The sequence below is a fragment of the Lolium perenne genome, chromosome 4, assembly GCF_019359855.2.
Source record: "Lolium perenne isolate Kyuss_39 chromosome 4, Kyuss_2.0, whole genome shotgun sequence".
In the NCBI taxonomy this organism is placed as follows: Eukaryota; Viridiplantae; Streptophyta; class Magnoliopsida; order Poales; family Poaceae; genus Lolium; species Lolium perenne.
The window spans coordinates 261,493,906-261,564,394 of record NC_067247.2 but is presented as its reverse complement, the minus strand read 5'-3'; the positions used below and the strand labels follow the sequence as shown (position 1 = coordinate 261,564,394).

Genomic DNA, 70,489 nt, shown 5'->3' with positions numbered 1-70,489 from the left:
GGCGGTAGAGGCGCTGAAGACACGCATCCACGAGCTTCAAAATACCCGCGGACAAGAACTGTCGGGTATCCAAATCACATCATATTTCCTTAGGACTAGGGTGCAGCCTTTGCAGGCTCGCAAAAAACCCCTTTGGATGTATGCTGGCGACAAGGATGTAGATCGCCTGTCGATAGATTTACCGGTCAAGGACTTAGAAAAACTTTTCCGAAAAATCTCGTCGCTCAGCAAGAAAGACACCGTCCCGTCATCTTGCCGTGTAACCATAGATGATATATTAGGTAGCAACTGAGTTGTACTATATTGCGGGAATTCATATATATTTTTTGTGCCGAATTTTTCTTGATAATGAAGTTGTCTATATTGTAAAGTATAATCTATATTGTAAAGCCCCCGAGCCTTTGGCCGGAGCTCAAGCTATTTTTGCGTCTCGATGAATTTACTATTTTGCGAGAGTATATATATTTTGTTGCCACGGGTTATGAGCCCCCGAGCCTGTCGATGAAGAAAGATGTATATCACCAATATCTTTTACTATATTGCAGCACCGCAAGCCCGCCTCATTAAAAACCTTTCAGCCCCACTCGGTGCCCTGAAAGGAAAAGAATGCGTTTGAAAACTCGCGGGCGTTTCAGTACATTGTATTTTTACAAGGAGGACTATATTTCGACTCTAGGCGTAAAAACGCCTTAGCTGCGCCATGTTCCAGGGATTTTGCTCGGGAACCCCCGTCTTCTTGTCCTTTATCCTGTACTCTCCTCCTTCGATTACTTCTGTGACGATGTAAGGACCAAGCCACAGCGACTTGAGTTTTTCAGTGCCTTTTTGATTGAGTCGTAGAACTAAGTCTCCAACCTGAAAGGATCTTGGTCGCAAACGTCGACTGTGGTAATTTTTCAAGTCTTGCTGGTACTTAGTGACTGATACGTCTCCAACGTATCGATAATTTCTTATGTTCCATGCTTGTTTTATGACAATACCTACATGTTTTATACATACTTTATGTCGTATTTATGCATTTTCTGGCACTAACCTATTAACAAGATGCCGAAGAGCCGATTCTTTGTTTCTGCTGTTTTTGGTTTCAGAAATCCTAGTAAGGAAATATTCTCGGAATTGGACGAAATCAACGCCCAGGATCTTATTTTTCCACGAAGCTTCTAGAAGTCCGAAAGGGAAACGAAGTGGGGAGACGAGGCGCCCACACCACAGGGCGGCGCGGCCAAGGCTTGGGCCGCGCGGCCCTAGCGTGTGGGGCCCTCGTGGCGCCCCTGACCTACCCTTCCACCTACTTAAGCCTTCGTCGATAATAACTCCAGTACCGAGAGGCACGATACGGAAAACCTTCCAGAGACGCCGCCGCCGCCAATCCCATCTCGGGGGATTCATGAGATCGCCTCCGGCACCCTGCCGGATAGGGGAATCATCTCCCGGAGGACTCTTCACTGCCATGGTCGCCTCCGGAGTGATGTGTGAGTAGTTCACCCCTGGACTATGGGTCCATAGCAGTAGCTAGATGGTCGTCTTCTCCTAATTGTGCTATCATTGTTGGATCTTGTGAGCTGCCTAACATGATCAAGATCATCTATTTATAATGCTACATGTTGCGTTTGTTGGGATCCGATGAATATTGAATGCTATGTTATGTTGATTATCAATCTATCATCTATGTGTTGTTTATGATCTTGCATGCTCTCCGTTATTAGTAGAGGCTATGGCCAAGTCGTTACTTGTAACTCCAAGAGGGAGTATTTATGCTCGATAGTGGGTTCATGCCTCCATTAAATGCAGGACAAGTGAGAAAGTTCTAAGGTTGTGGATGTGCTGTTGCCACTAGGGATAAAACATCAATGCTATGTCTAAGGATGTATTTGTTGATTACATTACGCACCATACTTAATGCAATTGTCTGTTGTTTGCAACTTAATACTGGAAGGGGTTCGGATGATAACCTGAAGGTGGACTGTTTAGGCATAGATGCATGCTGGATAGCGGTCTATGTACTTTGTCGTAATGCCCAATTAAATCTCACACTACTCATCATAACATGTATGTGCATTGTCATGCCATCTTTATTTGTCAATTGCCCAACTGTAATTTGTTCACCCAACATGCTATTTCTTATGGGAGAGACACCACTAGTGAACTGTGGACCCCGGTCCATTCTTTTACATCGAATACAATCTACTGCAATACTCGTTCTACTGTTCTCTGCAAACATCATCATCCACACTATACATCTAATCCTTTGTTACAGCAAGCCGGTGAGATTGACAACCTCACTGTTAAGTTGTGGCAAAGTACTTTGGTTGTGTTGTGCAGGTTCCACGTTGGCGCCGGAATCCCTGGTGTTGCGCCGCACTACACTCCGCCGCCATCAACCTTCAACGTGCTTCTTGACTCCTACTGGTTCGATAACCTTGGTTTCTTACTGAGGGAAAAACTTGCCGCTGTACGCATCATACCTTCCTCTTGGGGTTCCCAACGGACGTGTGCTTTACCGTCACAAGCAGAAGTGACCCGTGATAATACTTCATCTCAAGCTTCGTCAAGTGCATTGACATCGTCTTCTAATGCTTTTCTGGAAGCTTCTTCATCGTATTCCGTGACTCTTGGAGAATCATGCTCTATTTTTATCGGCAGTACTGCCTCGGCTCCATGGACCAGAAAAAACGGAGTTTCCCGTGTCGCTGTATTTGGTGTTGTTCGGATACTCCATAATACACTCGGCAACTCTTCTGGCCAAGTATGTCGAGCTTTTTCCAATGGTCCTAACAAGCGCTTCTTGATGCCGTTGCAGATGATACCATTGGCTTTCTCTACTTGACCATTGGTCTGTGGGTGCCCAACTGACGCGAAGTGCAATTTGATGCCTACTTCTGCACAATATGCCTTGAATTCCTTGGATGTAAAATTACTGCCATTGTCCGTGACGATGCTATGAGGTACTCCAAACCGAAAGATGATGCTTTTCACGAACTTGATTGCCGACTCTGCGTCTGGTGAATTTATCGGCTTTGCTTCTATCCACTTGGTGAATTTGTCGACAGCGACAAGCATATACTCGTATCCTCCTGGCGAGGCCTTGTGTAACTTTCCCACCATATCGAGGCCCTATTGAGCAAAGGGCCAAGACAACGGTATTGGCATCAACTCCGCTGCCGGAGAGTGAGGCTTCGCGGAAAATCTCTGGCACGCGTCACAAGTTCGTACTATCTCCTTCGCATCCTCGATTGCTATCAACCAATAAAATCCAGCTCTGAAAACCTTGGCCGCGATAGCTCGACTGCTTGCGTGATGACCACATATTCCCTCGTGTACGTCCTTCAGAATTATCCTTCCTTCTTCGGGTGTGACGCACCTTTGTAACACACCCGAAATACTTCGCTTGTACAGCTCCCCTTTTACCACCGTAAAAGCTTTGGATCGTCTAATAACTCGCCTTGCTTCAACTGGGTCGTTGGGTATTTCTTTCCTTAGGATGTATGATATGTACGCTTGCATCCATGGAATCTGCACCATCATCACTAGTTCATGTTCCTCTTCTTCTTCTAGTGCTTCTTTAGGAGCCCCCGAGGGTTTCTCGTCCTTCTGCTTCTTCTGTGCTTTCTTCGTCTTTGTAGATCTCTCGTCTATCTCCTCCCAGAACACGCCTGGCGGAATTGCGAGGCACTGCGACCTGATGTTTGCGAGAACATCGGCTTCGTCATTACTCAACCTACTGATGTGATTTACTTCGCATCCATCAAATATCTTTTCTAACTCATTGTACACTTCTTTGTATGCTACCATACTATCATTGACTGCATCACATTGGTTCATGACTTGCTGAGCCACCAATTGTGAGTCGCCAAATATTTTTAGTCGAGTTGCACCACAAGCCTTCGCCATCTTTATCCCGTGTATAAGAGCTTCATATTCCGCCTCATTGTTAGACGCATTTGGAAACGTCATCCGTAAGACATACTTTAATTTGTCTCCTTCAGGTGATATTAGTATCACGCCTGCTCCAGCTCCCTCTAATCTTTTGGACCCGTTGATACGTCTCCGACGTATCGATAATTTCTTATGTTCCATGCCACATTATTGATGTTATCTACATGTTTTATGCACACTTTATGTCATATTCGTGCATTTTCCGGAACTAACCTATTGACGAGATGCCGAAAGGCCAGTTGTTGTTTACTGCTGTTTTTGGTTCCAGAAAGGCTGTTCGGGCAATATTCTCGGAATTGGACGAAATCAACGCCAAACCTCCTATTTTTCCCGGAAGGCTCCAGAACACCGAAGGAGATTCGGAGGAGAGCCAGGGGGCCCCACACCATAGGGCCGCGCGGGCCAGACCCTGGCCGCACCGGCCTAGGGTGAGGCCACCCTGTCAGCCCTCCTGCGCCGCCTCTTCGCCTATAAAACCCCTTTCGACCTAAAAACGCAGTACTAATTGACGAAACTCCAGAAAGACTCCAGGGGCGCCGCCACCGTCGCGAAACTCCAATTTGGGGGACAGAACTCTCTGTTCCGGCACCCTGCCGGGACGGGGAATTGCCCCCGGAGCCATCTCCACCGCCGTCTTCACCGCCATCTTCACCGCCATCGCTGCCTCCATGATGAGGAGTGAGTAATCCACCCCGAGGCTGAGGGCTCCGCTGTAGCTATGTGGTTCATCTCTCTCCCATGTACCTCAATACAATAATCTCATGAGCTGCTTTACATGATTGAGATTCATATGAGTTTTGTATCACTATTCATCTATGTGCTACTCTAGTGATGTTATTAAAGTAGTTTTATTCCTCCTGCACGGTGTAATGGTGACAGTGTGTGCATCCGTGTTAGTACTTGGCGTATGCTATGATTATGATCTCTTGTAGATTATGAAGTTAACTATTGCTATGATAGTTTTGATGTGATCTATGCCTCCTTTCTTAGCATGAAGGTGACAGTGTGCATGCTACGTTAGTACTTGGTTTAGTTGTGTTGATCTATCTTACACTCTAAGGTTATTTAAATATGAACATTGAATTGTGGAGCTTGTTAACTCCGGCATTGAGGGTTCGTGTAATCCTACGCAATGTGTTCATCATCCAACAAGAGAGTGTAGAGTATGCATTTATCTATTCTGTTATGAGATCAATGTTGAGAGTGTCCACTAGTGAAAGTATGATCCCTAGGCCTTGTTCCTAAATACTGCTATCGCTGCTTGTTTACTATTTCACTGCGTTACTACTGCTGCGTTACTACTGCTTGTTTACTGTCCTGGGCAAAGCACTTTTCTGGTGCCGTTGCTACTGCTTATTCATACCACCTGTATTTCACTATCTCTTCGCCGAACTAGTGCACCTCTTAGGTGTGTTGGGGACACAAGAGACTTCTTGCTTTGTGGTTGCAGGGTTGCATGAGAGGGATATCTTTGACCTCTTCCTCCCTGAGATCGATAAACCTTGGGTGATCCACTTAAGGGAAAACTTGCTGCTGTTCTACAAACCTCTGCTCTTGGAGGCCCAACACTGTCTACAGGAAAAGGAGGGGGGCGTAGACATCAAGCTATTTTCTGGCGCCGTTGCCGGGGATCGAAAAGCTACAATACAGGGATTTCCTCCCTCGTCAACCGCGCGCCAGTCCTGGACAGCATCAAGTATTTTCTGGCGCCGTTGCCGGGGAGGAAAGGTAAAAGGTACTCACACTCCGGACCTCGGCTACTAAGCTATTTTCCGGCGCCGTAAGTACTCAAAGCTATTTCCTTTAGATCCTGCAATTGCAACTTTTTGTTTCTTGTTTACACTAGTTTGGCATAATGGACAACAATGAGCTTTTTATTCTATTTCCTGATTTAAGACATGGATGGTTTGATCTGAAAATTAAAAAACCCATGGAACATATTAGCATGAACACATTGAATACTATTGTTGCTAATGATATGGAAAATTCTAAGCTTGGGGAAGCTGGTTTTCATGATCTTTTTAGTCCCCCGGGCATGGAGGAGAAAATTTACTTTGATGATACTTTGCCTCCTATTTATGATGATTATAATGATAGTAGCCTTTTGGTACCACCTACTATGGAGAGTGAATTTGATTATGATTACAATATGCCTCCTATATTTGATGATGAGAATAATAATGATAGCTACTTTGTTGAATTTGCTCCCACTACAACTAATAAAATTGATTATGCTTATGTGGAGAGTAATAATTTTATGCATGAGACTCATGATAAGAATGCTTTATGTGATAGTTATATTGTTGAGTTTGCTCATGACACTACTGAAAGTTATTATGAGAGAGGAAAATATGGTTGTAGAAATTTTCATGTTACTAAAACACCTCTCTATGTGCTGAAATTTTTGAAGCTACACTTGTTCTATCTTCCTATGCTTGTTACTTTGCTCTTCATGAACTTGTTTATTTACAAGATTCCTTTGCATAGGAAGCATGTTAGACTTAAATGTGTTTTGAATTTGCCTCTTGATGCTCTCTTTTGCTTCAAATATTATTTCTTGCGAGTGCATCATTAAAACTGCTGAGCCCATCTTAATGGCTATAAAGAAAGAACTTCTTGGGAGATAACCCATGTGTTATTTTGCTACAGTACTTTGTTTTATATTTGTGTCTTGGAAGTTGCTTACTACTGTAGCAACCTCTCCTTATCTTAGTTTTGTGTTTTGTTGTGCCAAGTGAAGCCTCTAATCGAAGGTTGATACTAGATTTGGATTTCTGCGCAGAAACAGATTTCTATCTGTCACGAATCTGGGATGTTTTCTCTGTAGGTAACTCAGAAAAATATGCCAATTTACGTGCGTGTTCCTCAGATATGTACGCAAATTTCATTAGTTTTGAGTTTTCTGATCTGAGCAACGGAAGTATTTATTAAAAATTCGTCTTTACGGACTGTTCTGTTTTGACAGATTCTGCCTTTTATTTCGCATTGCTTCTTTCGCTGTGTTGGGTGGATTTCTTTGTTCCATTACCTTCCAGTAGTTTTGAGCAATGTCCAGAAGTGTTAAAAATGATTGTGTCACCTCTGAACATGTGAGTTTTTGATTATGTACTAACCCCTCTAATGAAGTTTATGAGAAGTTTGGTGTGAAGGAAGTTTTCAAGGGTCAAGAGAGGAGGATGATATACTATGATCAAGAAGAGTGAAAGTTCTAAGCTTGGGGATGCCCCGGTGGTTCACCCCTGCATATATCAAGAAGACTCAAGCGTCTAAGCTTGGGGATGCCCAAGGCATCCCCTTCTTCATCGACAACATTATCAGGTTCCTCCCCTGAAACTATATTTTTATTCCATCACATCTTATGTGCTTTTCTTGGAGCGTCGGTTTGTTTTTGTTTTTTGTTTGAATAAATGCTTGTGTGGGAGAGAGACACGCTCCGCTGGTTCATAGGAACACATGTGTTCTTAGCTTATAATATTCATGGCGAAGTTTCTTCTTCGTTAAATTGTTATATGGTTGGAATTGAAAAATGATACATGTAGTAATTGGTAGAATGTCTTGGATAATGTGATACTTGGCAATTGTTGTGCTCATATTTAAGCTCTTGCATCATATGCTTTGCACCCATTAATGAAGAAATACATAGAGCATGCTAAAATTTGGTTTGCATATTTGGTTTCTATAAGGTCTAGATAATTTCTAGTATTGAGTTTGAACAACAAGGAAGACGGTGTAGAGTCTTATAATGTTTACAATATGTCTTTTATGTGAGTTTTGCTGCACCGGTTCATCCTTGCGTTTGTTTAAAATAAGCCTTGCTAGCCTAAACCTTGTATCGAGAGGGAATATTTCTCATGCATCCAAAATACTTGAGCCAAACACTATGCCATTTGTGTCCACCATACCTACCTACTACATGGTATTTCTCCGCCATTCCAAAGTAAATTGCTTGAGTGCTACCTTTAAATTTCCATTCTTCACCTTTACAATATATAGCTCATGGGACAAATAGCTTAAAAACTATTGTGGTATTGAATATGTACTTATGCACTTTATCTCTTATTAAGTTGCTCGTTGTGCGATAACCATGTTCACTGGGGACGCCATCAACTACTCTTTGTTGAATTTAATGTGAGTTGCTATGCATGTTCATCTTGTCTGAAGTAAGAGCGATCTACCACCTTATGGTTAGAGCATGCATATTGTTAGAGAAGAACATTGGGCCGCTAACTAAAGCCATGATCCATGGTGGAAGTTTCAGTTTTGGACATATATCCTCGATCTCATATGAGAAAATTAATTGTTGTTACATGCTTATGCATAAAAGAGGAGTCCATTATCTGTTGTCTATGTTGTCCCGGTATGGATGTCTAAGTTGAGAATAATCAATAGCGAGAAATCCAATGCGAGCTTTCTCCTTAGACCTTTGTACAGGCGGCATGGAGGTACCCCATTGTGACACTTGGTTAAAACATGTGTATTGCGATGATCCGGTAGTCCAAGCTAATTAGGACAAGGTGCGGGCACTATTAGTATACTATGCATGAGACTTGCAACTTGTAGGATATAATTTACATGATACATATGCTTTATTACTACCGTTGACAAAATTGTTTCTTGTTTTCAAAATCAAAGCTCTAGCACAAATATAGCAATCGATGCTTTCCTCTTTGAAGGAACTTTCTTCTACTTTTATTGTTGAGTCAGTTCACCTATTTCTCTCCATCTTAAGAAGCAAACACTTGTGTGAACTGTGCATTGATTCCTACATACTTGCATATTGCACTTGTTATATTACTCTATGTTGACAACTATCCATGAGATATACATGTTACAAGTTGAAAGCAACCGCTGAAACTTAATCTTCCTTTGTGTTGCTTCAATACCTCTGCTATGAATTATTGCTTTAAGAGTTAACTCTTATGCAGGACTTATTGATGCTTGTCTTGAAGTACTATTCATGAAAAGTCTTTGCTTTATGATTCAGTTGTTTACTCATGTCATTTACATTGTTTTGATCGCTGCATTCATTACATATGCTTACAATAGTATGATCAAGGTTATGATGGCATGTCACTCCAGAAATTATCTTTGTTATCGTTTACCTGCTCGGGACGAGCAGAAACTAAGCTTGGGGATGCTGATACGTCTCCGACGTATCGATAATTTCTTATGTTCCATGCCACATTATTGATGTTATCTACATGTTTTATGCACACTTTATGTCATATTCGTGCATTTTCCGGAACTAACCTATTGACGAGATGCCGAAAGGCCAGTTGTTGTTTACTACTGTTTTTGGTTCCAGAAAGGTTGTTCGGGCAATATTCTCGGAATTGGACGAAATCAACGCCAAACCTCCTATTTTTCCCGGAAGGCTTCAGAACACCGAAGGAGATTCGGAGGAGAGCCAGGGGGCCCCACACCATAGGGCCGCGCGGGCCAGACCCTGGCCGCGCCGGCCTAGGGTGAGGCCACCCTGTCAGCCCTCCTGCGCCGCCTCTTCGCCTATAAAACCCCTTTCGACCTAAAAACGCAGTACCAATTGACGAAACTCCAGAAAGACTCCAGGGGCGCCGCCACCGTCGCGAAACTCCAATTCGGGGGACAGAACTCTCTGTTCCGGCACCCTGCCGGGACGGGGAATTGCCCCCGGAGCCATCTCCACCGCCGTCTTCACCGCCATCTTCACCGCCATCGCTGCCTCCATGATGAGGAGGGAGTAATCCACCCCGAGGCTGAGGGCTCCGCTGTAGCTATGTGGTTCATCTCTCTCCCATGTACCTCAATACAATAATCTCATGAGCTGCTTTACATGATTGAGATTCATATGAGTTTTGTATCACTATTCATCTATGTGCTACTCTAGTGATGTTATTAAAGTAGTTTTATTCCTCCTGCACGGTGTAATGGTGACAGTGTGTGCATCCGTGTTAGTACTTGGCGTATGCTATGATTATGATCTCTTGTAGATTATGAAGTTAACTATTGCTATGATAGTATTGATGTGATCTATGCCTCCTTTCTTAGCATGAAGGTGACAGTGTGCATGCTACGTTAGTACTTGGTTTAGTTGTGTTGATCTATCTTACACTCTAAGGTTATTTAAATATGAACATTGAATTGTGGAGCTTGTTAACTCCGGCATTGAGGGTTCGTGTAATCCTACGCAATGTGTTCATCATCCAACAAGAGAGTGTAGAGTATGCATTTATCTATTCTGTTATGTGATCAATATTGAGAGTGTCCACTAGTGAAAGTATGATCCCTAGGCCTTGTTCCTAAATACTGCTATCGCTGCTTGTTTACTATTTCACTGCGTTACTACTGCTTCGTTACTACTGCTTGTTTATTGTCCTGGGCAAAGCACTTTTCTGGTGCCGTTGCTACTGCTTATTCATACCACCTGTATTTCACTATCTCTTTGCCGAACTAGTGCACCTCTTAGGTGTGTTGGGGACACAAGAGACTTCTTGCTTTGTGGTTGCAGGGTTGCATGAGAGGGATATCTTTGACCTCTTCCTCCCTGAGATCGATAAACCTTGGGTGATCCACTTAAGGGAAACTTGCTGCTGTTCTACAAACCTCTGCTCTTGGAAGCCCAACACTGTCTACAGGAAAAGGAGGGGGGCGTAGACATCAAGCTATTTTCTGGCGCCGTTGCCGGGGATCGAAAAGCTACAATACATGGATTTCCTCCCTCGTCAACCACGCGCCAGTCCTGGACAGCATCACCCGTCAAAGTTCATAGTCCAGGTTCTCGATAAATCCGGGGGTCCTGTATTTTGTAGCTCCATCCACTCTGCAATGAAATCTGGTAGAATTTGCGACTTTATAGCTTTTCTTTTTTCATACGTAATGTCCCGAGGGGAAAGTTCTATTCCCCAAAGGGAGACACGACCCGTAGCTTCTGGATTGTTTAGTATGTTGGATAAAGGCGCCGCATTGACCACTATTATCGGATGCGCCGAAAAATAGTGCCACAATTTTCTGGCGGTTGTAAACACTCCATATGCTAGCTTCTGGTACTGCGGGTACCGCTGTTTTGAAGGCGATAAAACTTCACTGATGAAATATACCGGCCTCTGCACTCCATGGAGTTTTCCTTCCTCTTCTCTTTCGACAACAAGTGCCGTGCTGACCACCTGAGGTGTGGCTGCAATATATAACAGGAGGGGCTCCTTCTCTTTAGGCGCCACCAAGATTGGTGGTGTCGAAATTGTGCGCTTGAGATCCTCGAAAGCTCTATCTGCCTCTTCGTTCCACTGGAACTTCTCTCCTTGCTTGATTAAAGCGTAGAACGGTAACGCCTTTTCTCCCAGCCTGGCGACGAATCTGCTTAAAGCTGCGACTCGCCCAGTTAACTGTTGTATTTCTTTCAACTTTGTTGGCTTCCTCATTGTTACGATAGCTTGAATTTTTTCTGGATTAGCTTCAATCCCTCTTGCTGAGACTAGGAACCCGAGAAGTTCTCCTGCAGGGACGCCGAAAGAACACTTCGTCGGGTTCAACTTGAGACAAAACTTGTCGAGGTTGTCGAAAGTTTCCTTTAAGTCCTCGATCAGCATTGTCCCCTTTTTTGACGTTATGACGACATCGTCATTGTACACTTGTACGTTTTTCCCAATCTGTGTTGCTAAGCACTTCTGCATCATCCGCTGATATGTCGCTCCCGCGTTTTTCAGACCAAAGGGCATTGTTTTGTAGCAAAACACGCCGTAAGGTGTAATGAACGCTGTTTTGACCTCATCCTCTTCTTTCAACCTGATCTGGTTATAGCCAGAATATGCGTCCAGGAAGGAAAGACATTCACATCCTGCCGTGGAATCGATGATTTGATCGATCCTTGGGAGGGGAAAGTGATCCTTTGGACAGTGCTTGTTGAGACACGTAAAGTCGACACACATGCGAAGGACTTTAGTGTTTTTCTTTGGGACCAGCACTGGGTTTGCTACCCACGTGGCCTATGTATGTAACTCTTTAGTGAAACCAGCTTCTCTGAGTCAATCAATTTCTGACAGCATAGCTTTGCGGTTTGGTTCCAAAAAAATGCCGCAAGGGTTGCTTAATTGGTCTCGCTAGTGGATCCAAGTTTAGGTGGTGCTCGGCAAGTTCCCTTGGTACTCCTGGCATGTCAGTTGGACACCATGCGAAGATTTTCCAGTGCTCACGGAGGAACTCGACGAGCGCGCTTTCCTATGCAAGGTCCATGCATGTTTGTCGCGATGGACGTCGTCTTCTTTGGATCTGTCGGGTGAATCTGCACCTCCTTGGAATCTTTCGTAGTGTTAAGGGTTGGCTCCCAGAGAGGCCTCCCTACATCTGGCAGCACACCATAATTAGTCGTGAGCCTTGACGCCATATACTCTGCTTGCATCCCGAAAGTTTCTGAAAGTCGATGAAAATCCTTGTCGTATTTATCGGCTAACGCAAAACTTCCTTTGACGGTAATTGGTCCTTTAGGTCCAGGCATCCTCCATAACAGGTACGTGTAGTGCGGTACCACCATAAACCTGGCATATGCTGGTCGTCCCAACAAGGCGTGATATTGCGACGGGAAATCCACGACTTCAAACTCCAGCCTTTCTATTCTGTAATTTTCTCGGGTCCCAAACTGAACATCCAGATTGATCTTCCCCAACGGATAACTCGGCTTATCTGGCGTGATACCATGGAAACGTGTGTCGGTTGGTTTCAGATTTGCTAGAGATATGTTCATCTTCCTTAGTGTATCTGCGTACATAAGGTTTAGACTGCTGCCTCCATCTATGAATACTCGAGATACGTCGAATCCTGCAATTACTGTTGGTAAGATAAGTGCTGACTGCCCTGGTCGAGGAACTTGCTGCGGGTGATCCGCTATTGTGAAGCCAATGTCCTGCCCTGACCAATTTAGATACTCAATCGTTGGTGGAGGCATCTTCTCTTCCATGAACACTTGTCGCGAGATTACTTTCTGAGCTCTATTGGACGGCCTACCCTTCTGAATCATCGAGACCGCACCGTTGGAGTTGGGATCAACGTATGGAGGTGGTTGTGGTGCTGCCGCTATTCTGAGCTTGTGTCGATTTTCGTCTGTAATTGCGGGAGGAGGTGGCAAGTGGATCTCACTCCTGGGCCCTTGAGGATTTCTATTTGTCGCCTGAGCATTGGCTTGCCCCGCAAACCTTAGCATTGCTTGAAAATTTCGACAGTCCTTCTGCAAATGTCCCGACTGTCTCTTTCCATTGTTGTCGAGATAAAAATGCATCTGACACGGCCCGTTCATCATGTCCTCGGGGGACACGAAAGGTCTCTGGAACCTTGGCCCACTATTTTGCCTGTTATTTCGAGAATCATCTCTATTGTCGCCTCGCTGCTCACTACTCCTTTGATATTCATCTCTATTTCCTCCTCCAGCGCTTGCTCGAAACCCAGCCGAGATTTGACCAGGAGCATCGTAACTCGAGTACTGCCGAGAAAATCGTCGCCTATTTTGGAAATTTCGACTGCGGTCCTCTTTAGGCGACCTGTGCCGTTTATTGTGAACAGCATCCTCTCCATCTACCCACCTGTTTGCTATCTCCATCAATGCTGATACTGTCCTTGGGTTAGTTCTCCCCAAGTCCTCGACAAAGTCTCCTCGTCGAATTCCTGCTACGAACGCATCTATCGCTCTCTCGTCTAATATGTTCTCTGCCGAGTTTTTAATGATGTTCCACCTTTGGATGTATTTTCTCATTGACTCATCATGCTTTTGTCGACACGATCTCAACTCTTCTAGTGACGCGGGTTTTTTGCAGGTGCATCGGATGTTCTTGACGAACACATCCTCAAAACTCTCCCAGCTGTCGATGGAACCCGGAGGAAGCTTCTTTATCCAAGATCGCGCGGCTCCACTTAGATGTACTTGGATGCTCTGCATGGCTGTTGCTCTGGTTCCTCCTATCAACTTCACCGTCTCGAGATAATCGACTAGCCAATCCTCTGGATCTTGAAGGCCGTCGAATTTTTTGAAATTATCGGGTAATTTAAACCCTGAAGGAACTCGAGTTTTCCGGACCCTCCTTGTAAAGCACGGCAGCCCACACATATCCTCGTCATCTATCTCTGGGGAATGCCGATGTTCCCTTCTATTTTGTCGTGCTCTGTTCACCCGTGCTTGTGCTGCTGTGTCTCTTGCTCCACTTGTTCTCTCGGGACCTGGTGCTGCTGCAGTAGGTCGTGGACTATTTTGCCTTGCTGATCCTTCGGGAGGCGAATTTACAAACGCCGTTCCCATGGCTTCAACTCTTGCCATAGCCATGTTTTACAATGCTTCTCTTGGATCTTCGGGAGGTGGCTTGGATGCGAGGATGAACGCTTGCGTCACCATGTATCCAGCTTCTGGTGTCTTAGGGATGATATTCCCCCTCGTGTCTATCGACATAAAGGACATGTCGAGGTTTTGAACCAGATTCTCCCTATCTGCCTTAGGTATACTTTGCAGCCGAGATCTCGCTCTATTTCGAGCTGCTCTGTGACTATCTCCGGAAGTATCAGAATGTTGACTCAAGTTAGCTCTTCGCCTGCTTGACGCAGAGGCTACTTCCTGCCTTCTATCCAACTCGATTTTCTTCTTCTCGAGCTCCCGCCTGGTACGTGCAAGCCTATATTGATATGCTTGTAACTCCTCAGGTGTCGCCTTACGGTCATTGGCTCTGTACCATTAATAGCTCTTGCGACTCGATCCCATACTTCCTGCGGAAATCGCACCATCTCTCGTGTTCCTGGTCCGATATATTTTGTTCCTAGACCTCTCGTGAGATCTGCAGGATCGACATATGGATTTCCCGCCTCGTCAAAGTTCTCTGATGACTCCTCTTGTGGGCGACTCGGATCTCCGATTGCATAGATCTGATGATATTTTGGATACTGAACCATGTTGGGTTTGGTGACACCATCATAGAGATTGGTGAAGACCTCTCCAACAATAGTGGATCTGTCGATGAAGTTGAAGCTGTCGATGTTGCTCGAGTCATCGCTTATATCGGAGTCCGCAGATGACTCGAAAGACATGTCGCTGAAGATCTTGGCGAGTTTTTCGCTTGCCGTGGTGCTGATGAAGCGTGGCGACGAAATCTCCTCGTCGCCTGACTCGATTGACGATGTAGAACTTGAAAAATCGGGATCGACCGCTGATAATCCCGACGAGATCGGAATTTCGAGACGATACGCTCCTTCTTTCTCGACGCGAAAGTGAAACCTTCTGAACGTCATCTCCATAGGCTCCTCCAGATACGCATATGCATCCAAACGGGAGGGCGGGCGAGGAACAAAATCGACTAGACCAGTTTCGATCTGTTTACCTCTGTCCATCGCGTTGCTTGCAGTTGACGAAGTCGACGATCTTGAACGTGCCATCGAGATCAGATCCTTGACGCCTCTAATTCCCACAGACGACGCCAATTGACAAGTTAATCCCTCTCTTTCCCACAGATGGCGCCAATTGACAAGGGATTAACTTATCAATGCCTACAGATTGTAGACTAGGGTTTTAGTTGGAAGTAGAGGGCAAGTAGATCTCGAAGGTTTCAGCCGAAAAGTGCTCGACGATGTGAAAACTAGGGTTGCATGGAACAATGAATCGATGCTTTCTTTGTCCCTCGACTCCCCCTTATATAGGAGGCGGAGCCGAGGGATTCGTAATACACAAGTTACAGAGTCCGGGGGGGTTTCCAACCCATCCCGCAAGATTACAAGTAGTATTTCCTAATACAACTCTAGCTTTCCTTAATAATAACTTGGGCTTCCGATTCTTCTTATTCTTCGAGTCGTGGGCCTTTAGTAAACCCCGGGTACCATCTTCGGCAGGCCCATTGGGCATGCCTATGTCACCAGCTGCCACTTTCTCACGAACAAAATGAAAATCGACTTCGATGTGTTTCGCCCGTGCGTGAAACACTGGATTAGCTGTAAGGAAAATGGCTCCAAGATTATCACACCATAGTGTAGGAGCTTGACCTTGTACCACACCAATCTCCATCAACAATGACTGAATCCATCTTAGTTCTGCCGTTGCATTTGCAATGGCTTTGTATTCAGCTTCCGTGGATGATCGAGAGACGGTTGGTTGTTTCCTGGCGCTCCAAGACACCAGGTTGGGTCCAAGATAAATTGCAAACCCTCCGGTTGATCGACGGTCGTCGGGGCATCCTGCCCAATCTGCATCTGAGTATGCACTCAACTCAACTGAACCTGATTTTCGAATGGATATGCCTAGCTGCAGTGTACCCTGTATGTATCGCAGAACTCGTTTTACAGCAGCCCAGTGTATGTCCGTCGGTTGTTGCAAGAACTGACATGTTTTATTCACTGCAAAATCCAAGTCAGGGCGTGTGAGGCACAAGTACTGAAGTTCGCCAACAGTGCTTCTATATTTGAATGTATCATCTGCATTCAGAGGGGTTCCACTCTCCTTGCTGAGACGCTATGTGCTTGACATGGGCGTAGGCACAGAATTGCAAGTGTGCATGTTCAGCCGAAGAAGCAAGTCTGCTGCATATTTGGACTGTGTCAGAGATAAACCATCTCGTGTCGCTGTGACCTCAACTCCAAGAAAATATGTAAGGGGACCAAGATCCTTCACTGCAAAAGCATCTCTGAGTTGAGCTATTAGGCGATCAGTTACTCTATCACAGGAGCTGGCAATGATGATGTCATCTACGTAGATGAGCATATATATTGTAATTCTTCCTCGACGAAGAAAGAACAGAGAGGTATCTGCTTTTGACCTCTGAAAACCAAGTGACTGCACCTTCTGACTGAGAGTAGAGTACCAAGCTCTCGGAGCCTGTTTCAAACCATATAACGATTTCTGAAGTTTACACACGAAATTTGGGCGTTTATGATCAATGAATCCAGGCGGCTGATGCATATATACTTCTTCATGTAGCTCCCCGTGCAAAAAAGCGTTCTGGATGTCAACTTGTCGGAGGCTCCAATTCCGAGAAACGGCAAGGGCAAGAATGATGCGTACAGTGGTTGGTTTGACAACCGGGCTGAAGGTGTCAGCATAGTCAACCCCAAACCGCTGCGAAAAACCCTGAGCAACCAAGCGGGCTTTGTAGCGGTCAACGGTACCATCTGGCTTCTGCTTGATCTTGTAGATCCATTTACAACCGATGATGTTGTGTCCGATCGGAGGAGGGACAAGGCGCCAGGTGGCATTTTTCAACAGTGCAACATGTTCATCATTCATAGCGGAGCGCCATTCAGGAGTGGCAAGAGCATCAGCAAGGTTGCCTGGTTCAGCAACAGCAAGGAAGGAACGCTTGGTAGCGTCATAGCGAACGATACCATCAAAAAGCTTAACAGGCCGCACCACGCCTGCACATTGACGAGTTCGCATCTGATGAGAAGGACCAGGTCCATGACGGTCATCAGGATTGGGCTCAGTATCATCCGCGGATGGAGGCGCCGACTCTAGGCTGGTCGAGTCACGGCTAGACGGCTCGAGCGAGTCGGTCGCAAAGCCTGGTGTGGCAGGAGACGAGGCCGAAGACGTGGGAGTTCCAGGTGAATCTGCTGGAGAGACCGGTTCATGAGCCGATCAGGTGCATGGTCCGCCAGGAGCTGCGGCCTGATGCGCTGGTGCGGATCCCCCTGCATGCACAAGAGTACTTCGATCTGGAGAGTCCATGTTAGTAACAGAAGCAGGTATCATATCAGCACACGTTGGCAAAGCTGAATCTGGTTCAGTCGTGGGTGAAAGAGAACGGCATGTTCGTGATAAGGATTAATAACAGAAGATGGCCCATCAGAGAATGGAAAGACGAGCTCATCAAATACCATATCTCGCGATAAATAGACACGTCCTGTGGAGCGATCTAGGCATTTGTATCCGTGATGAAGAGGGGAATAGCCCAGAAAAACACATTGTCGGGAGCGAAACTCAAGTTTATGGGCATTGTATGATCGTAAGTTGGGCCAACACGCACAGCCGAATGTGCGTAAAACTTGGTAGTTTGGTTTATGTTTGGTGAGAAGCTCAATGGGAGTATAGTTATGAATGACACGACTAGGCATTCGATTTATGAGATAGGCAGCGAAGAGAATGGCTTCATCCCAAAAACGCTTGGGCATGGAGGCTTGAGCGAGAAGACTAAGAGCGGTCTCAACTAGGTGACGATGCTTACGCTCAATGGCACCGTTTTGTTGGCGAGTATGCGGGGCACGATACTCGATGTTCAATGCCTACGTTCTGGAAATATTGATGAAGTTTGTGGTATTCACCTCCCCAATCCGATTGGACCGATCGTATTTTTGTACCAAGTTGTCGTTCTACACGATTTTGGAATTGGTAAAAGACTTTTTCAACATCAGATTTGTGTCTCAACAAATAAACCCAAACAAACTTACTATAGTCATCCAAGAAACTTACATAGTAGTGATAACGACTAGAGGATTTTATTGCAGGCCCCCACACATCGGAGTGCACAAGAGCAAGAGGTTCGGTGGACACGCGAGTAGACAATTCAAATGGTAGCTGACGCGCCTTGGCCTGCTGACAAGCATCGCAGACATGGGGCTCTCCTAATGCAAAAGAGGATGACTCTAATTTATTTGACCGAAGTATTGAGGCGACGACTTGCGAAGATGGATGACCGAGTCTCCTGTGCCAAATATCTTGGGAAGGTTTGGTGGTGTGGAAGGCTTGGCGTCGTGTGATGGCTGGCACAGGGTAGAGGCCGCCTTGGCATTTACCTTCCAGGATGGTGGCCTTCGTTGTTTGATCCTTTATGAAAAAATAATACGGATGAAGTTCAACATATGCATTATTATCAAGGGTAAGCTTATGGGTAGATAGCAAGTTTTTACTGATTCTAGGAACACGAAGGACGTTTTTCAGATGAAGTGAACGACTGAAACCAGAAATCAAAGAATTGCCAATGTGTGAGATGTTCAAACCTGATCCATTCGCAACGTGGACCTGATCGTTTCCCTTGTAGCGATCATGGGTGGTGAGGCGCTCGAGATCGGCAGTCATGTGGTCGGTGGCGCCGGAGTCCATGTACCAGTTGGGGTCGACAGAGTAGTACTCAGAGTTCGATGAGGATGGTGCTGAAGCGTGTGCCGTGGAGCGTGTCATCGGCTGGATGTTGTGGTCGAAGCGTGAGTAGCAACGGAGCGCGTCGTGCCCGTACGTGCCACAAATCTGGCAGGTGGACTTCTCCCGTCCACGTCCCCCGCCGTTGCCGCGTCCAGCGCCGTCGCCGCAGCCGCCATCGCCACGGTATCCTCCGTTGCGGCCACCTTGGCCACCAGGATGGCCACGGCCACGTCCGCGGCCTCCTCGACCAAAGCCGCGTCCGCCACGCATGGCGTTGTTGCCGGAGTAGGAGAACTCCTGAACCGGTGATGCAGGTGCCGGTCCGGTCCTGGTCTCGTAGCTCACCAGGTGTGCGTACAGATCGTCGAGGGTGAGGTTGTCGGAGACCGTGATGGACGTGACGAGCGAGTCGTATCGCTCGCCAAGACCAGCGAGGATGTAGGAGGCGGTTTCCTCCTCGCCGATGGGATAGCCGATGGAGGCCATCGTGTCCGCCAGGTTCTTCATGAAGTGGAAGTACTCGCTCATGGATTTCTCCTTCTTCTTGGTGTTGCCAAGCTGCGTACGGAGCTGCACCATGCGTGCCTTGGATCGTGAGGCAAACATATTAGCAAGCGTAGCCCATACCTGAACCGCCGTCGGTAGGAACAGAACCTGTCCGATCGTTTCGGGCGTCAGGGGCGCGAGAAGTGCACTAAGCAGCAGCTGATCGCGGAGGAACCACTCCGCGTATGCCGGGTTCGGCACAGGCTCCGCGTTGGCCTCAGCGGCCGGGATCGTCTTGGGAGGCGCCGTGCAGGTACCGTCGATGTACCCGATCAGCTCGTAGCTGTGGAGCGTCGGGACGACCTGCGCCTTCCAAAGCAGATTTTTTGATAAAGGATGCTTTATTACTTTAAGAAGCAATTACATCCAGCCTCTGCATAACCAGGATGCACACAGCCGTTTTGTTGTCTCAAGTCCAAAAGGATAAAAAATAAAAACTAGGCGAGATACATATCGGAACGATGAATCATATAACGCCTAAGGTGTAGGTGGGGCATCTATCCGTAGATTATGTTGCTACCCATGTAGGAAAAAAGTATCCCTCGCCGTAGCCTCCAACCGTGTACAGACCTCCGTAAATAGGTCTCGGTTCTCCACTCCCTGAAGAGGTAACCATGAACGGAGAATACATGTACATCTGTACATGACCTGCAACAAAGAGCAATTTTTGTCACTAAAGATCTCACGGTCGAGCCGGACGGTGATGGAGCTGCAGAGCGACGGCAAGGAAGGCATCTGGGTGGGGGAGGTGGAGCTTATGGAGGTGGAGACGGTGGAGCTTTGAGTTGAGGTTGTCATGGCTGGCTAAGAGCAATAGGCTCTGATACCATATAAAACACAGGAACTAGATTGGATTGCCGTGCCTCTAGCATCGGCTATCATCACACACACACACACACATACATACATACATACATACATACATACATATATATATATATATATATATATATATATATATGTTAGGGTTACAACAGATAACAACGAATACAATCTGAACTAACTAGTTCCTATCTCCTTGGTAGTTATCCGATTACAGTATGCCTTGGAAGGTACTCCAGGATTGCTAACTAATCCGTTAGGATCTTGCTCTGTAGCGTACACCAGCCTGCTATGAGATTCTTCAGTTCGTTGGTTTAACAGGGAGAGCAGTGCGTGGACCTGCGTTCTAGGATACGGCGTAGCCAGCAGAAAAAGTGATGGACGTTGTTGTAGAGGACACGAAGAGATGGAGCAGGAGCATCCATGGTGGCGAAGCCGGCGGATAAATATCTCCCAGCGGCCGGGGTGGCACGGCGAGCTGGTTGAAGCCTTGAAGGTCGACCTAGCGGTGGCAGAACGCGGAAACCTGATGACGCTTAAGTACCCAGCGACCTATGTAGCCCAGCACCCCCATTTACTCATTCTTGCCTCTCCCAGAAATAAATCCTATGGAGGAGCTTGGGGACGGGCTCAGTTTGATAAATACGAAGAGGATAGATGCGAGAAAGTGTTGCGGCCTCCCAGAGATGTGTGTAATGCCAGGGCAGTCAGCTGTGTATGGACAGTACGAGACAAACAAACAGAAAGGTCAACTTATGCTACAGGAGCATGAGGATAAGAGACACCGCTGCACCTGCTAAACACCTGCACACGTGAAATAATTTCTCGTATCTCAAAAAAGCACCAACGACGGCGATACGCGTGCGCAGGCAAGGAGCACGTGCTCCACTACACTTTTTTCCTCTTACTATTTTCTTCAGTGTGTGCTCGTTTCTAAAACATTGGGCACGTCTCAACAATGCTGAGGAGAAGAAGGCTATTTGTGCTGGTGCTGACCAAATCATGAAGAAGGTGTCAGAGGTGGCTGGTACAAGGTCGAAGGCTTCTGTTGCTGGAAGGTCTGGCAGGATCAACTGTCTGCTTCTGACTGCGGGATGAATGATGTTCGTTTTTATAGGTTGTGAGATTTTATGAACTGGGTTTTCCATGTAATATGAACTTGGTTAGGGGGAATTCTACTATCAGGTTTTTGCCCCGTAGGGATGTTCGAGGGCGAACATCCGTAGCGGGTTTCCTGATAGTACCTTCTTTTTTTCCAACTTTCTCTCCTGTCCCTTTCTTTCTTCCTTTCACTTGCTTTGTAACAGACTTGTTATTTCCATTATGTGAGTAATGGAATGGGGCTAGCTCAGTTGGAAAAACAGAAAAAAAAAATCCATTGATACTGGCCAATTAACCTCTGTATGTTGTACATGATTGTGCTGAACCGTCTAAAGCAGGCCAAGAACTGGCTAATTATTCCACATTTCCTCACCAAGCAACTCCATCATCGATGCATCTGCATGTCGCGGGCTCATTTCTCTCCTATCAAGCTGGTTGAGGTGCCAAGTGGTTCAGCTGGACTGTCGGCGATGTGAGTGAGAGCTTCAATGACGGTGCCGATGGACGGTCTCATGGCCGGGTGTTCGCGGATGCAGGTGGAAACAAGATCCATGGCCCTGTTCAATCCTGCCAATGCGTAACGGCCCTCCAACGCCGGGTCTACCATTCCGGGAAACTTGCTGCTGTCTTCCAACAATGGCTGGGCCTGATATCCAACAGCAAAAAACCACACCGGTCATTGATAAACTCATTACAGGATGCACCAAATTAATCGGCCAGTTACCCATGCGGCGAGGCGTGGCTCCCCCTTGACGGCCGGGCTGCTATCGAACGCCCTCCTTCCCGTGATCATCACCAGCAGCACTACGCCGAAGCTGTACACGTCCGACTCCATGGACAGCCAACCAGTTATGGTGGTCTCAGGGGCAAGATATCCGAATGCCACCCTTTTGAGACATTGGGTATTTTCGATGTCAACCTGAGGCCTGCCAAGCTCTGCCATTCCGGGTTCGGACAGCTTTGGGTGGTACCCATCTCCAAGCAAGATGTTTGAACATTGCATGCCTCGGTACACCACGCCATGCTCGTGCAGATAACCCAGTCCTTTGGATACACCGACGGCAATCTTCATCCTTGAATTCCAGTCCAGCCGTGCCGCTTTATCTCGAGAAGGATCTGAATCTGAGGATCACAATGTACATACAGGATCCACTTAATTAACTAATTTCGAGTTAACTCAAGCAACCCAACATATCATGGAGCAGAAATTGAACATTTATTTTGCATACCGTGGAGGTGATCTTGGAGAGAGCACAATGGCATGAACTCGTGGACCAAGATCCTGTGATGGTCATCGGCGCAGTAGCCAATGAAATCGACGACATTTCTGTGGCGCAGCCTGCTCAGCATTCGGACATGGGAAAGGAACTCCTCCCTGCTGTTGCCTTGCTCGGTTGATCTGCTATTATCAACAACCACCTGAATCTTTATCGCAACAACCTGATATATCAGAAAATTCAAAATATTTAATATTTACTAGCTACTAGTAGCTAGTCAGGTGCCCGTGCATTTAATTAGCTTGGCAAATATTATAGGGGAATAAATAAATATCTATTCACTTTGCAAATTTGAGATAGGACAACTTTAACATTTTGATCAACACACACATAAGAGGTTATGACTATCTTGAAGTCTTCAGCTAAGTACTGAGAATTCATTTAGCTTGCAAGCAGACTTCATATATCTATATTGAACTAAAGCAATTTCCAAAACACCCTTTGCAACATTGGGAAGAGCAGAATAAGTGTTTGGGCTCTTAAAACAATGACAAAGATATATTATATATATACTCCGTACATGAGAAGTCATAAAATCTCGGTAGGTGTTAGGGACCTACAGACATCTACGACAACAAGTGACGAGCAACAGGAAATAACTGAAGCTGAGAAGAAAGGCAACATCGACCAGTCTGAAGAGGTGGACCAAAAGCAAGAGCCAGCCCAACTCAGGAGGTCAAAACGGGGCAAGATACCGTCCACTCGCTACGACGCCAAAGATTGGACACGGTGATGCATAAAAGGAAAGGAGAGACGCCTGTACACGGCATCCATGACTACGGCGAACCGAAACTTCCGCATCTCACCCACTCTGCTCTTGTTTTCTCATCTTGCTGCTTCCTCTACATCTCATCCCCAAATTCCTTTGTATCTCTTGTAATCGGAGATTTGAACTCAAATGTCTATGCTCGTGTGAGACAATTCATCCAGATACTAGTAGGATTATAACAGTAGGTTGTCAAGCATCGTGCTGCTTCTGTTGCAAGAGCACGAAGGATGTATGGCCACTGATGAGTTTGAACTCGACAGCGTCTGCAGAGACGTATAGCTAGCCGTGGCCCTAGCAGGAACTCCTCAGCCGACAACCACACAGCTAGTTTGCCCTGAGCGTGATAGAAACTTAAGAACCAAACAGAGGAATAGGGAACTAACCTTGCTATCAGTGCTTTGAAGTTTGAACCACTGCACGTCACTTGTTCAACATGTACGTTCTCCATACAGAAGCACAGTTCGTGATATAGCCAAGAAATGCGTTTGCATTAAATTTCCCAATTTTACTTTTAGTATACTAGAAAAGGGTGCAAATTACTCTGCTAGGGACAGCAAATCGATATTCTCCTATTAACTCATCTGGGATCTCTCGCTTATCTTTAGTCAACCGTGAAGAAAATATAGCATGTTAGAAAATGGAAAAAAAGTACTCCCTCCTCTAAAAAGAGGTGTCTCACTTTTATCTAGATACGGATGTATGCATTTTAGTTAGAGATACACCTATTTTTAGACGGAGGGAGTAGTATAATCAAGAGCATCCACACGCAATCCAAAGTGGCCGTATCTAATACAGAGGTATCTATCAAGTGATCACGTTGAAGCTAGGAGATTAAAATACAAATCCAGAAGTGATAACGAGATATCAAGATGATATTGACCAAATATTGTTCAGATAAGAATCTCTAATAGCCTCGTTCAGTTGTAGTTAGAATCAGGGAAACTCCCCTTGCTTACTTTTCCTAAGTTGAACATATACGAATTCTACCAGCAGCCCATCTTAAGCCGACTGTAAGTTTGACCTCAATCATTTCTTAAGTGTGTTTCCAAAACTGGTGACCAGCAAAAACCTAAGTTCTGCATGTATGATGTAATCTTAAACATACTGGGCTTCACTAAATCACATCCCTATATGATGCAGTAGTAGATATGCTAATTGTGGGGAAATAAAATTGTATAACCAAAAGGAGGAAGCATTGCCTTCTCACATACTATGGCAATGAATCATTCCCACAGATCATCTACCACTTGATATTTGCATCAATTGAACTATCTGTTCACACGGGGACTGGGCGTAAGGGGAAGTGGAGCCTCGCGGTGGAGGATCGGAGAGGCGGTTGGTGCGCCGGGCGAGGAGGCAGCTAAATGGGGCACGCTGGGAGGAGGACAACAGCAGCGGCGGGATCCGATTTTCCGGGAGAAGCAGGGGCTGGGGAGATAGCGATTTCGACCACAACTGTGGACGATCACGTACAAGTGTACAACTGGGGAAGGGGGGTTTCTACTACTAGTGTAGCGCGGTTCAGTCGACGCAAGAGGGTACGAAGGAAACCAGAAAAGAGATCAAGATATGAAGTGACAAACAAAGAGTTAGATAGACTCCATAGATCATCACCGTACCTGGTTCACACTTTTAAGATACGCCTTGTAGAGACCCTCCTCCTTGCCTATGAGGTAGTCCTTTCTGAACTTCCTCGTCGCTGCCGATAACTCCTTGAAGCTGAATGCAGCGACGCCGTGTATAGCTGATTCCGTTGCCGGTGCAGGTGGTGTCTTCTTATTCCTTCCACCCAAGCAGAGGCAGGGGAAGGAGGAGTTCTCCATGTTTGGTTACACACCTCCACTGCTCTGCTACTACACGCCTTCTGCTCCAGCTCTGTCAGCCTACCTGCTGACGGTGCCACCTGCTTGGCGCTTGCTAGATGCGGAATCAACGGCTGTGGTGGTACCATGGGCTAGAATTCCTATTGCATGTTTTTAGAAATCGCACACTGCTGAGATAGTGAGATGGTCTGCCCGGAAAAGGGATAAATCCAAAGGATACAGTATAACCACAAATACAATTTCAGCAAAGGATACAGTGTAACCACAAATACAATTTCAGCAAAGCCTAGCTGTTCCCGGTGTGAAGTACTAGTGGGATCTGGTCCTCACTAGCATCCGATGGCTGCACCGGATACTTAGAAGAAGAACCAATCTGCAAAGTTGTATTCATCTCGTAGCTAAGGTGCAATATAAGCTAAAACATACAAGCAGTCTGACAACTATAAATTTTATATTACTCCGCACAGATTCCTGAATTTTCAGTTTTCCGTAGAATTCAACATCCACGAACTATACATTTTATATTACAGATTCTAGCGTTTTTTAATTGCTGTAGAATTCAGCATCCACGACATATCCTACAACCAAAGAGGTCACACTTTAAGGCTCTGCACATCTCTCTGCATCAGGCCCCAAATTAAAGAACCACATATCTATCGACTAACGTAGCAAGAAAAGAATGAAGCTATGCTGGCAACTCTGTACAGCAGCTTGTGTGTGTGAATAGTAACTAGCTGGAAGTGCTTAGGTCAATCTGGACACTATGATCCACAAAGATGACATCGACAGGGTTCTTCGACATGATAATATTGCTCGTGAGATACGATCGGAGTTGCTCAACACTATGGGCCATGACGATCCTGCAGGTGCTCCAGTCGTCTGCTCCCATATCGACACCCATGTAGGTTAGATGGTCTGAAGCGCTCAGGAACAACGCAAACACGCTCCTGCAAATGCAGACATAATGAAGCAGCCAAGTAGGTGTTAGGAAATGGAACAGGAGATACGACGAGTTAACCAAATTGAAGCTACCCGATAGCTGAACGGGCTCCCACCTGCAGCAATCCGGATCTTCTCCACTGTCATCGCAGACTTGGAAGGTTGTGTTGCCATCAACAGTATGTTCCCACACCTGAAGTTTTTGAATGAACATTGGGTGTTGATTCAAGATGTAGGCATATTTATAGTACGAAATATTTCCAAACTCAATTTAGAACAAGATGTTTAAGAAATGAATATCATATTCTTTTTTAGTAAAACAGACAGAATAGGATGGGAAACTACTGCATTTCATAATAGTAATGCATGGTGACTGATGTTCACATTTATTGTTTATATCACTTTGGGAGGACCACATGTTAGGCTGAACTCTGTTAACTGTGTGCATGTAAAATTATCTAGATTGCATTTGGTTTAATATAAAGCAACAATCATAACAATGGGACAGTTTTGAGAAAGATTTTTTTATTATGCGTGGAGTTTTGACAAAGATTAGCAGTAGTTTCTAGGTTTATGCAGGAGCATACCTCTCTAGGGAAATGGTGGTACGTTAGGTCTCGAAGGAAGGAGAAATAAGGTGGCAAATGAGGGACAATATCATGTTCATGCGTCACCCGGATCGTGTTGGGTACAATTTTTGCGAAGTAGGAGGCAAAAACAGCATTGCCAATACGTGGTTGCCCAAAAGTCATGAGATGAACATCGTCACTTCCAAGGCTAATCTGCAATGAGGGGGGAATTTCAGAGATCATGAATAAGCAAACACAAAAGTATTTAATGTTGAAAGGTAGTACTATTTCCTTGTTCATTAAAAGGCGAGCTTTATGCCATGAACATAATCATGGGGGCACTTACAGCAAGATCAAGTGCACAAAAAGAAGCCATAGCTCCTCCCATTGAATGCCCTGTAACTATTATGCTAATATCTCCGTATAATTTCCTTGCCTTGCGAACAGCATTTGTGATGACTGGACGTAAAAGCGTATTATTGTAAGCAGAGTAAAATCCAGTGTGAACCTTTAACCAGAACATAAATCTCATCAGAAAAGAAAATACAAGAGCATATCCCACTCTTATAAAATATGAGTGTAAATATATCAAGTTTATGCCAAAGACCTTTGCATCGGGCATGTTTGGATAGTTTAGATAAACCTGCTTCCATACCAGGTCCTCAATCCAGTTCTGCACACTGAATGAGATATTTAGGAGTCAACAGGGGATATAAATAAAGTTCATAGCTTCACAAAACCAGCATGCAAGAGCAGTAAGTCTATGCCAAAATATCCCCAAACCTGTTCTCCTGAGTTCCCCTGATTGCAACGATAATAGCATTGAGGTTATGGTCAACACCGATGAAGGCCTGTCACATTATTTAAGTGCATGAACATTTTAGTCCTTATAATGAAACTTGTAGGAAAAGCGCTAGGAACTGCTATCTGCAAAGTTAGTAACCTGGTGGCATACAGACCTGCAAGCAGTTCTCGACATCGACAATTATACATCTAACCTCAAAGCCCTGTTTCCAAAAATAGGTACCCACAACACAGTCATTGAGAAATTCGTGTTAACTGCACTTCAAAATAAAACAACAAATAGAAGAAACACGATCAGTACACTACACACTGTACTTCTTAGATATCTTACTTGAGTCAAGTCGTTGCATCTTGAGCATGTCCATGTGTACATAGCTGTTAGGTCCGTCATATACACCTTCGAATGAGAAAATTTCAGGGAACCTTAATTTTGGCTTAACAATATCTAAGAGATTTCGAAGTGAAAGGGATTCTACCATTGAACTAAGCATTTGCAATGTGCAAACAATAATACAGCTAGACACTAGACAGGGACCTAGAACTCATGGGACACTGAGAAAATTGTGGAGAAAGTAACTTACAGCTGAGGCATATTCCACGATAGCCTTGGCCAGAGTATAGTTAAAAACAAAAGACTGCTCGCTGTTCTTGATATTGGGTTCTGTGATAATTAGAGCATTTGGTTGGTAAGGTTGCTGATGCATGAACTCAATGAGAAATACTAATCACCAACAAAAAAACACTATGGGATTTCAGTAAGAAGGGCAGACATTTCATTTTTACTGGAGACCAGTATATCATCAAAGAGGTCTATAACTCTATATGACAGATGGTGCCACCTGAAACCAAATTCAGGTATCCATCTAGTACAAATGCGAGGTGATGTAGCAAACCGAAAAATACCTCTCCGTCCTCCCTGTGAAGCCGTAGACAGCAGCAAGAACACCACCATAGCCGCGGCCACCGCTGGGAAATACCTCCCCATTTGGCTGCCTATGGCCTGATGGAAGCCAATCCTCTGCTGGATACGAAGAAATCGGGCGCAGGGAACCAATTCAAGGAAGAAACTGAATGTTCGCCCGATTCAGAGAGGAGCTTGGCTGCACGGCGAGCAAGCTCGATCAAAGAAGAAAGAGGTGAGATGAGGCGGGGCGCCTCGGCTCTGCTCGGGGTCGCTGTCGTACGGTGTTGATGCGTGCGTGGACTGGATCGCCATAGAAAGTCAAGCAAGACGAGAGGAGTTCTAGGCTTCTAGCACACTCTGGGCTGCTGCGATGCAGTAATGCTGGTTGTTGCCGAGCACTGCTGGCGCGATACGACGCGTGCCAACACAACACACAACACAGTGCTGTCACAGGTCTTTTTTCTTCTTCTTCTAGCCTTCTGGGCTAGTTTTTACGATTTTCTCTTCTCTCTCTATTTTCAACTGGTACTAGATTTTTTCTATTTTCAGGTTTTCTAAAAAAAAATACGGAACGGTGTGAAAAGATAGCGCAGGCCCGGTAAAAGAAACAGCACATGTGGAGGCGGTAGGTGAGACAGTATGTAAGGATCACAACAGGCAGGATATGAACAGGTTAGGTCAATACACCGGTTAACCCTCACCTCACGGAGTTTGGAAAGTAATTTGGAAAAGGAAAACGCTTGTGATCACCCGGGGGATCACACGTTTCCATCGTCCGGGTCTTTCCACCCCAGGCGCGACGGTTCGGCGCACGCACATAGTGGGCCCCAATTCAACCTACAGCTAGTCCTTATCTTCTTCCTTTACTTCCGTTCCACCTCTGCTTAACTCTCGCCCGCGCCGCCAACCTGAGCGCTCGTGCCCGCGCCCGCCCCGCGGCGCCGTCTACCTACGCGACCGCGCCGCCGCCTACCTCCGCGACCGCGCCGCACACTTCCTCCTCCCGATGCTCACCCGCCTCGCCGCCCGCTCCCCATCCGGAGCTCTCCTGTTCGCAAGTCGCAACCCAGTGCTAGCGCGGAGCTGACGAGTGGCGCAGACGAAGGAGATCGACCAGGTCGCTGCTGCCTCTCCTCCGCGGCTGCGTGCTCCATCCTTAGACTCACTACCTGTCCCCCACGCACAGCTCGTGGAGCCTCCAGCGCCGTTGCTACTTGCCGCCGCCGGCGTTGCTGCTTTCAGCTGCTGCGGGTGCTGCGAGCCACCGACGCCGTTGCTATTTTCCGCCACTGCGACTGCTGCTCTGCCGGCGCCGACATTGCTGCTTGCCGCTGCTGCGGGTGCTGCGAGCCGCGGGCGCCGTTGCTACTTTCCTCCACCGCGACTGCTCCTTTGATGCCGACTGCGTTACTGCTTGCGGGTGCTGCGAGCCACCGGCGTCGTTGCTACTTTCCGCAAGCGCGAGTGCTGCTCTGCCCCCGCCGGCGTTGCCGCTTGCTGCCGGCGATGTTTGCTGGCTTGCTGCGAGCTGCCGGCACCGTTGTTGCTTGCCACCGTCGAGGTTGCTGCCGTCGGCGTTGCTACTTGCCGCCGCCGCCGTTCGCCGCCTTGCTTGCTGCAAGCTGCTAGTGCCGTTGCTGCTTTCCGCTGCCGTTGGTGCTGCTTGCCGCCGCCGCGGTTGCTGCGAGGCACCGCCGCCATTGATGCTGCGAGCGGGCGGCGCCGGTGCTACGATCGGCGGAACTGCAGCCTGCAGGCGGAGGCGGCTGTGCTTCTGGGGCTGGCGGCGTTGTTGCCTGGGCATGCGGGGATGGCTCGTGTAGTCGTGGGTGAGCTCGTGGGGTTATTTTTTTTCCTTTTTTTTTTTTTCGTTTTCACTGGAAGAGCTGACCGCGGCTGGATGACCTTGATTGCCCATCGTACGGCCGGCGACCCGGGGGATCGGGGATTTTGATCCCCCGGGGGACGCTCAGCAGGCCCCTTTGGAAAACACCGGTTTCAAGGAAAATTAAAAAAAATTGCTGGCGTGCATTGCATGGTATTATCCCATGTTTATGTACATTGGCGAATAGACATATTAGGAATTCAGTTAACTGTCCAGTTCATCTAAGTAATGCTGAAGATCTTAATCACATGCTCTTTAAATGCTCAAGGGCACAAGAGATATGGGAAGGTCTGGGGCTCCTGGAATGTGTGAGAGCCCTGGAGATGGACCGGCTCAGTGGTACTTGAGGAACTCCTCTATTCATCTAAACCAGGAGGAATTCCTTGTACAGTGCAAAATGTGACAGCTACAACAATGGTTGCGTGCTGGTATATTTGATGGTTCAGACAACAAATCAAAAACAAAGAGCCAGTCCCTAATCCAGAGAGTTGTGTTATAAACATTATGGCTATACTTGCAAACTCCCTAAAGTTACAGGGGAAAGGCAATGTAAGTCGAATCAAAGGTTGGCAGAAACCTACACCAGGAGTCTTGAAACTGAATGTGATGCTTCTTTTATGCCGGACTCGGGGCTTGGAGGAACTGGTGCCATCCTTAGAGATTCAGGAGGTAATTTGATCGCAATGTGTTGTGAGTCAAATGATCACGCTATCGATGTGGGTGCTATGGAAGCTGCAGCCCTTCTAGCTGGATTACAACTCGCTGAAGAGCTCGGCTGCCATTCTCTTTCAGTAGAGTCAGATTCAATAGAGGTTGTGGAAGCTCTGAATCCCTATGAGTTCAGAGGAATGAGTGCGGTGATCATCGATGACTGTTGGCAGCTATTAGCCTCTCTTGGCATGGCAACAATCAGACACTGTCCGCGAGAAGCCAACGGAGCCGCACACGCGCTTGCTCGCCATGGTGCTAGTCAGGGTCTCAGGGTCTAGGGGAGGTTTGGTTAGATGTGCCTCCTAGTTTTCTTATTCTTGTACTAGTAGATGATTGTGTTATTATTCAATAAAGTTCCCTGAAGTTCAAAAAAAAAAGGTCAATACCATACCTATACTTGTATAGTCAATGAGTGCAAAGTGCAACTTATACTGTACCCATTGGTATGAAATTCTACCCGCAACCATATCCGACAGATACTCGTACCCATTAGGTACGCAATGGGTAGATGAAATAGTATAGAAGTTATTCATAATTTTACATTCAACGATAGCATATTTGACAAAAGATTAATTATCTCAACTCAATAACAGGAAGTTTAGTATGTAAAAATTATCAAAATTTAGAATTCATAATCACATACTCATAAGTAAACAAGATTACAAAAGTCACATGACATATTAATAATTGGTGACAACTTAATATAGATTAACAAACTCAATAACTTGCCTATTTAGTTGCATACCCACGGATAAGTATAAATAGGTAGTGTGTGAGTATACCCATAGGTACAGGCTTATACCCGTGCCCTACCCTTATAATAACGGGTAAGATATGGGTACTACTCGTGCCCACACATGTACGGAACCCACAGGTATCCATACACGTGGGTAAAATTGTCATCCTTAACCACAAGCTAATTTTAAGATACCACCAGTTTAAGCCTAGGCCTTTAAAATACCACCCATTTTTATATAATAAAAAAATTGAAAACCCACTAGTCTGTCCACAAACTATTGCAACGGACATTGATCAGTAGTTGTTTAACGCTTTTTCTGACAAGGAGTGTCATTGTGTATTTAACGGTACTCTGGTGAGGGGTGCCACGCGGAGGGGAGGGAGAGAGAGGGGGCCATGGGGCGAGGAGTCCCCGAATGGGGATACACGAGTTAACCAGCTTCGAAAACCTCACGACAGTGGCAAGACCCTAGTGCTGCTCGTATGAAATTATCAGGCAACAAGTGCGAGATTGCAATGAGTTGTGTCATGCCTCTAGGGCTCCATGGATCCGTCTTATAAAGGTGTTTGGATATGTGGTTACTATGGTAGAGATCCAATAGGATACAACTAGGTCTAGGCTACACTAAGTTATCTTGTCGTGTACCTCAATGATCCGAACAACATTTACTATGGGTTGGATCCGACTACTCCTTTCCAGGCTGGACTCCTCCACCTTGCTTTTCTAGCAACTTGGCTGATGGGTTGGGTCATATGCCTCACCACCTGGGCTCGCCGGAATTATGACCCGTCGTTGTATACCTAGTTGGCATATCCACTACATAGAGAGCCCACCAAATCAGATGACATGTCAACGATCGATGCCACACAAGCACTATCATTAACGACAGTTGTGGGGTCCGTCTGTCAGTGCACGCGGACATGTCTAGTCCCCCTCCCACACAGTCACCCATTGACCTCTGTCTCATTTGTCTCACTCCATTGTCCTCGTCGAGCCGTCATTGCCCGCTGCTCCCGGTGTCGCGTTATCGCATATCCCGCATCGTAGTATGTGCCGCCGCTGTCATGCCGATGCCCAGCTGGAGAGACCGCTCGTACACGAGCCCGGCGATGCTCTTGGTAAGCTCAGTATCCCCAATCTTGTTCTAGGGTTAGAGTTTCTGCCTAATTTGTGAATTTACGATTCTTGTTGGTTTTGTCAATTAAGCCCGGTTCATTTGCAGTTTTTGTCCAATTAGGAGCTCTCTGACATCAACTCTTTGTGTGTCCTTCCTCGTTGATTTCTTGTGCCCATGGTCTTCGCTCTGATGAAAATTTCCCGTGATTATTTTTTTGTGATAGTCCACGAAGGTCCCTAAAACATAGAAATACGAAAAAAGGTTTTCTACCTCCCACTAATTAAATACCAAAACAAGGGACTTTGTAAGAATATACCCATAAATCATCTAAATAAGTGGAAATAATGCAATTTCAATGCAAATAAAAATAAAAACTATCCCTATATGATGCGAACACAATGTGAGATGACAGAGGTAACGCCACCATCTGAGATGAAGGTCATCGTCATACTCTAATGATAAATCTCATTCTAGTAGCTACAGAATAAACTTATGAACGACCATTCGTATTTGCTAGGGACTGGATTTACTTAAGCACCCATAGTAGGTATGGATTAACTGCTAGCTTGGTTGTGTGTGATGGTGGTGTACTATGATAAGCTCATTAGTAAAGAGAAGAGGTAGCCGCAATATTTAGCTAAATGCTACCAATCAACCAACCGTTGTCATGCCAAGGTTATGTAAGCTAGCCTGCAACCAACCAATCACCGTGAGGCTTTTGACCCTAGTGATGCAACCCATGCCACAAAATGAAATGGAGATTTTGGCCCTAGCTTTGTCTAGGACGGGATATGATCCACAACGTCTGTCTGGGAGCCCTAAAATAGATCCAGGCTACCAAATGTGCCCAATGTTTCTCCAGATATGGTTTGAACTTCAAACCAGCCTGATTCAAAAGCTTGTGGAGACAACCAAACATAGATGTAAGTTAAAGATGCTACGTCTCATAGGTCCGAGTAAGACTAATGCATGCAACCAAACACTTAAGCCGTGTTTGTTGGGTTGGGCCGATTTTGGTGCTCTGTGGGGCAGACTCCAAGAGTTAGTCCGTCCAAAGCGAGCTTCGAGCCAAAATATTGACTTTGTTTATTAGGTTGGGAAGGATTTTCACTGCAAGAAAAACCTTCCATAGAGACATTTACTAGAGACACTTCCTAATTTGCCTCTTTAAAAATCACATTGAGACACTTTGCATGTTGTAGTGGCACTTTTTGGACACTTCAAAAATAGTCTCAAATGTAGGGACGTAAGTTGATGAAGGAGATATGCCCTAGAGGCAATAATAAAGTGGTTATTATTTATATCTTTATGTTTATGATAAATGTTTATATGTCATGCTATAATTGTATTAACCGAAACATTAGTACATGTGTGATATGTAAACAACAAAGAGTCCCTAGTATGCCTCTTAACTAGCTTGTTGATTAATGGATGATTAGTTTCATAATCATGAACATTGGATGTTATTAATAACAAGGTTATATCATTGTATGAATGATGTAATGGACACACCCAATTAAGCGTAGCATCAGATCTCGTCATTAAGTTATTTGCTATAAGCTTTCGATACATAGTTACCTAGTCCTTATGACCATGAGATCATATAAATCACTTATACCGGAAAGGTACTTTGATTACACCAAACACCACTGCGTAAATGGGTGGTTATAAAGGTGGGATTAAGTATCTGGAAAGTATGAGTTGAAGCATATGGATCAACAGTGGGATTTGTCCATCCCGATGACGGATAGATATACTCTGGGCCCTCTCGGTGGAATGTCGTCTAATGTCTTGCAAGCATATGAATAAGTTCATAAGAGACCACATACCACGGTACGAGTAAAGAGTACTTGTCAGGAGACGAGGTTGAACAAGGTATAGAGTGATACCGAAGATCAAACCTCGGACAAGTAAAATATCGCGTGACAAAGGGAATTGGTATCGTATGTGAATGGTTCATTCGATCACTAAAGTCATCGTTGAATATGTGGGAGCCATTATGGATCTCCAGATCCCGCTACTGGTTATTGGTCGGAGTGAGTACTCAACCATGTCCGCATAGTTCGCGAACCGTAGGGTGACACACTTAAAGTTGGATGTTGAAATGGTAGAACTTGAATATGGAATGGAGTTCGAATATTTGTTCGGAGTCCCGGATGAGATCCCGGACATCACGAGGAGTTCCGGAATGGTCCGGAGAATAAGATTCATATATAGGATGTCATTTTATGTGAATTAAAATGATCCGGAAGGTTCTATGGAAGGTTCTAGAAGGTTCTAGAAAAGTCCGGAAGAAACCACCAAGGAAGGTGGAGTCCCGGAGGGACTCTACCTCCATGGCCGGCCAACCCTAGAGGGGGAGGAGTCCCAAGTGGACTCCCCCTATGGGGCCGGCCACCCCCCCACATGGAAGGGGGGAATCCCACCCCAAGTGGGATTCCCACCTTGGGTAGGTTTCCCTATCACATGGAAGGTTTTGGGTTCGGGTCTTATTCGGAGACTTGTAGTCCAACACTTGGGGCTTCCACCTATATAATGAGGGGCCAAGGGGAGGGGGCCGGCCACCCTAAGACCACAACCTGGCCGCCCCCTTTGAGTGGCCGGCCACCCCCTCCCAAACCCTAGCCGCCCCCTCTCCTCCATAAGCTCCCGCACGCTTAGCGAAGCTCCGCCGGAGTTCTCCACCGCCACCGACACCACGCCGTCGTCTTTGTCGGATTCAAGAGGAGCTACTACTTCCGCTGCCCGCTGGAACGGGAGGTGGACGTCGTCTTCATCAACAACCGAACGTGTGACCGAGTACGAAGGTGCTGCCCGTTCGTGGCGCCGGTGATCAAGATCTTCTACGCGCTTTTGCAAGCGGCAAGTGAACGTCTACCGCAGCAACAAGAGCCTCATCTTGTAGGCTTTGGAATCTCTTCAAGGGTGAGACTCGATAATCCCCTCGTTGCTACCGTCTTCTAGATTGCATCTTGGCTTGGATTGCGTGTTCGCGGTAGGAAAATTTTTGTTTTCTATGCAACGTTATCCTACAGTGGTATCAGAGCCGTGTCTATGCATAGATGGTTGCACGAGTAGAACACAATGGTTTTGTGGGCGTTGATGCTCTTGTTATCTTTAGTTTGAGTACTTTGCATCTTTGTGGCATAGTGGGATGAAGCGGCTCGGACTAACTTTACATGACCGCGTTCATGAGACTTGTTCCTCGTTCGACATGCAACTTGTATTGCATAAGAGGCTTTGCGGGTGTCTGTCTCTCCTACTATAGTGAAGATTCAATTTACTCTTCTATTGAAAACATTAGTATCAACGTTGTGGTTCATGTTCGTAGGTAGATTAGATCTCTCTCGAAAACCCTAAACCACGTAAAATATGCAAACCAAATTAGAGACGTCTAACTTGGTTTTGCAGGGTTTGGTGATGTGATATGGCCATAATGTGATGATAAATATGTATGAGATGATCATTATTGTATTGTGGCAACCGGCAGGAGCCTTATGGTTGTCTTTAAATTTCATGTTGAGTAGTATTTCAAAGTAGTTGTAATAGTTGCTACATGGAGGACAATCATGAAGACAGCGCCATTGACCTTGACGCTACGCCGACGATGATGGAGATCATGCCCGAAGATGATGGAGATCATGTCCGTGCTTTGGAGATGAAGATCAAAGGCGCAAAGACAAAAGGGTCATATCATATCACATATGAACTGCATGTGATGTTAATCCTTGTATGCATCTTATTTTGCTTAGATCGCGACGGTAGCATTATAAGATGATCCCTCACTAAAATCTCAAGATAATAAAGTGTTCATCCTTAGTAGCACCGTTACCAAGACTTGTCGGTTCGAAGCATCTCGTGATGATCGGGTGTGATAGAATCAACAAGTACATACAACGGGTGCAAGACAGTTTTGCACATGCGGATACTAAGGTGGCCTTACGAGCCTAGCATGTACAGACATGGTCTCGGAACACGTGATACCGAAAGGTAGAGCATGAATCATATGGTTGATATGATGAACACTTTGAGTGTTCGCCATTGAAATCACACCTTGTCTCGTGATGATCGGACTTAGGTGCGGTGGATTTGGTTCGTGTGATCACTAAGACAATGCGAGGGATATTGTTTTGAGTGGGAGTTCACCTAGATTTTTAATTATGTTGAATTAAAATTTGAACTCAATTTGTCATAAACTTAGTCTAAACTTTTGCAAATATATGTTGTAGAGATGGCGTCCCCAATCAATTTTAACCAGTTCCTAGAGAAAGAAAAACTTAAGAGCAATGGTAGCAACTTCACCGACTGGTTCCGTCATGTGAGGATCTTCCTCTCTGGCGGAAATCTGCAATATGTGCTTGATGCACCGCTAGGTGACCCTCCTGCAGAAACTGAAACCGATGAAGTAAAAGCTGTTTACGAGACTCGGAAAACTCGGTACTCTCAAGTTCAGTGTGCCATCCTATGCAGTCTGGAATCCGATCTTCAAAAATGTTTTGAGCACCACGATCCTCATGAGTTGATGAAAGAGCTGAAAGCTATTTTTGAGACTCATGCGGCCGTGGAATGCTATGAAGCATCGAAACATTTCTTCAGCTGTATGATGGAAGAAGGCAGCTCCGTTAGTGAGCACATGCTCGCCATGACCGGGCATGCGAAGAAACTCAGTGACTTGGGAATAGTGATTCCTAACAGACTGGGAATTAATCGTGTCCTTCAATCACTGCCACCAAGTTACAAGAACTTTGTGATGAACTACAATATGCAGAACATGAACAAGGAGTTACCTGAACTTTTTGGCATGCTAAAAGCTGCTGAGATTGAGATCAAGAAAGAGCACCAAGTGTTGATGGTCAACAAGACCACCAGTTTCAAGAAACAGGGCAAGTCTAAGGGAAAATTCAAGAAGGCTGGCAAGAAAGCTGCCACGCCTCCTATGAAACCTAAGAACGGCCCTAAGCCTGATGCTGAGTGCTATTACTGCAAGGAGAAGGGACACTGGAAGCGTAATTGCTCCAAGTATCTGGCTGATCTGAAGATCGGCCTTGTCAAGAAGAAGAAAGAAGGTATATCTGATATACATGTTATAGATGTTTATCTCACTGGTCCTCGTTCTAGTACCTGGGTATTTGATACTGGTTCGGTTGCTCATATTTGTAACTCGAAACAGGAACTAAAGAATAAACGAAGACTACTGAAAGATGAAGTGACGATGCGCGTTGGAAACGGATCCAAGGTCAATGTGATGGCAGTCGGCACACTTCCTCTACATCTACCTTCGGGATTAGTTTTAAGCCTAAATAATTGTTATTTTGTACCCGCGTTGAGCATGAACATTATATCTGGATCTTGTTTAATGCAAGACGGTTATTCATTCAAGTCTGAGAATAATGGTTGTTCTATTTTTATGAATAATATCTTTTATGGTCGAGCACCAGAAAAGAATGGCTTATTTCTGTTAGATCTCGATAGTAGTGATACGCATATAAATAACATTGATGCTAAGCGAATTAAATTGAATGATAATTCTACTTATATGTGGCACTGTCGTCTTGGTCATATTGGAGTGAAACGCATGAAGAAACTCCATACCGATGGATTACTTGAATCACTTGACTTTGAGTCACTTGATAGATGCGAAGCATGTCTAATGGGTAAAATGACTAAGACTCCATTTTCTGGTATGATGGAGCGAGCTACTGACTTATTGGAAATCATACATACTGATGTGTGCGGACCAATGAGCGTAGCATCGCGCGGTGGTTATCGTTATGTTCTAACCTTCACAGATGATCTGAGTAGATATGGGTATATCTATTTCATAAAACATAAATCCGAAACTTTTGAGAAGTTTAAGGAATTTCAAAGTGAAGTAGAAAATCAATGTAACAAGAAGATTAAATTTCTACGATCTGATCGTGGAGGTGAATATCTGAGTTATGAGTTTGGCATGCATTTAAAGAAATGCGGAATACTTTCACAATTGACACCGCCGGGAACACCTCAACGAAACGGTGTGTCCGAACGTCGTAATCGAACTCTCTTAGATATGGTTCGTTCTATGATGTCTCTTACTGATTTGTCGTTATCATTTTGGAGTTGTGCATTAGAGACAGCCGCATTCACTTTAAATAGAGCACCATCAAAATCCGTAGAAACGACACCGTATGAATTATGGTTTAATAAGAAACCTAAGCTGTCGTTCCTGAAAGTTTGGGGTTGCGAAGCCTATGTAAAGAAGTTACAATCGGACAAGCTAGAACCCAAAGCGGAGAAATGCGTCTTCATAGGATACCTAAGGAAACTATAGGGTACACTTTCTATCACAGATCCGAAGGCAAAATCTTTGTTGCTAAGAACGGAACCTTTCTTGAGAAAGAATTTCTCACTAAAGAAGTGACTGGAAGAAAAGTAGAACTCGATGAGATTGATGAATCTATACTCGTTGATCGAGTAGCGCAAGATCGAAGTTGTACTGCATCGCCTACACCGGCAACAGAGGAAGCTAATGATAATGATCATGAAACTTCGAACGAGGAAACTACTGAACCTCGCAGATCGACAAGGGAACGTGCCACTCCTGATTGGTATGATCCTTGTCTAAATGTCATGATTGTGGATAACAATGATGAGGACCCTGCGACGTATGAAGAAGCGATGATGAGCCCAGATTCCAACAAATGGCAAGAAGCCATGAAATCCGAAATGGGATCCATGTATGATAACAAAGTATGGACTTTGGTAGACTTACCTGATAGCCGAAAGGCTGTCGAGAATAAATGGATCTTCAAGAGAAAAACAGATGCTGATGGTAATATTACTGTCTATAAAGCTCGACTTGTCGCAAAGGGTTTCCGACAAATTCAAGGAGTTGACTACGATGAGACTTTCTCACCTGTAGCGAAGCTAAAATCTGTGAGGATTTTGTTAGCAATAGCTGCATTTTTCGATTATGAGATTTGGCAGATGGATGTCAAAACGGCGTTCCTTAATGGAGACATTGAGGAAGAGTTGTATATGGTACAACCCAAAGGTTTTGTCGATCCTAAAAATGCTGACAAAGTATGCAAACTTCAGCGTTCAATCTATGGATTGAAGCAAGCATCGAGAAGTTGGAACCGACGCTTTGATAAGGTGATCAAAGACTTCGGGTTTATACAGTGTCATGGAGAGGCATGTATTTACAGGAAAGTGAGTGGGAGCTCTGTAGCATTCCTGATATTATATGTAGATGACATATTATTGATCGGGAATGATATAGAAATATTAAGCAGTGTAAAAGGTTATTTGAATAATAGTTTTTCAATGAAAGACCTTGGTGAAGCATCGTATATATTAGGCATCAAGATTTATAGAGATAGATCATGACACCTAATAGGGCTATCACAAAGTACATACCTGGACAAGATTCTAAAGAAGTTTAGAATGGACGAAAGTAAGAAAGGGTTCTTACCTATGTTACCAGGCAAGGTCTTGAGTAAGACTCAAGGACCGGCTACGGCAGAAGAAAGAGAAAGGATGAGTAATATCCCCTATGCCTCGGCAGTAGGATCTATCATGTATGCCATGCTATGTACTAGACCGGATATAGCACATGCTGTTAGTTTGACTAGCAGATATCAAAGTGATCCAGGAATGGAACACTGGACAGCGGTCAAGAATATCCTGAAATACTTGAAAAGAACTAAGGATATGTTTCTTTGTTATGGAGGTGACCAAGAGCTCGTTGTAAATGGTTACACCGATGCAAGTTGGAACACTGATCCTGATGACTCTAAGTCACAGTCTGGGTACGTGTTAATATTGAATGGTGCTGCGATGGTCGGGCAAGCTCGAAGCGATTGCACGGTGGCGAAGTCTTCAACAGAATCAGAGTACATAGCGGCTTCAGAGGCTTCATCAGAAGCGGTATGGATGAAGAGGTTCATTGTAGAGCTCGGTGTGGTTCCTAGTGCATTGGACCCATTAATCATCTACTGTGATAATATGGGTGCCATCGCCAATGCACAAGAGCCAAGGTCACACAAGAGGCTGAAGCATATCAAGCTGTGTTACCACTCGATTCGCGAGTACATCGAAGATGGAGAAGTAAAGATTTGCAAAGTACACACTGATCTGAATGTAGCAGATCCATTGACTAAAGCTCTCCCTAGGGCAAAGCATGACCAACACCAGAATGCCATGGGTGTTAGGTATATTACAATGTAATCTAGATTATTGACTCTAGTGCAAGTGGGAGACTGAAGGAGATATGCCCTAGAGGCAATAATAAAGTGGTTATTATTTATATCTTTATGTTTATGATAAATGTTTATATGTCATGCTATAATTGTATTAACCGAAACATTAGTACATGTGTGATATGTAAACAACAAAGAGTCCCTAGTATGCCTCTTAACTAGCTTGTTGATTAATGGATGATTAGTTTCATAATCATGAACATTGGATGTTATTAATAACAAGGTTATATCATTGTATGAATGATGTAATGGACACACCCAATTAAGCGTAGCATCAGATCTCGTCATTAAGTTATTTGCTATAAGCTTTCGATACATAGTTACCTAGTCCTTATGACCATGAGATCATATAAATCACTTATACCGGAAAGGTACTTTGATTACACCAAACACCACTGCGTAAATGGGTGGTTATAAAGGTGGGATTAAGTATCTGGAAAGTATGAGTTGAAGCATATGGATCAACAGTGGGATTTGTCCATCCCGATGACGGATAGATATACTCTAGGCCCTCTCGGTGGAATGTCGTCTAATGTCTTGCAAGCATATGAATAAGTTCATAAGAGACCACATACCACGGTACGAGTAAAGAGTACTTGTCAGGAGACGAGGTTGAACAAGGTATAGAGTGATACCGAAGATCAAACCTCGGACAAGTAAAATATCGCGTGACAAAGGGAATTGGTATCGTATGTGAATGGTTCATTCGATCACTAAAGTCATCGTTGAATATGTGGGAGCCATTATGGATCTCCAGATCCCGCTACTGGTTATTGGTCGGAGTGAGTACTCAACCATGTCCGCATAGTTCGCGAACCGTAGGGTGACACACTTAAAGTTGGATGTTGAAATGGTAGAACTTGAATATGGAATGGAGTTCGAATATTTGTTCGGAGTCCCGGATGAGATCCCGGACATCACGAGGAGTTCCGGAATGGTCCGGAGAATAAGATTCATATATAGGATGTCATTTTATGTGAATTAAAATGATCCGGAAGGTTCTATGGAAGGTTCTAGAAGGTTCTAGAAAAGTCCGGAAGAAACCACCAAGGAAGGTGGAGTCCCGGAGGGACTCCACCTCCATGGCCGGCCAACCCTAGTGGGGGAGGAGTCCCAAGTGGACTCCCCCTATGGGGCCGGCCACCCCCCCACATGGAAGGGGGGAATCCCACCCCAAGTGGGATTCCCACCTTGGGTAGGTTTCCCTATCACATGGAAGGTTTTGGGTTCGGGTCTTATTCGGAGACTTGTAGTCCAACACTTGGGGCTTCCACCTATATAATGAGGGGCCAAGGGGAGGGGGCCGGCAACCCTAAGACCACAACCTGGCCGCCCCCTTTGAGTGGCCGGCCACCCCCTCCCAAACCCTAGCCGCCCCCTCTCCTCCATAAGCTCCCGCACGCTTAGTGAAGCTCCGCCGGAGTTCTCCACCGCCACCGACACCACGCCGTCGTGCTGTCGGATTCAAGAGGAGCTACTACTTCCGCTGCCCGCTGGAACGGGAGGTGGACGTCGTCTTCATCAACAACCGAACGTGTGACCGAGTACGAAGGTGCTGCCCGTTCGTGGCGCCGGTGATCAAGATCTTCTACGCGCTTTTGCAAGCGGCAAGTGAACGTCTACCGCAGCAACAAGAGCCTCATCTTGTAGGCTTTGGAATCTCTTCAAGGGTGAGACTCGATAATCCCCTCGTTGCTACCGTCTTCTAGATTGCATCTTGGCTTGGATTGCGTGTTCGCGGTAGGAAAATTTTTGTTTTCTATGCAACGTTATCCTACAGTGGTATCAGAGCCGTGTCTATGCATAGATGGTTGCACGAGTAGAACACAATGGTTTTGTGGGCGTTGATGCTCTTGTTATCTTTAGTTTGAGTACTTTGCATCTTTGTGGCATAGTGGGATGAAGCGGCTCGGACTAAGTTTACATGACCGCGTTCATGAGACTTGTTCCTCGTTCGACATGCAACTTGTATTGCATAAGAGGCTTTGCGGGTGTCTGTCTCTCCTACTATAGTGAAGATTCAATTTACTCTTCTATTGAAAACATTAGTATCAACGTTGTGGTTCATGTTCGTAGGTAGATTAGATCTCTCTCAAAAACCCTAAACCACGTAAAATATGCAAACCAAATTAGAGACGTCTAACTTGTTTTTGCAGGGTTTGGTGATGTGATATGGCCATAATGTGATGATGAATATGTATGAGATGATCATTATTGTATTGTGGCAACCGGCAGGAGCCTTATGGTTGTCTTTAAATTTCATGTTGAGTAGTATTTCAAAGTAGTTGTAATAGTTGCTACATGGAGGACAATCATGAAGACGGCGCCATTGACCTTGACGCTACGCCGACGATGATGGAGATCATGCCCGAAGATGATGGAGATCATGTCCATGCTTTGACCTTGACCTCGTCCGCGTGGCCATTGACCTTGACCTCGTCCGCGTGGCTGGCCCACCTGTCGGTGCCCCAGTCCTATTAAATGTGTACTGGGGAAGGGGACTGTCCCTATCCAGTCCCCACTCTCCACTCCGGCCGCACGCGCGAGCTCGAAGCTTCCGCGCCGCCATGCCCCGAAGCGCGAGTTCCAGCCGTCCGCCAACGACCACGAGGCCGGCAGCAGCCGGCCAGTCGCGCCACCGGCGTTCGCAATGGGGCCGCCGGCGACGCCCGTACGCGACCGGAACTACGTCACCGTAGCGGTGGCGCGGATGTTCCGGGGACGCCGGCGTCCCAATGCCGTGGGGGACGTGCACCTCCCCACGGCCGGCACCCGAGCCCGCATCGGGTTCCGGTGCCGCCCATCCCGCGTCCGGCCGCGCCCGCGTCGTGGAGATCCGGAGGCGCCGCGCGCACCGCCGGCGGACCTCCGCAGACCCCGCTACAGCCGACGCAAGTCCCAATCGGGACTTGTGGTTCGAGGTGGAGCACGATGCGCGCCGGCACACGTGCTTCACCTCCGCGACGGCGCGGCCTCGCGCGCAGCCACGCACACCTACAAGGCGGGCTGGCCGCCGCCCCGGCGGCCTCTACATCGGCGAGCAGCCCCAGGCCCCGCACCGGCCCCTGTGCCCAAAGTGAGGAGGACGACCCGAGCCGCAGGCGGCGCCGCGGCGTCCCGCGAGCAGAGCGATCTCGACGAGCTGGCCAAATGGCCGCACCTCGCCGAGACGCTGCGCGCCTCCGCGCTGGAGGAGGCGGCCAGAAGGCCTGTGGAGGACGCCTGTGCGGAGGCGTGGGCCTTCCTCGAGCCGGCGCGCCGTCGGAGGAGGCAACGCGTCAGCGGCGCTCCGGGAGGAGGAGGAGCGCCGGGCCGCTCGCCCGGCGGAGGAGGAGCGCCTGGCCACGCTCCGGCTACAGGCGGAGCTGCAGGCCGCAGCGGAGGAGCAGCTCCGCGGTGAGTCCGCGCGGAGGGCACGGCTGCGCAGGCCGGCGAGCCCGCCGAACCCGGACTCTGCCTGGGAAAGGGCGCAGTGGTCGCCCTGGCCGGAGTCCCCGGTTTTTATTTAGTTTAAAACCATATAGGGCTTTCTTTTGTGTAAAATTTGCCCAAAATAGGGCTAAATTTAATGACCAACTAGTTTAAATTTATGTTTTGTTGTTTTCCTTTTTACTTTCATTTTTGTTTTATTTTATTACAAATGCGTTGCGTCCGCGCGTCGGGCGCAGCGCGCGACCCAAACGGACACGAGGACGCGGGCCGCTGTCTGGGTGTCCGCTTGGCCACCCAAACGGCCTAAAACGGACGGCCCAGCGCGTCCATTTGGGTCAGCCGGTTGGAGATGCCCTTAGCGCTGAGAATGGAGCAGACTCTAGGGGAACGGCTGATGAAAATTTCAGATACGGCAGTTCCTCCCGAATCAGGCGTAACACTGCTTTAAAAACTGTGATGTACACAACGCATAGAAAGCCTGAGCAACAAATTAGCTCATTTTCTTTTCCAGCAGCAGCAAGTCCATTTGAGGAGGAATGCACGAACTGACTGGTGGTGGCGTTTTTCATTCATTCGTTCTCTCTCTCTCCCCTTCCTGGCAAATTGGTGCCGTAGATACATATAAATCGGTACCGTATGTAATGATTCTGCGCAGTTCATGCTGGACTGGAATTAATAATTTTACATCAATCGCGGCTACTAAATAGTATAATCATAATCTTTCACCGAGAAGCGACATGACCGACGAAGCAATATGCATGTGTCGATCGGAGCTACTAGGCCGGGAGCACCGGGGGAGCAACCCTGCAGGTGTTGTAGGACTGGCAGTGGCAACACTTCCTCTGCCCTGCCATGCCCGGGTACACTCGCGTCGTGTCCCTGCAGTCGTTGCACACGATCCATCCCTGCACCAACCAACAAACACATGCCAGCAGTGATGGCATCAGAGAGCCACTAGATTTATTTCACTGGGTACTGCATTACTAGCAGCAAATGTGTCATCTTGCCACTGACCTTTCCCATGTAATCCGTGCGCAAGAAATTCGCCTCAATCTGAAAAAAGAAAAGATCTGGTCACAAGAATTTGTACTAGTGAAATTTGAGACGAACAGATCGAATCATGCTGATGTTGTGGATCAGAAAATATACATGATGACATACTTACCTCGGCGTCCAAGGCACTCAAGAACTTTTCCATGTCAAAGATAGACATGGAGCACATGGGGCAAGTGAACCTGCAAGCACGGATAGCATTATCTAAGCAAGATAAACAAGATCACACGAAAGGGATGGATTCCTTGTGGGGGTAGGGGGGATTGATAGACAGGCATGGGCGCGATTACTTGTCGTGCTTTAGCATCTCGTGGAAGCACTGCAAGTGCATCGTGTGCCCGCATCGAAGCACGGACGTCTCCCTCAGAGAATCGAACAGGTACTGCATTTGCAAGTACAGTATTCGAATGAGAAGATGAATAATAAGAAGTAGACAATTGGTCATCAAAAACTTTAATCTGTGATCTGGGACAACAGGGCACACCTCGTAGCAGATTGGGCAGTTGTTCTTCATCGAGTCCTCGATGCAGCGATGCTTGTCGCGGAGAGTGACCGAGTAGCACGATCCTGTGGCGCCACCGGATAGATGCAAGTTGGAATCAGACCAAACCATCCAGGTTAGGATTGGATGATCGATGAAAAGGGGCTTACCGCACTTCTGGCAGTGGAAGAACTTTTCCTTCCCTCCAACTCTGCAAAAATGCAACAGTTTCAGTCAGCTCGGCAAAGCTGACAAGTACTACTACAATTAAGGGCGATAGGTTGTCAAAAGTACAACTCAAAGTGGAAACTCAAACTATGAATTTTGTGATACAATCATATCCATTTGGTCAACCCTCAACATTCTAGAATCGCATTTAGATCGCGTAACTAACAACACTAGGTCATGCTTAACTGCTTATCCCCAAAAAGAAGTTGCATGTGAAACTAGACCGAAACTACAGGGTTTAAAAATTGAGGGGAAACATACCTGCAGATGCCGCAGTCTTTGCAATGGTATTGCTCCTTGTCAACCTGTAGAAGAAGAGCAAGATCTCATGAACAACGCAACCACCACCAAATCCATCAAAAGGGAAAGGGAATCTCACATCGTCGTCCAAGAATTTGCACGCCCTGCAGAAGTACTCCCCCATGCAGACGCCGCAGTTGGTGCACAGTTGCGCGATCTGATCACCAGAATTCATCCACATTCATAACGCGAGAAACAGAAAGGAGGAAAAAGGTACTACAATCGGAACGGAAACTGACCGGCTGCTCGGTGTCACAGACGAGACATATAACCTGCAACGGAAAACGGTTGCTCTGTTACTAGTTGAAAGCAAGAAACAAGATGCAGCATACAAGTAGCAAGAGAAGAAGCGCACCAATTCAACGGCATGTCGGTCGAGCTCGTGCCCGTCTTTCTAAGCCCAATCCAAGAAGAAGAAAGATGTTGACGAAAAAGCAGAGAAAGAAATGTCAGGATCAGAGAGAGCATGATATGAGTCGAAGCGAGCAGAAGAGAGCAGAGTAGAGGAGCAGAGCGGAGAGACCGTGGACTCGTTGTGGCAATGGCGGCAGTTGAAGACGTCGTTGCAGCAGGGCGCCCGGATCCTGCACCGCCTCCGGTAGTGCTTGCATCTGCACGCACGACGAAGCAGCAGCAGTCTCCGGTCAGTCAGCCGCCCATCGATAGAACAGAGGAGACGCTCTATATCAAACAAAGGATAATACACGATACAAACAAGAGACATACCCGAACCCCATCTTGCCGAAGCCGCGGCGAGCCTCGTCGAGCTCCATATCCATTGGCGGTGTTCTTGTCTCGGCTCGGCGGCGGCGGCGGCGGCTTGGAGATCTGGCCTGGGGGGGAGGCTTCTGCTTGTGTTGGCTGTTGCCGCGCTAGGATGAGGAGAGTATATTTTTATACTGCTACGTAGCTACCGAGAGTGGCTCTGGGGTGTTACCGAGAATGGCAAGAAACAGGAGTTGGGGATTGGGCCGTGGTCCTTGAGAATCAGACGAGAGACAGGCGCTGTAAAAGGGCAATTCTATACTACTACTAGTGCGTACGTGATGTTCTTTCTCAGGTTCTTGTTGGGAGGCAGAGACACAATCACTCTGATGTGCAATTGTTTTTCCATGTCTTCACCTTTCATCATCTTCTTCTTCTTCTTCTACAGTTGTAGTGGTAAGTATGTGTTGCTTCCGTAGGTCAGAGAATCAAGATAGGCCTACTGATCTTTTCTTTAACTTATCATCAAGAAACTCGAGATCCAGGAGCCTTTGCGCTTCTTTCTCCGCCCTTTTCTTTATTCAGAGAAGAAGAATTTATTTGTTGTCAACAGCGTCGCTTTGTTAGGGGCAGGAGGTGGTAGCGTGTGGGCAAAAAAAGGAAAATCAAAGCTGCGTGGTGCGTCGTTCCATTCCGAAGCATCAAGATGACGATTCTTTGCTCCTCCGGCGGGTCACTGAATTCTAACTCGACAGCGTACGCGTCAACCCCTCCGAATTGTAATGTCACTTCAACGCAGTCTGGTGGTGGTGTGTACGTCAACAACGGGACGGGTCCATCAATTGGGGCTTCAACTAAAAGCCTCCATCAGTCCCGTGCTTAGGGCATTTGGTGCGACCCAAATTTCTAAACGAGGCGGTTTGTTTTGGTCCGCATGGATAGGAGGCCTAGTTTGTTCAAAAAAGTTCGGAGGCCTAGTGGGACGACACAAACATACCGATACGTTTCTAGCTTAATTTTGCCCTGAAATACGATAATATGGAGAGAAGGAGGATCACCACCTACTCCCTAGGCCCGTATGGCAGCGACCCACCGCTTGCTCACCATCCGTGTCGCCAGGCCACAATCTCTCCTGCTCATGTTGGCCGCGTGCCAGTCCTTTCTAACGATGAGCTGCGTCCCCATTTACACATTTCATCGTCCACTTCCACATTGAGTGGCCTGGCTCCCCACATTGGCGGCAGCCCGCAATAACAAACAAGGCCACATGGCCATGGAAAAAGGGCGGCCGCAACAACCACAAGGCCGATTTCTCCTTGGGACGCTGCAGTCGGAAGCGTGCCTATGTCACGGTGGAGCTAGCCCACCTACTAGGAGGCAAATAGGTTGGTGGCATGGCAGCATTCCTGGCGGTTGGCACCTGGACAGTTCAACGATCCTAGTTCCTCAAAGTGTCGGCAGGATGGCTAAGGCGTTGCCTAGAGATGTCAATACTATCGATGGATCTGCGGCACGACCCTGCCCACGACCCCGACCAACTCGCCCTTGTGGCACAGGTGGCTCAAGCAGGAGCACAATGTGTCATGCCACGGGCCCACGACTACTTCCTGGGTGACGCGTCGACCCCAAGGAGAAGGACGACTGCAAGTGTCGGGACAATGGCTAGGTGTGCGATGACACCAACGATTACACTGACTTCATCGCGTTCGACCGGGAGCTGGAGGCAGCAACCTTCAAATAGGAGAAGGACACCCCTGCAGTCGCCCGAGCTAGGCAAGAGGAGGCCCACAAGCTCACCATAGAACAGTCCGAGCTAGTGGAGCTAGGCAGGTGGTACGGGCTCAATGTGACCATGCGAGAGTCTATGTTGGAGCTACAACGGTTTGCCACGTCACCGGTGACTCCACCACACCAACTAGCCCCCATTATCATCGTGGAGCACGCTTCGCGGCTCCTGCCCACGCCGCCAATGTACTGGCCAGTGGCTCCTGCGCCACCATGGCCGTGGTCACCGCCTGTGGTCATCGCCATCGATATTGACGAAAAAATGTAGGGCGATACAAACCCTAGGTAGGGTTTACATTATGTTTAATTTTTATTACTCCATCTAATCCATATTAACTAGCCTCCACTCATAGATTCATCCCGTCCCAAATGGACCAGCTACCCTAAATTGACAAAACAAAAATAGATATATTTGGTGTTAGAAATACATTGCGCGCCCGCTCTCCTCGCCTGCGGAGAGACAGATTGTATAGACCAAAATGCACGCGGAGACCGATTAGCGTGTGGTTGGTTGACTGGCCCTGTCAAGGTCGACCTGACGCTAGTGTTGTTTGGTGCTTGGATTGAGAAACGATCGGGATGGGGTAGCAGCAGGACGGTAAAGTATTCATGTGGAGGAAGGCGACCGTGATGGCATGCGTACGTTCCATCGATCGGCCGCGCCTTCGTTGCGTGCTTGCAATCATACTCTATATGATTTGCACTGATGACGCTGGTCGTGTAACTGTAGTGGCGCGCACGAGCCGCCGTGGATCTCGTGACTGACTGACATCACGTCACGTGGGTTAGGAACTTGGAATCATCGAAAGGGTGACGCCATCTCAGACGTCCCGTGCAAGTTGGGGGCAGCGCGCGCCGGCCATGGAGGAGCTCTGCAAGACTGCAACCGAGGTTTGGCGTCGCCTATTTGCGTGCGCGATTAGGAATTGGGTTCCACGAAATCACGCTGATTCATGCAGTGTAATTTGCAAAGGAGGTCGAGCCATGCTTCTACTGCGGCGACGAACCAACTTCCCGAAAGAATTACCCATGCTGCCACCGATTAGACGTACAACTTCAATATACTCTGCCTTCACAATTATTTATCTCTTCTGTTGGTGGATGAGACGTTCATTGAAACGGAGGGAGCAATAAGGCGCTCTCTTTTTTGTGTTTTTCTTTAATTAAAATTTACTTAAAATATATATAAAAAATTGTATAAAATTAGCATTATTAAAAAGTATTTTGCAATACGAATTCAACGATACTAGTTACGTACCATATAATCAAATTTTTATTCTTCAATTTATGGTCAAAATTCGTCTTAAAATAACATGCACCTTATTCGTACAAATGGAACTAGTATTTAGCCATCTTCCTGAGTTTGGTTAGTGCACGATCGCGCACCTCGTACTACGGTACAAAACAACAGGGAACATGGAGGACTTGGAGACTTGTTCCATGGGGCCATATTTCCTATTGCTTTGCACAATATAATTATTGAGAGTGAGAGCGAAAGTTATCCACTGAGCGAGTGCAATTTTGATTTGATGCATGTCGCTACTCGTCTGTATGGCAATTTGATTACGAGTTCTTCACCCGAGTCATAAGGGCATCTCCAGCGGGGCGATGCGTTCATGCGCGTCCGTTTGCATCGGTCGAAATGATCGAAATTGATCGCGCGTCCGTTTGTGTCGGGGTGGCTCCAGCGGCACGACGCATTTTTTACGAGAATCATTTTTTATAACATGAAAATCTAATTTACATAGTTTAACACATGAAAATAAACCCTAAACTCCTGCGCCTACTGCTTCTCCTCGTCGCTGTCGAGCACGATGAGCTCCGGTACCGGCCACGGCCAGTTGGAAACCGGCGGAACGTACGCCGGGCGCGCCGGCGGTGCTGGAGGTGGAGCCGCCCAGGGCTATGGCGGTGCTGGAGGTGGAACCACCAGTGCGCGCGCAGAACAGGCAGCCGCGACATTGAAGGCGAAGGCTGCGGCGCAGACGCGGAAGCGCTGACCGCAGAAGCACTGGACGCGGAAGCGATGCCCTTGATACAGGGTCGCTTCTAGGTGGGCCCCTGGGGGAAGAAAGCGGACGCTCGGCGCGACCGCGCAGCGTCCGCGGAGACGCAAACATGCCGCATATTTGCGCCGCGGCGAACGCCCCGGACACGATGCGTCGTCCCGCTGGAGATGGGTGCAAACGCATTTTCGGTCCACGCGGACACAAACGATCGCACAACGTCCGTTTACGTCGCCCGTTGGAGATGCCCTAAGCTCATCTTTATCGGACGTTCTACATAGTAGTCGACAGTGGCGTCGGAATAATTGTACGGGGAGCGTTGACAATAGCTCCTTAGAGCATCTCTAGTCGCATCCCAAACGAAATTTGGAGGACGGCGGACAAGACATGAAGAAAAACACGTTCTAGTTGCATCCTTCAAAGCTAAATAGTGCCTCATTTTATGTCCGTCGTTCTCGGTACAGACTCTATACTGGAGACGTTGGACACAAAAACAGTGTCCGGCCGCATGCATGCAGCCCCTATTCCCCACATATTATTCTCTTTTCCCACAGTTTCTCTCAGCTACTTTTTCCATGTGGAGTGGTCCCCTCTTTTAAAATGCATGCATCCAGACGCGGTTTAAGGGATGCGGTTGGGAAGGGTATCTTTTTTTAATATATTTTAGTCTCTTTTTGTCCGACACTGTCTCCAAACGTGCCCCAAATCGTTGCGCTGGACCTTTTTTGAGGGACGACTGGAGACGCTCTTAGTGTAAGGACTACCATCCCACACCAGCGTGTCTCACATCGTCGGCCTAAAAAAAATTCCTCAACCAAATTACAATATTTACATCTCATCATATTACAATATTTTGCAAAATTTTAAACAATATTAATAGTTCAAACATACAAATTAAATTATTAATACAAGAATTTAAATAAATTGCAATGCAACATGTTCAAGAATCATGTGGTGTTTTCTCTCCGCACCTAAAAATGCTCATTTAGATTATTCTGAAGTTGAGTATACTCCGCACCTAAAAATGCTCATTTAGATTATTCTGAAGTTGAGTATAAACAGATGTATCTCGAATTTTGTTTAATGCATGTGAAGAAAAGCAACAAACTGGGTAGGTACCAGCTCAACCACAACAAGATATTCCTAGGACTCAAATTAATGGTCATCATCCAGTGATGTGTCCCTCTCACTCTCAATGATCATCTTATGCACAATCACATGACCGTTTCACCTTCAACATCTCAGATCCCGATCAGGTGAGAGCAGGGTACCGAATAATAGCAAAACATTGTTGGATCACACCAACATCGCGTTCGACATCCTTGCGACACGCATCCTAGCATATTGATACGTCCATTTTGCATCACTATTTTATATCATAATTTACTGTTATTCATTGATATATTTCATATTTAGAGATGATACTTATGTTATTTCACCTATTTTGCATGTTTCATGATTATTGGAGAATAACTCACCGGAGTCAGGATTCTGCTGGAAAAAGCACCGTCAGGTTACAATATTTCTGAAGATCAACAATTGAAGGAAAATATACCGAAGCTCTTATTTTTCCAGAAGACGGAGCCAGCCAAAAGGGGAGGCCGAGGAGGGCCACCATGGGCCCTCCCCATAGGCCGGCGCGGCCACCAGGCCAGGCGCGCCGCCAGGTGGGGAGGGGGCCCATGACCCCCCTCGGCCATCTCCCTTTCGCGTACTTCATCTACCCGAAACCCTAAGGTGCGGAGGAGGATCAAGAATAGACACAGCCGCCTCTGCGGGGCGGAAAACACCAGAGAGAAAAGAGCTCTCCAGCAGGCTGAAATCTGCCGGGGAAATTCCCTCCCGGAGGGGGAAATCGTCGCCATCGTCACCGTCATCGAGCTGGACTTTATTGGGATCATCATCATCATCATCTCCACCACCGACACCGTCATCTCCACCGCTGCACCTCGTCTCCGCTGTAACATCTAGGGTTGAATCTTGATTATTTCATAGGGGAAACTCTCCCGGTGTTGATTACTCCTTGTTATTGATGCTATTGAGTGAAACCATTGAACCAAGGTTTATGTTCAGATTGTTATTCATCATCATATCACCTCTGATCATGTTCCATATGATGTCTTGTGAGTAGTTCGTTTAGTTCTTGAGGACATGGGTGAAGTCTAAATGTTAGTAGTGAACTATGTTGAGTAATATTTAATGGTTTGATATTTAAGTTTTGGTGTTATTCTTCTAGTGGTGTCATGTGAACGTCGACTACATGATACTTCACCTTTATGGGCCTAGGGGAATGCATCTTGTATTCGTTTGCTAATTGTGGGGTTGCCGGAGTGACAGTAAGCTGAACCCCCGTTGGTATATCGATGCATGAGGGATAGCAGGATCTCAGAGTTTAAGGCTGTGGTTAGATTTATCTTAATTACTTTCTTGTATTTGCGGATGCTTGCAAGGGGTTTAATCACAACTATGTATTAGTCCTAGGAAGTACGGTGCATTAGCATAGGTTCACCCACACAACACTTATCAAAACAATGAAGATTAATCAACTATATGAAGCGAAAGCACTAGACTAAATCCCCGTGTGTCCTCCAGAACGTTTGGTCATCATAAGTAAACAAACCGGCTTGTCCTTTGTGCTAAAAAGGATTGGGCCACTCGCTGCAATTATTACTCTCGCATTTAACTTACTTGTATTTTATTTATCTGCTATATCAAAACCCCCTGAATACTTGTCTGTGAGCATTTACAGTGAATCCTTCATCGAAACTGCTTGTCAACACCTTCTGCTCCTCGTTGGGTTCAACACTCTTATTTATCGAAAGTACTACGATACACCCCCTATACTTGTGGGTCATCACATATCGCAAAATAAGATTTCTTCTATGTAACAAGCTCTGCAATTGTCTTCGTAGCATATCATCGACTAGATAGTACCCCCTGTTGTATGTGTGGTAGTTGGTCTCAACGTTGATGGTCAGAGCATGTCCCTCAGCTAGCCTTGTAAACACCGGAGAGCGTTGCGGCGTGCTGATGCCGTTGGAGTTGTTGCCATGCCAAACAAAACATGCCAAAATTAAAGGTCATAGTCAGGCATTGCCTCCAATACGACACTCCACTCTTCGGCATGCCCATGTATAGTCTTTGCCAAGCAAATCGGCAATTCTTCCATCCTAGCGCATGCAATGTATCAAACCGAGCATCTCATTATCTTAGTTGTATCTTTAGTGCTCTCAAATAGTCTGGCCCAAACACTGCCAACACTTCCCGGCAAAATATGTAGACACTCTCGAAGCAAGACGACTCCGACATGCGCATATAATTTATGGCCTCATGATGAAGAGAGTATTGCCCAAGCATGGGGAGATTGAAGTCTTTAAGGCTCAAATGCCCCATTCATGAGCTTCCTGGTAATATCATCATTGATAATTTTTATGCAAGACTTTCTTTTCAAGATAAAACCTTGCTGGATACTACTTGTTCTGGATCATTCACGCGCAACAAAGAAGAGTTTAAATGGGACCTTCTTGATCGGATTCAGGAGAATACTGAAGGATGGGAGAACAACAAAGGTAGAGAGTCAGGTATAAATTATGATTATGAATGCATTGAAAATTTTATGGATACTGATAAATTTCGAATTATGAGTGCTAATTATGGTCTTGACTCTCAAGTTGTTGCAAACTTTTATAAATCTTTTGCCTCTCATTTTGAATTGCCTAGGAAGAATTTTAATAAGTATCATGAACCCTATAAAGATAAAACCGATTCACCTATAGGTAAATGTATTGAAGTTAAAACTGTTGATCACATTCTTCCTGAAGCTTATATTGAGAAAACCCCTTTTCTGCTAAAATGAAGGAGTATTCTGTTATAACTAGTGTGGTTAACAAAAGTGCAAACAAACCTATAGAACCTGAGGAACAAATAAATGTTGAACCTGCTATTGCAATAGTTAAAGACCTTGTGACTGAAAATGTAGAAGATGGTCACATCATTTTCTGTGAAGATGCATCTAATATTGTTTCACATCCTAGTAAATCTAGGAAAGCCAGTGTTCCTATGCTCTCTGTTAGAATTAGTGATCATTGTTATAATGGTTTATGCGATATTGGTGCAAGTATTAGTGTCATTCCTTATGAGCTTTACAAGGAAATCATGCATGAAATTGGTTCTTGTGAACTTGAAGATATTGATGTGGTTATTTGGCTAGCTAATAGAGAAACTATCTCTCATATTGGTATTGTTCGAGATGTGGAAGTTCTATGTGGTAAGATTAAATATCCTGCTGACTTTTTGGTACTTGGTTCTGCTGCTAGTAAGACTTGTCCTATCATTTTTGGTAGACCTTTTCTAAATACTTGTGGAGCTATTATAGATTGCAAGAAAGAGAAAATTGTGACTAAATTTGCTGGTGAATCTTATGAGTTTAATTTCTCTAAATTTTCCAAAGTTCCTTATAAAGCTGAATTGCCTAATAATGATTTTAGAGTTGAACAACTTGCATCTATTGCTCTTGCTCCTAATAATCCTTTGCAACAACATTTGGAGGATCATGAGAGTGAAGTCTTTAGGGAAGAAAGGAATGAGCTTGATGAAATTTTCCTTCGCCAACCTATTCTTAAACATGACTTACCGGTTGAAGATCTAGGTACAACACCACCACCAAAGGAAGATCATGTTTTTGTTTTGAAACCGTTGCCTGATAATCTTAAGTATGCTTATATTGATAATAAGAAAACATATCTTGTTATTATTAGTGCTAAGCTTTCAGATTTTGAGGAAGAAAGGTTATTGGAAATATTGAAGAAACACCGAGGAGCTATTGGCTACACTCTTTATGACTTGAAGGGGATTTCTTCCTCTATTTGCCAACATGCCATCAACATGGAAGATGATGCAAAGCCTGTTGTTGAACATCAGCGTCGTCTAACTCCTAAGATGAAGGATGTGGTAAGGAATGAGGTATTAAAACTTCTTGAAGCTGGTATTATATATCCTATTGTTGATAGTAGATGGGTTAGTCCCGTGCATTGTGTTCCTAAGAAAGGAGAAAAAACTGTTGTACCTAATGATAATGATGAGCTCATCCCTCAAAGAGTAGTTGTAGGGTATAGAATGTGCATTGATCATCGAAAAGTTAATACTAAGAAAGATCGTTACCCTTTACCTTTTATTGATCAAATGCTAGAAAGGTTATCTAAAAATACTCATTTCTGTTTTCTTGATGGTTATTCTGGGTTTTCACAAATTGCTGTTAAAACTAAAGATCAAGAGAAAACTACTTTCACTTGTCCCTATGGAAGTTATGCTTATAGGCGTATGCCTTTTGGTTTATGTAATGCTCCTGCTACTTTTCAAAGATGCATGTCTGCTATTTTTCATGGCTTTTGTGAAAAGATTGTAGAGGTATTCATGGATGATTTTTCTGTCTATGGGAATTCTTATGATAATTGTTTGCGAAACCTTGATAAAGTTTTGCAGAGATGTGAAGAAACTAACCTTGTTCTTAATTGGGAGAAATGCCACTTTATGGTTAATGAAGGGATTGTATTGGGACATAAAATTTCTGAGAGAGGTATTGAAGTTGATAGAGCTAAAGTTGAAGCAATTGAGAAGATGCCCTATCCCAGGGATGTTAAAGGTATTCGTAGTGTTCTTGGTCATGCTGGTTTTTATAGGAGATTTATTAAAGATTTCTCTAAAATTTCAAAGCCTCTTACTAATATTCTTCAAAAAGATGTACCTTTTGTTTTTGATGATGATTGTAAGGAAGCTTTTGAAACTCTAAAGAAAGCCTTAACAACTGCTCCCGTAGTTGAACCTCCTGATTGGAATTTACCTTTTGAAATTATGTGTGATGCTAGTGATTTTGCTGTAGGTGTTGTTCTTGGACAGCGAGTAGATAAAAAATTGAATGTTATTCATTATGCTAGTAAAACTCTTGATGCTGCTCAAAGAAATTATGCTACAACTGAAAAAGAATTATTAGCTGTGGTTTTTGCTTGCGACAAGTTTAGACTTTATATTGTTGATTCGAAAGTCACAATTCATACTGATCATGCTACAATTAGGTACCTTATGGAAAAGAAAGATGCTAAGCCAAGGCTTATTAGATGGGTGCTTCTTTTGCAAGAATTTGATTTACATATTATAGATAGGAAAGGTGATAATATTCCTGTTGCTGATAATTTGTCTAGATTGGAAAATATTGTTTATGATCCTGTTCCTGTTAATGATAGTTTTCCAAATGAACAATTGGCTCTAATAAAGGTGAGCTCGCGAGATAGTCCTTGGTATGCTGATTATGCTAACTTTATTGTTTCGAAGTACTTGCCTCCAACCTTTTTAGCTTAGCAAAGGAGGAAATTCTTTTATGACTTGAGGCATTATTTTTGGGATGACCCACACTTATATAAAGAAGGAGTGGATGGTATTATGCGAAGATGTGTTCCCGAATATGAACAACAAGAGATATTGAGTAAGTGTCTGTTATCACCAGAATTTGACTGGATTAGAGGTGGGCCGTGATCAAGATTGGGCTTGAAGAATATACGTGGAGGATATACATGAAGCGGCCTTGTACACGAAGTTTGGGCTAGTTTGCCCGTGTATCTGTAAATATAGTAGGATACGTGTCGGTTAGGTAGAATTTGGCTCGTGCACGGTTGGGATTATTCCCACGTTAGAAAGTCTACGGACTATAAATATGTATCTAGGGTTATTGAGAAAAACAACAATCACGTTCATCACAAACCAATCTAGGCGCATCGCCAACCCCTTTGTTTCGAGGATTTCTTCCGGGTAAGCATCATGCTGCCATCTTGCGATCTAGGCAGTATACATTTATTCGTCGTTCATGCGTTGCTCGTGCTGAAGCCTTGTTGATGGCGAGCAACGTAGTTATCATAGATGTGTTAGGGTTAGCATTGTTTCATCGTGTCACATGCTTTCGTCCATGCAACCCTTAGATGTCTAGCCGCCCTTACACCTATCTTAGGTGTAAGGGCGGCACCTTGCTTGATCATTGTTTAGTAGATCCGATCTGTTATGATTGCTCCTTGTTCTTCGAGGATTATTTTAATATCTGCATAGTTAGGCCTTGCAAACGGGTTGAAGGATCCAGTAGCACGTAGGGTGTAGTTTGCTAGCCCTAGACAAGACGTTCCGGGGATCAACTTCGTGTTGGTTTTTAGGCCTTGTCTAGGGTTAGTTTATTATCACCGTGCGTGGCTGCCAGGCTCAATCACGCGTAGGACGTTCCGATTATGTGGTGAAAACCCTAAATCGTCGTAGGTCGTTTTAGCTTTATATTGATCAAGCAGGACCACCATGATCGTAGACCTCATACGAACCATGGGTGGATCGGCTCCTTGAGCCGATTCACAGGACAACCTGAGAGCCGATCGAGGCTCGTATTTAATGTTTACGTGTATGCCATGCAGGAAACTAAGCGAAGCAAATCCATCACCTTCCTGACCAGGTATAGGTCAGGTGGCACGCCCTTGCACCAGCATCGGGACGTGTGTACCAGGAGCTTTGCGGGCCGTCGCTCGGAGGGACCAGGGCCAGCCGCAGCTCTAGGTTGTTCCCGGCTCTTCGTGTTGCCAGCCGTTGCTCGCCGGTGGGTTTCAGACGCCAACACATTCTGGCACGCACGGTGGGACAGTCTTCGACATCAGCTGCATCGCCATCTACATCTGAGATGGCAGAAGGCACTCCAGTCACGTACGAGGATCTGACTGAGGAGCTCAAGAAGAAGTATGACGAGGTCAAAGCTATCCTCGAAGCCGACCTCATCGGCTCTTTCCAGAGGACCCGCTCACACGGCATCAGGTGGAAAGGGTTCTCGCCTGAAGGCGCGCTCGATGGAGTGGACCTGTCTACCCCTTCAGAAGAACGCACCAGGTCTCTGCGTCAGGAGATTAATTTCATGGTAGCGCATTCGCTACACCGCCATTCTGAGAACCTGGTGAACACTTTGGAGCGTGTCGCCCTTCGGGTGATCCAGGAAATCATGAGGCATCAGTACTCTCCGTCAGGACCTGCTCTAGGGACTCACCAAGGAGAGATACCACTCCAGTCCCGACCGCCGCTGCCGTTCGCGTTGGCAGCACCAGAAGTGCCGAGCTCACCGGCATTCGTCGTCCACAAGATCGGTGGTGACCCTAGTGATTACCAGTTCTTGTATGAGGCGCCTAAGGAGATCCCTCACGGGTACACGTGCACATACGTGCCAGACTGCAGTAACTGGGCACTCACGAACCAGACTGCAACAGCAGGGACTTCTGGAACAGCAGGAGGAGCTTCTGGATCAGATCTTGAGAAGCAGACGTGGCTAGCTAAGTACGCCACTCCGACGAACCTCCAGAACTCAACTCCTGCAGCTGGCTCAGATCGTGAGAGGCAGACGTGGCTAGCTAAGTATGCCACTCCAACAAACCTCCAAAGCTCAACTCCTGCAGCTAGCTCAGAGCTTGAGAAGCAAGCGTGGCTGGCTAAGTACGCCACTCCAGCGAATCTTCAGAGCTCGACTCCTGCAGCCAGCACCGCGGATCAGATCAAGACAATCTTGAGAGACCAGTTCGGCATGGTGCCGAAAAGGAGGGCAATCGGCTATTCCAAGCCGTACCCCAACGAGTACGATTTGATCCCACTACCACCCAAATATCGGCTCCTGAATTCTCCAAGTTTAGTGGGTCAGATGGCTCCAGTTCAATCGAGCATGTGAGCCGATATTTGGCGCAGCTGGGCACGATCTCAGCATCAGATGAACTACGTGTGAGGTTCTTCGCACAGTCCCTCACAGGATCGGCTTTCGGGTGGTACACCTCGCTGCCACCAGATTCAATCCGGACTTGGAAGCAGCTGGAAGAGCAGTTCCACATGCAGTATCACTCAGAGGCTTCCGAGGCTGGCATTGCCGATCTAGCACAAGTACGGCAGAAGCGCGGAGAAACAGTGTCGTAATACATCCAGCGCTTCAGGGCCATCAGGAACCGATGCTATTCGGCTCGTTTGACTGAAAAAGAAGCAGTCGAGTTGGCGGTGGTGGGTCTCGCATCGCCGATCAAGGACATGGCTTCCCAAGCAGACTACCCTTCACTGGCGCATATGGTTCAGAAACTGTCATTATATGAACAGCGCCACCCAGAGTTGTACCAGGACAAATTCAAGCGTGCGGTAGTCTTGGTTGAGGCAGATGAAGATGAAGGCTCTGCGGGAGATCAAGAGGTAGCAGTGGCTGAATGGACTCGGGGGGCAAGCCCCGTGTCCTGCAAGTGGGTTAAGCCACAAGGTCCTCCAAGAGGGTTTGACTTCGACGTGACCAAAGCTGAGCAAATTTTCGACCTCTTACTCAAGGAGAAGCAGCTAAAGTTACCCGAAGGCCTCAAAACCCCCACGGCACAAGAGTTGAACGGAAAGCCATACTGCAAATGGCATAACACGTTCACCCATACCACCAATGACTGCAGGGTGTGGCGTCAGCAGATCCAAATGGCGATAGAACAAGGGCGTCTAATCTTTAGCCAGTACGCCATGAAAGTCGACACGCACCCCTTCCCCGCCGTTAACATGGTGGAGTGCACTTACCCTGGGAGGTGCCAGCCAGGTTTCTCGTTCAGCATTAACATGGTAGGGCCTGGGCACCACTCTGGTAAGGACAGAGACGAGGGCAGCCGCTCTCGTAGCAAGGACAAGGAGGAAGCCGTTCCGCGCAATCGGCTCCGACACGATGGCAAGCGCTACATCACAGAGGGAGAAGTGAAGAATGTGCGATACCAACGACCTCTCTCTGATCATCTCTTCAACAAATATGTGAGTCAGTACGACCAACGCCGACGATACGACGACGGTGACGAAAGAGATCGTCTGGCTAGCAGGGACGCCAGGAGACATCGTCGGCATGATCGAGACGAGGAGAGATATGAGCGCCATGCCAGGGACAAGTCAAGAGAGCAAGACGACGTGGACAAGCACTGGGACTGTCCCTTCTTCAAACACTGCTGGGATTCAGGAATGAGCCGATTGCCTACAATCGGCAATCGCCTGTAATGTAGACAGAAGAAGAAGAGCACAGGAGACGTGTCAGTGTTCAAGCGTCTGGGACCTCTCCCATCTCGGAACAAGCAAGCTGAGTCCTCTCGGGTGGAAGATCTCGAGGAGTTGGAAGACGATGATGAAGAAGAAGAAGATAAGTACCACCGGCTAAGGTGGTGCCCTGATGGACTCAGCCGTTCCCAAAAATGTAGGGTTCAGCGACTACGTGGCTTGGAGGAAGCCGAAAGGTTATACCTGCACACGTTAAGGAAGGCGCGGCCCGATCTGGCCGTGAAAATTCAACGAACCCTGGACGAAGAGGGTCGACCACAAAAGATGGAGTGGTGCCCCAAGCAAAGGAGAGCCGATGATGAGACATCGGCTGGTACAAACATGGTGTTCATCCTTCCAGCAGAGTTTTGTGCTCCAGGATTAGACGAAGCACCTGTGGCACAACTTGATTGCGGCCCACGGCCAGTTATCTTCGAGAAGCCACGAGAAAGGAGCTACAGGCACCTGAAGGCCCTGTACTTACGAGGTTACATCAATGGGCAGCCTGTCAACAAGATGCTGGTGGACACCGGAGCGGCAGTCAACATCATGCCATACTCCATGCTACGTCGTTTGGGACGCTCTAGCTCGGATCTGATCAAGACCAACGTTACACTGAGTGATTTCAACGGCCAAGCATCTGAAGCACAAGGTGTTCTGAACGTGGATCTGACCGTAGGGAGGAAAACCATCCCTACGACATTCTTTATCGTCGATAGCAAGAGCACCTATGATGTCCTGCTAGGGAGAGATTGGATCCATGCCAACTGCTGCATTCCATCCACGATGCACCAATGCCTAATTCAGTGGGATGGAGATGAAGTAGAGGTCGTCCACGCAGATGACTCAGTCGAGATTTCAACGGCTGGCATGAACGTTTGGGAGACGACAGGCCAAGAGCCACTCTCAGGCATCACTTTGGACGACTGCAAGCGCATCGACGTGACAAAAAACGGGGTGAGGCTAGTCTTATCCACCGGCCTGACCGTGTAACAAGAGCAAAAGCTATGGACGTACGTGGCAAGGCCGATCCTTGTGATCGGCCCCAAAAAGTAAAAAGTGATGATCTTGTCTCAAGCATGTCACGTAGTCATAGTAAGGCACGAACATGATGTAAACCTTCATTGAGCAATGCAATCAAAATGGGGGCCGATTCCAGATCAGCCCATATTATCCTTACCACACGTTGTCCCTGTGTTCAGTGTCGATCTAACAGGTGACGGGAAGCTAGGGTATGGGTTTACATCGGCTGTGAGCTCGAAGAAATCGGCATTGGTCATGTCTGCAGAGCCGATATCTGCAGTAACCTGACAGATTCGGCTCGGGGGGCACCTAATCAGAGGAACATGTGCGATACATGGGCAGTGAAGTGTGAGGGGCCGATAGAAAAATTGGTCAGTAAAAAAAAATTGTACATGCAAGTCATAGCCGATGCACAGACATCGACTTGAGGAAATATGCGAAGACAACAACAAATATGCGAAGACAACGGCATACAAGTACAGCCGATGCAAAGACATCGACTTCAGAATAAAAAGCCGATGCACAGTCATCGACTCTAGAGGTACAAGTTCAGCAAAACATTTGTCAGTTTACACAGAGAGGCTCTACTGAAGAAACGCGTTGAGGGCGTGAAGGGCGTCAGCACGAATACGATCCACCTTGGCGATCTCAGCCTCGTCGTCCTCGTCTTTGCCCGTCACCAGCTGACTGCTCAGGGCACGAATTTCAGCCAGATCGGTCTTCAGATCGGCTGTGAGACCCTTTGCTTCCTCTTGACGGTGGGTAATAAGGGCTTCCTTGTCTTGGATAAGCTGCTTGGTCACCCTGACCCTCTCTTCAAGGTTCTCCAGTTCCTTACGCAGGGTCTCGAGTTCGGCACTATTGGCAGAAGTGTCAGTTTTTGCGTCTAAGGCAGCCTTTTTCTCGTTGAGCCGTTGACACTTGTCTGCAATATCGGCTCTCAACGGTAGCTGGGCGTGATGAAGGATAATTCTTTGATGAGCCGATTGCACCCTTGACCTGAAAACCGACAGAGTCACAGCGGGCCAAAGCTTCACCTGCAGTGTCACCGGGAGATGGGGCTGGATGTCTTCGAGGATACCCTTGACTTCCTCGGGGTTTTCAACCAGGGTCTCAACTGAGGAGGAGAGCAAAGCCTTGAGACGCTGGAGTGGACCATGGACCGTGCTAGGACTTGGCTCTTCACCTTCCTTGGAAGTAGCTGGTTTGATGGATTCAGGATCGAACGTCAGCAAGCTTGAAAGATCACAACCCTGACAAGACGAACAAGAGCGGTATTAGTACACAACAAAGAAAAGGATAGAGCCAAGGGAGTGGAGTATACCTCTCCCAAGGTAGGAGGAGCAGCCGATGTTGTGATAATCGGCTTTTCCGTGGACTTGGCTAGGTTAGCTACTTGGTCAGCCACGCTCGTCGAGGTGGCTAGGTCTAGCGTGGTGGACGGCATCAGTACCTCTTCGACGTCTCCGCTAGAGGTACCATTGGTCTACAAAAGGAAGTGATTAGCCGATCCGAGTGGCAATGGGTTAGCATGAAATATAAACCAGGGAGGTGATTACATTTGAAACCTCCTGGCTTGATGGAGAAGCTCGTGGGTCTTTGCGAGCCCTCTTGACGCATCGACGCTTCACGCGTGACCCTGTTCTGATCGGAGCTTGAAAGGCAGCAGGCTCGGGAGTTGACTTTTCTTGGAAGCCGACGCTGGCAAGTCCGTCTGGCTTTGTGTGGTGGATCTTCCGGAGCTGCCCGGGCTCGAGTCCCTTTGGCTGGACTGTGCCTCCCCGCTGGAGTTTTCTTCGGTGGAAGTCTGTAAAAAGAAGTACAAGCATATTGCAAAAGACTGGGAGGACAGATAAATTTAGCCAAGGCACGAGTCAGCTTACGTGCAAGCTCTCTTGGGCAGGAGCTTTGCGCTTCAGGGTCTTTCTGGCAGCTACTTTCCTCACCGCCTTCCTCGCCTGGATTGAGGCTCGGGGGGCAACTGGCCCCGAGGATGCTTTACTCTTGGGAGCCGATTTCGGTGAAATCGGCTGGCTCTCCATTATGACCTTCTTCAGGGGTGGCGAGCTCTGGCAGAATAGAACCACCGGGGCTGGTGGAAGGAATTTGAAGGGGGAGCCATCGGCTTGCATGGGCTCTGGGCCATCTTGTTGCTGCCAAGAGATAGAGCCAGGTTACAGACAATCATCATGAGCCATTGCAAGAAATTTATAAATAATGGTACCTGGTCTGCAGGAACGTCATATTCGGCATCAAGTTGTCTCAGCAACGGTCCTAGAGCTCTTCTGAAGGCATGGGTCTTCCACATGGACCACCAAGTCTCGAAACCATCGGTAGTGGTGGTGAAACGGAGGTTGTGGGGAATTGGAATGGCCAGAGCGTCAAAGAAGGTATAGCACCTTTGGCCAGTAAGGATGTCAGGCAGTTCAGCTCTGCTTGTTGTCAGGTGGTGGAGAAAGAAGTGTGGGGGCACCTGCCCGAGACCAAGCTGCCGGGCTACTACTACCGGTTGGTAAGACTCATAACCAGGCTTGATGATCCGGTTTGAGGTACTCATGCCAACTGGGAGAAAGCAAGGACGAATCATGATAGAGTACAAGTGTCGGGTGCTAGCGTCATCGGCAAAGTTATCCGACCGGAAGGAGACTGGGTTCTCAAAGTTCTCCGATTCGGTATAAGGAAAGAATAGGGGGTTGTCCAAGCCTTGGAAGAAAATCTTGAACCACCCTGCTGCTTCCTTAGGGATCAGCCTGCTGCCTGGGAGACTATACAAAGCTTGGCCGTAGCTAGTGCATCGGATCTCCTTTCCATTAGCATCTGGGAAGGTGCAGGTGGCCAAAGGTGGGAAGCCTGGGATCTGGTTCTGAAAATACAGCTGGGCCCATAACTGAATAAACCACGAGGGGCCTCCTGTTTTAACTGTCTTTTGGGAGAACAGTTTGACAGACATCAGTTGAAGAGATCGATAGACCTCTCCAAGGAACAGTTTGCCAAGGCCAAGTTGAGTGCCTTTGGCAAGTTCATAGGCCAGGGAAAGGTAATTCTTGGTTGGGGCGAGTGATGGACCACAGAATATGAAGTGCTCCAACCAGAAGTTCAGAAAGGCTGTGTGTTCTCTCTCTGTCACATGGCCTTTGGTTTTCATATAACGTTTGAGGTAGGCACCCCAGCTGGTACACTCTTTTTTAGAGGAAAGGGTGAAAGGGACCTTTGGCAGCTTAAACGCAGAGGGGCTTGGGGATGCAATGTCTAGGCCTGTGATCATGGCCACGTCCAGCAGAGTTGGTGTCATAGGGCCGTGGCCAAACATGAAGCAGTTCAGTGCATCAGACCAGAAGTAGCCGATGGTTTTCAGAATATTTTCATTCTTTTCAAGAGGGGACAATGATAATGACAAGGCATCGGCTATCCCTATAGTTTCCCAGGTGGCATAATGGGTTTTTGACACTCTATTGTACCATGCCACCCAACCCTCAGGAGGATTAGGCCAGGCTCTCAAGCAGTCGGCCCAGGAAGTCAGATCTAGGTTCTGGTTCACGAAGGGGATTCTGTTAGCCTCGCATGAGATTAAGTGAGCGGGACTCTCAGAAGAACGGGGGCCAAGGCACATAGAATTTGGAAGAGAAGGATGCGGCAGTAGGATGTCTGAAACCTAAATTAATAACGAAATAAGGCATTAATTCAGGTGATTGCTGTTAATCCTAACATTTACTCGGATGGCGAGAGGCAGTTAAGGATTACCTTCAGGCCGGAGACCATGGTGTTGGCGTTGGATGATTCCGCCATTGGATGCGCTGTGGAGTTGGGACGGCGCGGTCGAGATCTGAGATGCGTATGGCCAAGAGTTGGAGCTGCTCGGGCGGCGATTTGGGGATCTGAGTTTGCTTTCTCAGACGGAAGTCGCAAGTTACCGTTTGGAGGGGCAACCGGGTTGGCCTTACTCGTGTTTTATGGTAGAGGCCGATGCGATGCCATCGGCTCTTTTTGGGATTGTTTGACTTTGACTATCGGCAAAAAATTGATGGGAAACACTTCTTCATTAATAAAAGGGGATTCTTACAATGAAGAGCCGATCGCTCAAGAAAGGAGGAACAAAAGAAGAGCCAATTGCTCGAGTAGTACTAATCCTACATTACTAATCCTCGCTGGCCTCGTCGTTGGCATCGTAGCTGCCGCCGGCGCTGCTTCCGGAGAGTTCCTCGTCGCTGCTGCCCCAGCCCTCAGCCGGAGCATCTTCCTCCTCGTCATCATCGTCGTCTTCACTGTCCGCCCAAGCGCGGAAGCGCTTCGCCGGCGGGTACCCAGTGGAGGATGAGGAGTCATCCTCCTCCTCTTCCTCCTGTTCCTCCTCCTCCTCCTCTTCCTCCTGTTCCTCCTCCTCCTCCTCTTCCTCCTCCTCGTCGGAGGAGGTGGGGTTCGCCCAGGAGTGGAGGTCGTCCTCGCTCTCCAGCTCCCCTTCGACAAGGAACTGGAGGTCGTCCTCCCCATCGGTCAGGGGCAAGTCACCATCTGACCCAACGAGGGCCTCGGGTGGGCCATCTGGCACGAAGTCGAAGTCCCACTCTTGCTCTGACATCGGCTCACTCGAAGAAGAGGATTGGAAAGAGAGGCCTGATGAGACGGAGGAAGAGGAAGACATTGCTACAGGGAAAGAGGGTTTTTTGGGTGCCGATGGCTAGAACAGAGCAAGGAGATGAAGAGGCGAACTGTTCGGCACAGTTAAATAAGGGGAGCATAGTGGAAATTTAATGCCATTACAGTTTCCAAGGAAGTGATGCTAAAGCTATCAAATCTTGCAGAGAAGTTGAGAAGGCAAGGCGTCATGATGAAGGATACTGCGACGGTTTTGCTCTACCACGACATGACCCGACGAAGAAAAAGCAGAGTGATTTTGGAATTATCAATTCCAAAACCAGGGGGGCATGTGTTATCACCAGAATTTGACTGGATTAGAGGTGGGCCGCGATCAAGATTGGGCTTGAAGAATATACGTGGAGGATATACATGAAGCGGCCTTGTACACGAAGTTTGGGCTAGTTTGCCCGTATATCTGTAAATATAGTAGGATACGTGTCGGTTAGGTAGAATTTGGCTCGTGCACGGTTGGGATTATTCCCATGTTAGAAAGTCTACGGACTATAAATATGTATCTAGGGTTATTGAGAAAAACAACAATCACGTTCATCACAAACCAATCTAGGCGCATCGCCAACCCCTTTGTTTCGAGGGTTTCTTCCGGGTAAGCATCATGCTGCCTAGATCGCATCTTGCGATCTAGGCAGTATACGTTTATTCGTCGTTCATGCGTTGCTCGTGCTGAAGCCTTGTTGATGGCGAGCAACGTAGTTATCATAGATGTGTTAGGGTTAGCATTGTTTCATCGTGTCACATGCTTTCGTCCATGCAACCCTTAGATGTCTAGCCGCCCTTACACCTATCTTAGGTGTAAGGGCGGCACCTTGCTTGATCATTGTTTAGTAGATCCGATCTGTTATGATTGCTCCTTGTTCTTCAAGGATTAGTTTAATGTCTGCATAGTTAGGCCTTGCAAACGGGTTGAAGGATCCAGTAGCACGTAGGGTGTAGTTTGCTAGCCCTAGACAAGACGTTCCGGGGATCAACTTCGTGTTGGTTTTTAGGCCTTGTCTGGGGTTGGTTTATTATCACCGTGCGTGGCTGCCAGGCTCAATCACGCGTAGGACGTTCCGATTATGTGGTGAAAACCCTAAATCGCCGTAGGTCGTTTTAGCTTTATATTGATCAAGCAGGACCACCATGATCGTAGACCTCATACGAACCATGGGTGGATCGGCTCCTTGAGCCGATTCACAGGACAACCTGAGAGCCGATCGAGGCTCGTATTTAATGTTTACGTGTATGCCATGCAGGAAACTAAGTGAAGCAAATCCATCACCTTCCTGACCAGGTATAGGTCAGGTGGCACGCCCTTGCACCAGCATCGGGACGTGTGTACCAGGAGCTTTGCGGGCCGTCGCTCGGAGGGACCAGGGCCAGCCGCAGCTCTAGGTTGTTCCCGGCTCTTCGTGTTGCCAGCCGTTGCTCGCCGGTGGGTTTCGGACGCCAACAGTGTCATGGTAGTGTTTATGGAGGACATCACGCCGGAGATAGAACCGCGCAAAAGGTTCTACAGTCAGGCTTTTATTGGCCAACTCGTTTTAAAGATGCAAGAAAGTTTATTTTATCTTGTGATGAATGTCAAAGAGTTGGTAATATCTCTAGACGCAATGAAATGCCTATGAATTATACTCTTGTTATTGAACCATTTGATTGTTGGGGATTTGACTTTATGGGTCCTTTCCCTTCTTCACAAGGTAACATTCATATACTTGTTGCTGTTGATTATGTTACTAAATGGGTGGAAGCCATACCCAAAAAAAGTGTTGATGGTGAGACCTCTTTAAGAATGCTTTTAGATGTTATTTTTCCTAGGATTGGAGTACCTAGATATCTTATGATTGATGGAGGTTCTCATTTTATTCATGGTGGTTTTAGAAAAACTCTTGCTAAATATGGTATTAATCATAGGATTGCTTCCGCTTATCATCCTCAAACTAGTGGACAAGTAGAATTATCAAATAGAGAAATTAAATCTATCTTGCAAAAGACTGTTAATAAATCTAAGAAAAATTGGGCTAGTAAGTTGAAGGAAGCACTATGGGCTTATAGAACTGCTTATAAAAATCCTATGGGTATGTCTCCTTATAAAATGGTTTATGGAAAAGCTTGTCATTTACCTTTAGAACTAGAGCACAAAGCTTATGGGGCTGTAAGAGAACTTAATAAAGATCCTAAACTTGCCGGTAAGAAAAGGTTGCTACAATTGAGTTCTTTAGATGAGTGGAGAAGTGAAGCTTATGAAAATGATAAACTTTTAAAGGAGAAAGTTAAGAAATGGCATGATAGAAGAATTATCAAAAGAGAATTTAATGTTGGAGATAAAGTCCTATTGTGTCGGTCTCGTCTCAGATTTTTTGCAGGGAGATTACTCTCAAAATGGGAAGGACCATATGTCATTGTGGAGGTGTATCGTTCAGGGGCAATAAAAATTGGTTCTCTGAAAGGTGATGCCACACAAGTGGTGAATGGACAAAGACTCAAGCACTATATTTCTGGAGATTCTTATAATGAAGATGTTGATGTTATTCAAGTGATGACTCCGAAAACTTTCATCAAAGATCAAATTGATAGTTCTGCAGAGTTCGACTTCGAATAGGTAACAGTTCTGGTAATAAAAAGTGCGTTTAACTTTCCGAACAATGTTTTTGCTATTTTTAGAAAATATGAAAAATTACGAGATCGAATCGGAGCGGAGGAGACGCACGAGGGCGCGTCCCCACGTGGGGGCGCGGGCCCCACCTTGGCCGCGCCGCCCTATGGGGACGGCTCCTCGGAGTCCCTCTTCCACTCTGGTTCGACCTGGTACTTTCCTTCTGTCGTGAAAATTTTTGCTATATAATCCCCCGGATCCCCCGAGGTCCGTATATCGTTTTCTTGTCGTGTTTTGTCTCGAGCTTTTTTCTGCCAGATACTGTTTTCAGATCTAGAGCCACCATGTCTTCGTCGGGAACTCCGAAGGACAGCTTCTTTGAGAACGTCATCAACCCGTACATGAACGAGCTGAAGATGCATCCCAAGGAATTGCTGCTCGTAGATGGAGAGTTGCAGATTGAAGATGTCCGGGGTCCTAAAGGAGAAGGAAGTTTGGAGGACAGGATGGAGAAACTAGAACAAGAGGTCTTCAACTACAAGAAGATGGCTGAGCGTGAAGTGGACATCTTCCACAAAATTGTGTCTGAACTTATTGATGAACACAAGAAGGAGACTGCAAAGCTGTGGGACGATATCCTCTCGCTCCACAACACTACCAACAAACTCCAAGCTCAACTTTATGATGTTCAGAATCAAAACTGTGAGTATGAAAACAGGTTTAAACACATAAGCTATGCTGCCAGTTTCAGGATTCCTGAGACCAAGATGTCGTTTGTTGATGGAGAGCCTCTTCCTTGGAAGTCTGATGACGGGAAGAATTCATCACCACCACTAAAGGAGTAATTCATCATTGGTATTGGCACCCCCTTGGTTTGTTCCAAGCTTGGGGGGAGTGCCGCGGTATCACA

General features: G+C 46.5%; 4 protein-coding genes across 6 annotated transcripts; all 4 read right to left on the bottom strand.

Annotated features, from left to right (window-relative positions):
- Positions 1 to 16,381: 16,381 nt before the first annotated feature.
- On the bottom strand, positions 16,382 to 20,347 carry LOC139839340 (uncharacterized). Its single transcript, XM_071829390.1, has 4 exons — positions 20,198 to 20,347; positions 18,862 to 19,858; positions 16,931 to 17,475; positions 16,382 to 16,744 (listed from the first exon to the last, which is right to left on the bottom strand). The coding sequence occupies exons 1-4, from the start codon at positions 20,345 to 20,347 to the stop codon at positions 16,382 to 16,384; spliced, it is 2,055 nt and encodes a 684-aa protein (XP_071685491.1).
- A 1,394-nt stretch (positions 20,348 to 21,741) lies between these two features.
- LOC127332096 (serine/threonine-protein kinase PBL27) lies at positions 21,742 to 25,647 on the bottom strand. Its single transcript, XM_051358351.2, has 4 exons — positions 25,138 to 25,647; positions 22,702 to 22,912; positions 22,197 to 22,594; positions 21,742 to 22,118 (listed from the first exon to the last, which is right to left on the bottom strand). The coding sequence occupies exons 1-4, from the start codon at positions 25,339 to 25,341 to the stop codon at positions 21,885 to 21,887; spliced, it is 1,047 nt and encodes a 348-aa protein (XP_051214311.1). The 5' UTR covers positions 25,342 to 25,647; the 3' UTR covers positions 21,742 to 21,884.
- A 128-nt stretch (positions 25,648 to 25,775) lies between these two features.
- On the bottom strand, positions 25,776 to 28,951 carry LOC127332094 (lipase). 2 transcript variants are annotated; one of them, XM_051358349.2, is made up of 10 exons: positions 28,557 to 28,951; positions 28,235 to 28,314; positions 27,985 to 28,050; positions 27,809 to 27,856; positions 27,633 to 27,700; positions 27,457 to 27,529; positions 27,196 to 27,357; positions 26,868 to 27,062; positions 26,397 to 26,473; positions 25,776 to 26,288 (listed from the first exon to the last, which is right to left on the bottom strand). In XM_051358349.2, the coding sequence occupies exons 1-10, from the start codon at positions 28,636 to 28,638 to the stop codon at positions 26,072 to 26,074; spliced, it is 1,068 nt and encodes a 355-aa protein (XP_051214309.1). In that variant the 5' UTR covers positions 28,639 to 28,951; the 3' UTR covers positions 25,776 to 26,071. The 2 variants fall into 2 exon arrangements, with proteins under 2 accessions (XP_051214309.1, XP_051214310.1); XM_051358350.2 differs by lacking the exon at positions 28,235 to 28,314 and having other exon boundaries at positions 28,557 to 28,950.
- A 16,267-nt stretch (positions 28,952 to 45,218) lies between these two features.
- Positions 45,219 to 47,896, bottom strand: LOC127332097 (E3 ubiquitin-protein ligase SRFP1). Of its 2 annotated transcripts, none has more exons than XM_051358354.2 (12): positions 47,470 to 47,896; positions 47,267 to 47,354; positions 47,099 to 47,133; positions 46,983 to 47,015; positions 46,823 to 46,900; positions 46,705 to 46,748; positions 46,386 to 46,426; positions 46,219 to 46,301; positions 46,025 to 46,116; positions 45,847 to 45,916; positions 45,696 to 45,734; positions 45,219 to 45,586 (listed from the first exon to the last, which is right to left on the bottom strand). In XM_051358354.2, exons 2-12 carry the CDS (start codon positions 47,352 to 47,354, stop codon positions 45,458 to 45,460), a joined length of 732 nt encoding a protein of 243 aa, XP_051214314.1. In that variant the 5' UTR covers positions 47,470 to 47,896; the 3' UTR covers positions 45,219 to 45,457. The 2 variants fall into 2 exon arrangements, with proteins under 2 accessions (XP_051214314.1, XP_051214312.1); XM_051358352.2 differs by having other exon boundaries at positions 47,099 to 47,137; positions 47,470 to 47,892.
- Between the last annotated feature and the right edge of the window lie 22,593 nt (positions 47,897 to 70,489).

Excerpts from the sequence above, each read along its gene's own strand:
- LOC139839340 (XM_071829390.1), bottom strand. The coding sequence starts at position 20,347 with ATGACAACCTCAACTCAAAGCTCCACCGTCTCCACCTCCATAAGCTCC. Across the intron at positions 17,476-18,861 it reads CCACGTTGCGAATGGATCAG|ATTCACCTGGAACTCCCACG; the intron begins GTTTGAACATCT and ends TCTCTCCAGCAG. Across the intron at positions 16,745-16,930 it reads CGGTTGTCAAACCAACCACT|GCTCCGAGAGCTTGGTACTC; the intron begins GTACGCATCATT and ends GGTTTGAAACAG.
- LOC127332096 (XM_051358351.2), bottom strand. The coding sequence starts at position 25,341 with ATGGAGAACTCCTCCTTCCCCTGCCTCTGCTTGGGTGGAAGGAATAAG. Across the intron at positions 22,595-22,701 it reads TCTCCAAGATCACCTCCACG|ATTCAGATCCTTCTCGAGAT; the intron begins GTATGCAAAATA and ends TGTGATCCTCAG. Across the intron at positions 22,119-22,196 it reads AGCCACGCCTCGCCGCATGG|GCCCAGCCATTGTTGGAAGA; the intron begins GTAACTGGCCGA and ends GTTGGATATCAG.
- LOC127332094 (XM_051358349.2), bottom strand. The coding sequence starts at position 28,638 with ATGGGGAGGTATTTCCCAGCGGTGGCCGCGGCTATGGTGGTGTTCTTG. Across the intron at positions 28,315-28,556 it reads TTCACAGGGAGGACGGAGAG|AACCCAATATCAAGAACAGC; the intron begins GTATTTTTCGGT and ends TAATTATCACAG. Across the intron at positions 27,358-27,456 it reads CAAACATGCCCGATGCAAAG|GTTCACACTGGATTTTACTC; the intron begins GTCTTTGGCATA and ends TTCTGGTTAAAG.
- LOC127332097 (XM_051358352.2), bottom strand. The coding sequence starts at position 47,522 with ATGGATATGGAGCTCGACGAGGCTCGCCGCGGCTTCGGCAAGATGGGG. Across the intron at positions 47,138-47,266 it reads ATTGCCACAACGAGTCCACG|AAAGACGGGCACGAGCTCGA; the intron begins GTCTCTCCGCTC and ends GATTGGGCTTAG. Across the intron at positions 46,427-46,704 it reads AAAGACTGCGGCATCTGCAG|AGTTGGAGGGAAGGAAAAGT; the intron begins GTATGTTTCCCC and ends GCATTTTTGCAG.